Source organism: Serinus canaria, chromosome Z, assembly GCF_022539315.1.
Source record: "Serinus canaria isolate serCan28SL12 chromosome Z, serCan2020, whole genome shotgun sequence".
Taxonomy (NCBI): Eukaryota; Metazoa; Chordata; class Aves; order Passeriformes; family Fringillidae; genus Serinus; species Serinus canaria.
The window spans coordinates 20841392-20892427 of NC_066343.1; the positions used below are offsets into that span (position 1 = coordinate 20841392).

Below are 51036 nucleotides of genomic sequence, written 5' to 3' on the forward strand. Positions count from 1 at the left end.
AACAGGTTCTCCCTCTCCTGGTATTTGCAAATCATGACTCAGCAACTTTACAGAGTACGTGTTACTAAAACTCACGGATTTTATGTCTACAAAAAAAGCTTGCTAGGCCAGCTACTAAAAAATAGTGTAAACTTTAAAATGGGGCGTTTTGCCTCAGTCAAGATATATATGTTTAACTTAGGATGCCAAGCGCAGGGACACACTATTTCATGATATTACTGCTTCCCTGATTATTACTTCGTATGGAAGACAATACTCCAAAAAAAATTACCTAAGGAGGACAAGGCTGCATTTCACTACGACTGGATTCAAATTCTCCTGCTCTGACGCTCACCACAGTGGCGGGAGAAAAAAAAAAAAAAAAAGTCAAGAATCTTCCCCGCTTTAATAGATAGCACGTCTTGGAAGCAGCTGGTATTCCTCCACTGGCAATGCAGAGTGTTTGTGAAAAACGTTTTTATACCCTCATTTGTGAGTTTTTTTTCGACTACGGTTCCACGCCCCCGTCCGACTTTCCCCGCCACGGCACTGCCGCTCACCCTCAGGCCATGGGGCGGTGCCGGGGCCCGGGAGTGGCGGTGCCGGGGCCGTGCCGGGGCCGTGCCGGGGCCGTGCCGGGGCCGTGCCGGGGCCCTGGAGTGGCGGTGCCGAGGCGGAGCCGGCGGCGGAAGAGGCGGGGCCGGTGTTGCGGGGCGGAAGCGGCGGCGGTTGGTGTTTAAAGGCTCCGCGGCGGCAAAAGGGCGGCGGGCGGCGGTAAGACGGGGCCGAGGGCCGGCCTAGAGCTCCCGGTTCGCTCCGCTCCGCCTCGGGAGTGGTCGCGCTTCCCGGCCTCGGCAGCGCTCGGGCGGAGCGGGGAGATGGTCTCCCGAGCCGCCGATCGGCTGCTGATCGTCGTCTCCGTGCTGGAAGGTAGGCGGGAGGGGTGGGAGGGTCGTGGCCTCCCGGTTGCTGCGCGTCCCTCTGTCCCGAGAGGAAGATGAGGGCTGGTCCTGCCTTCGAGGTGTTTTCTCTGGTGGCGTGAGCGGGGTAAGCTGAGCAGTGTTGAGTAGCCCGGTGTGATTAATATTATGTACGTATCTTAAGGCCAGGGTTTCCTACCCTCTGTTAGGTTTTGGAGGTATTTACGTAATGTATGGTTTTAAGTGAATGAGAAAAGTAACAGTCCCTGAGGATTTGGGTTTTGTTGGTTTGGTTTTGTTGTTTTTGGGTTTTTTTAAGTGTTTTTCTGGTATTTCTGTCCCTTCGTTGCAATCAGCCTTAAGTGTTGACTCAAACGTATATCTAGTTGGCCATCTTGCATTTCCACAGGTTTTGGTTTCTATAGTCTAATTAGAGTGTGCCTGAGTGAGTTATTTGTTAGAATGTCTTTTTCTCTTTCGGGCTGTTTTGGAGATTAGTGGGGGTTTGGGTTGCTTTGGCTGAATGCTTTCTCTTTGTCAAGTAAATCCTATTACCTCTCTGTCTATTTATGTAGTTTGCCAGAGGAGCTTACAAATAAGATCCTGTGTTCTGATATGCTTGTAGTATTGTCTCCTCACACTGTGATATAAGTAAACTTTTACTTCCTTTTGTCATTTCAAATCAGAATATCGAATGATCCTGAGCCCAGGACCAATCCTATACAGTTTTAGACACTCTCCTAATCTGGTAATGATTTATTTTTTTCAGCAAGTGGCAGGAGAAACACCATTCACTTCTTTTATAAGATCATATTTTTCTGTTTCAATGTCAGACAGTCATGACATTTTCACTTGAAGTAAAACATTCACTCTTTTTCTCATGCCTGCTCCCTTACCTATTGCCAATCATAGATTTCTCAAATAATTCTAATTGCTTACTACTTTGCTTTGTTACTTAATTAACTGTTTCTTCACAAATAGTCTGTTTCATGTTGCATTCTTTCATATTTCTGCATAGTGCAAACTCTTTTTCTTTGAAGATCAAAGTGAGGAAGGTGACATGGAAAATTAATTACATTTATGGCCTTGGGTAGCCAATATGTGGGATCAGTCTGAGCTCTTGCATCTCTTTTAGTGATGGCACATGCAATGCCACTCCTTTACAGGGCGCTGTTTCCCAAAACGACCCAAGCACATGCTTATAGTTGAAGCCAAGTTAGATGGTGAACAGTTGGCTACTGACCCTGTGGAGCATACTGATCAGCCAGAATTTGCTACAGAATTGGCCTGGGAACTTGATAGGAAAGCACTTCATCAGCACAGGTAACGTTAAAAAGTGAAGTCTAACTTGCAGATAAAATTTAACTTCCTTGTCTTTACAGTTAGTGAAATACAATTTTTGGTTTACTGTCATCTGAATTGTTTTTTAGAAACTTTCTTTTATCTACAATAATGTGTGGGAAAAATGTACTAATGTACAAAATAAGGTAATGTGTGGGAAGAGAAGTGGTGTTTAAAAATTCTAAAGGGTATGTTTCAACATTACTGAAAAACACCCTGCAGGCTCTTAGGGCAAACTAATAATTCTGTAGTTCAAACATTGTAGTCAAGCTTCCTTATGTATACTGTGTCACAAAATTAACTTAATTTCAAGTCTGAAAAGCCTGTGTACATAGTTTTTGAAAATTTCAAAGAGATAAGCTGAGAAATTGAATGTTTTCATAACAGTTATTTCAGTTCACAAGTCTTACAACTTACATGTTGTAATGTTATGACCATATAATCAAATAAGTTATAAAAATCTGTAACATTTTTATTTGACAGAGAAAGAATGAATGAATGAATGGCCTACATTTGCCATGTGCTAGGTATTTTATTTGTGCCTTGCAGTAGTCAGGTGCTTTACCCAAAAATCTTGTCCACAAGTCCTGTTTTTAAGATGCCTTTCCAAGTGTAATTCAAAATTTGTGTGAGGCTCTGTATCTTTTTCTTTTATGTGAGTGATGTATTTATTTGTTGATAATGTCTTTTTAATAACACTTGAGACTGAGGCACCAAAGCACTCTTCTTAAAAAATTAAACCACTTGTTCATTCTCTCACTTAGTGATGACTTGATGTTCAATGTAAGTTCAGTTTCTGACCTAATGAAACTAGCTATATAATGAGTTTTGTATCATTGGCTTGCTGGAAACTTACGTGCTGTCTCTGAGAACGAATTGTAGAGATACATTTTATATTTAATATTTCAACTGAGTTACTTTTTCAGACTGCAGCGTACACCTATCAAACTCCAGTGTTTTGCACTGGGTCCTGCATCTTCAGCTAAAGAGAATATAGGCTATATTGTACTGGATCTAAGGGCTGCACCAGAAAAGAAGCAGGTACATTATGGGATATAAAGCTTTAAAAAATTGTTTTGACAACAATGTTGTTCAGGTAATATTATGTGCATTAAAGCATAGGCTAAACTTTTGAGTCTCATTTTGGAGTATGACTGATCATATATGGGGGATTTTGTTGCTTTTCTTAAGAGGAGAGACATCTTGACTCTGAGAATATACACAAATGAAAAAATACAGTTGGTAATAATCTTTTTTACTTCTGAATTGAATAGTAGGATCACTAGCAACCAATTAATCTACACAATCTCATTATTTAATCAACTGGAAAAATTTATCTGAGCTATAGAAATGGAGCAATTGAATTGAGTCTCCATCATCAAATCAAGTCTTAAGTTGTTTTTTTATAGTGGGCCTCTATGGAAGATGATGTATTAGCTGATTGTTTCTAACCCTTTAATACAGCACAAAGAAGGCACAATATAATTGTTTATATAAATTTCATTAGCCAATTCCCTTGTATCAAGCTTGATCAAAACATTGCTTTGATTTGGGTCATATGAGGAACCTGGTATCCTATTTTGGAATCATTCCTCTAGATAATTTTCAATGCATATGACTTATTGTGCAGTTGAGGACTTGAAGGTTTTCTAAATAAAGATTTATGGTATATTCTCTGTCTAACCTTTGCATTGTACAAGTCAGTGGAAAAAAACAAATATATTCAGGTAATCATCCAGTAACCAGTCTACAGAATATTTTAGTACAGTAGTGTACTAAACAGACCAAATTTTTAGAAATAAAAACCAAAGTGTATTTCTGTAGATGATAAAGTAGAAGTGCTCGATTAACACTGAGTTTTCTGCAATAGCGTTATACTATTTTTTTCTGTTGTATGTAAATGCTTTTGGGTCTTTTTTTTGTTTTTTACTCTGTAGGCACCTAAATGGTATCCTTTGCTTAGTAACAAATACCCTAAGTTTAAACCTGAAATACAAATTGGTGTTGCTTTGGAGACAGATTCAAAAGCACTGGTTGATGATTTTAAAGCAAAGGAGGCACCCCCTAGAGAAGGGAAGGGTAAGTAAAATGACAATGCTCACTTTGAATTAAAAATCTTCCTGTGCCAGATGACATATCACTTGTTACAAATGTGTTGTTTTAAATCTAAAGAGAATTTCAGTTCCACAGCAGTTCCAGTACACATCCTTTGCAGCTGATTAATGTACCTTGTAGTAGTAAGTTTTTCAAGGATTCTTTACTGTGATAATTGTGTGACTTTTAGGGGGACAAGTTGCAAACCAGCTGGTATTTAAAATAAGAATCAGGGGCTTATAGTTAACTTCCTTGGGTATTTAACTTTGGAAAGCTACAAAAGAAATAGGAAAGGAGCTTTACTTTTATAGAAGGTAAAGTTTCAGTAGTACAGGCTTGGAACTGTAAAGTAGTAAAGTGTCTCATTTGCTGGGTAGACTTTCTTCTTTTTTGGTGGGTTCTTCTTCTAATCTTTACGTACTTAAATTAACATCTGCTTACTGTTGGGACTCATTCCAATTCTGAATTCTCTTGTTTATTTTTCTCAAAGGAAATCAGTGAAATGATTTCTCTTGGACCTCAATTGATAACACTAGTAGGTGCCTTTCTGTGCTGTGCCTTCAAGTCACTTTTTCATCTGTGTGTTTTGGTTTTTTTTTAAATGCAAGTTAGTAGCTGTTAAAAAAAAAACCACAAACAAAGTCTTAGAAACTTGATTTAAGTAGTCCCAAAACAAAAACATGTTTCCATCTTGCCCTGATCTCTCACCCAAATGTCTATCTACTTAAGTTTTGAAAAATAAGCCTTTTGGTTCAACTAGTAGATTTTCTCTTGCATACCTTATAATACTTGTGTTCTTGCCCTGAAGGAACATCTTCCCTAATTCTAAATCTGTCATTTATCTGCTGATGATCTGTAGCTGTTGTTTTGTAGAAGTAAAGTGGTCAGTGGCAGTAAATGTTTTATAAGCTTCTGGCCTGGAATTCACTGACTTGGCTGCATTTCAAGATTGGTTAAGACAGGATTTAAGTTTCAGTGTAAGATAGCTTACTCCATTCTTTCAGGTTTACAGCAAAACACAGGGAACTTTCCATATTGTAACATCTGTTAAGGAGGCAAAGAACTACTCTAAATAATTCCTTAGTCTGCACTTTCCATGTGGTCTTTGTGCCTGCAAGTTCTCCTATTCTGTCTTTACTCAGCACTGTTTCCCATTTGATGCTTTTCTTGCTACAAACAAGTTTGCCAGCTTTTTCCTATTTTTCATCATGTCAAAATTAGTCAATATCATGTTTGTGATGGGGAAAAGCAAACTTCTAGGTTTTCACGGTTGTAAAGCTAATTTTCCAGGTGTTGGGTATGACAAAGCTGTATTACCCAGTTCTAGTCTGGTCAGATACTTTTCCATTTAGTATTCATATACTTTTTTTTTTTCCTTTACTGACTTAAGTTGTCTAAGGCCTCCAGTATTTGAAACAGAGCTTTTTTGTTCACAAAACTCTGTGTCATTATTTCTATTTGGTGTAACCTGAGGGCTAAATATGTTGAATTACTGGCACTACAGAACAAAAACTAGCAAACCAGAATACAGAGTTTTACGCATTGAAGACTTGAGATGAAAAATCTTTAATTGAAGCATTCTAAGGATCTGTGGAATGGCACATCATACTTCTTCCAATAGATTGCAGTTACCTCATATGTGGTTACTGTCCTGCATTTCCTTTAATGAGCAAAGTAAAGAAATAGCATGGTATACTCTAGCCTAGTGACATAAACTTCCTGGTCACTGTAATCTTTCTCATTGTAACACAAAATAGAAATAGGAACTGGAATTCTGTTTAGCATAGTGTTCAATGTAACAGTTGTGAATAAAAGTTAATTTCAGATTTTTTGTAGCAGTTTTGAAGTATACCTAGGAGTTGAGGACTGCTCTTGAGCTAGAAGTGACTACTGGGGATATTTCTCCTCAGAGACACCTGCGGCTCGCAGGCAGTTACTATTAAGCACTCGAAATAGGCCCATGCAAAGCAGAACTCAGTTTACCTCTAGTGGAAAAAGTCCAGGCAATAGTGAAGAGAAAGAGAGCAGGTTCTGCCGGAGGGTTAAATCCAGAGTTTATTCCAAGGTATTACAGTTCCGAATCTCAGTACAGCTCCGAACAGACCCCGACCGCATGGCTCCAACGCCTTTTAAGCTCACAGGAAGGTGGGAGGGAGGACAGGTGAGCCACCAACCAGGTGGGAGGGGGAGGATCTCAGGGAACAATGACATCTGGACAGGCCAATGACCGCAGGCCTGAAGGGCATCTTTTGAACTTCTGCCAATCTCACGATGCCCTTGCTGGAATGTGGATCTTGACCCAGTAATCAGGATCGGGCAGGGGACAGGCGAGGAGGAAGTCACAGCGGAGGGGCAGAACCTAGCATTACACCACAACACCTAGGGACTTCTTTGTTTTGCAAAACTTTGTTAACAGGCATCAAGATCTTTATTTGTAATTTTTCTTTCCAAGTGTAATGCTTAAAAATAAAATTGCAATTATGTATCAGATTGCTGCAGCGATTACAAAGACCAATAGTTAATTATGTTTATTTCTTCTCTCCTAGTACTAACCCTTTTTCCTGGACTGGACCCTAATAGTATTGTGCCAGTCTTGAATGAAGAAGAGGGCTATCATCAAATTGGACCAGCAGAGTATTGCAGAGATCACTTTGTCTTGTCTGTAACCATTGCATTTGCCACACAGTTGGAACAGGTCTGTTTTCTTGATATGTGTAGTTTTTAAGAAGTGTTATCCCACATTAGTATTTTCACCCTCCCATTCCTCATTTCTAATTATTTTTTTAATGTTTTTTTTGAGTTTATTTCAATAAATAACCTTGTACCAAAGTGAATTTATATTTTTTTTATATCTTTTTAAGTCCTCAACATCTCAGACTGCAGATGAAATATAATTCTTTTGAAGTACTAAAGCTGTATTTACTTCAAAATATGCATTCTTATGAAATGCATGCCTCTCTACTGCAAGATAGTGTAAAAAGTTTGTGCATAGATAATACCAGTCTTCAGTGTGGTGCCCATGCACTGCAGTTCAAACAAGGTGAAAGGCTCTTCAGGTATGCAAGACAGAGCTCATATATTGCCTGAGGGAAGGACTTACTAGCTTGGATGAAGTGGCAGGCTAATGGTTGTTTCACTTTAGACCTTAGCTGCTATGTTTATGCTGTACTGACAGCGTTGTTTTAATTGGTCTAGAACTCATGATGTGTGATGAGCTCTCTTCAGTCTTGTCACGTTTCTTTTTATTCAGGAAAAATAGTTTTCCATGTAGAATTGTAGTGTGTGCCTCTTTGGGCATTGAACTCAGAGTTGTCTACAGAATGAAGTAGCTGTTTGTCTGTTTCAGTCTTTAATTGAATCATATAAATTATATAACAGTATGTAATGTGCATTATTTAATAACTGGAAATATTTTGTGAAGACAGATTATTTCTGAGTATTTGTGCAGTACTTGGTGTTAGTAAATACTTGTCAGTTACAGCCCTTGGTGTTGACAAATGTTGCTCTTTTTTACTTAAAAAAGTAAAACATTTTTAAATTGAGTATTAATATAATAAGTTATATATGGAGTGCAAGCTATGATTTAGGTCAGCTGGTCACTCTTTAAGTTCTAATTTCCAAACTAGAGCTTCAGAATTACTGTAACTCTGCATCAAGGAAAGAGATGCATAATTCTCTTCTGCCTCTCTTTCAGTTAGTTCCTAGTACTATGAAGCTCCCTGATCGACAACCTGAGTTTTTTTTCTACTATTCGTTGCTGGGAAATGATGTCACAAATGAACCTTTCACTGATTTAATTAATCCAAACTTCGAGCCAGAAAGAGCTTCAGTTCGAATACGTAGTACAGTGGATGTTCTTCAGGTTTATCTTTGTGCACAGTCAAAATTGCAGGTAAGCTGTTAATTTCAAATGTGAATGAAAATAAATAATTAAAATTAAAGAAATAGATAATGTCTCAGGTTGTATCTGTGAAGCATTTCTGTTTCCAGAACTAAGAGGGTATTATAATATTTTGGCTCAAATATAAGTTGATTGTCTTCCTGGTATGAGGGAAACCATAGAGGCAAGTTTCCTAGCTCAGGTGGGGTGCTGTCTTTTTAATTAGTTGCTGTTACAGCAAGCTGGTTTACATGTCATGATAAAAGCTGTTGCTGAAATATCATCTTCCCAAAGAGCTAATGTGGGTTTTCTGAAGAGCTCTGAGCTTTGGGGCCTGCTCTGCAATCAGACCGTCTGCAACCCAGAGTTCTGCTTTGTGCTACCTATGGTAATCCCATACCAGCTGTTCAGGTCACTCTTGTCTAAGTTCTAACATCCCTGTCCTCTGCACTCTTTGTGAATGATAAGGGAAGTCTGTCTTTTACCTGCTCTGTAGCCAAGTGCTATTTCTAAATACACTGCAGACATATTTGGGTTGTTATGGGGTGTTGCTTGTCTTTTTTAGCCTTGCCTTTAAATGAAGGACAGTGGTGAGTTGGCAGTGCTAGGTTAACAGCTGGACTCAGCAGACTTTAGGGTCTCTTCCAAACTAAGTGAATCTATTATTCTAGACATCAGGTAGTCCTTTGAGTATTTATGGCAAGCTGTGCGTGTCTCAAACTAATCACAAAATTACAAAACAAGAGTCTGCTTCGTTGAGTGAGGGTGGTGTAGGGTTTCTGATAATATAGCTGGTAAATAAGACAGTATTAGTTATACAAAGTAATTTTTGGATCTGGACCATTTTGAAGTTATTTTTCTTTAAGTTTATACAGACCATTCTAGGGTTTTTATTCAGGGTGGTTTAAGAATGCTTTTGTTTAAATCTTGTATTTTTTCAAATTTTTTATTTTTTTGCCTTGAGTTTCAATATTTTTGGAGCAACACGTGCACTGGTGTGTTTGGAATTTATTCTTACTCTAAAACAGTCTTAAAACATATATGATACATATGTGGGGAATAATGAATATTTGCATCACGTGTAAAGAACAATTTTTTGAACAAAAGTTCTTGTCAAGTTTTCAAATTATTATATTTACCAGGAATTAAAACTACAGCTGCTTAATTCTAAAAATCCTTGCCAGTTAAGTGGTGTCTGAATATATGCCCAAAGTATTCAAGTAACCTTTTTCATTACTTTGCAGTCATGTGTTTTATATGCCTCTGCATGAAGGGCAAGGATCTGTGCAGTGTATAGAAGCCACAGAGTACTGAATTTATCCTACCAAAGGAATGATGTGACAGGTCCTCAGAAGAGCAGTGCAGTGATTTGCTGCTGCTCTGTCAGTGAACAAATTCCACCTGCTCAAAACTGACTGTTTTATTCTCAGCATGCAGGGACTAGGCTAGGGATGATAACTTGTTGCATTTATGCTACCTTTAGTGGAGGGTGCACAGATGGTTCCGGTGCAAATCACATATACCTGTTACTTTCTAACACCTTTGTGTGTGTGCAGATCCATCTTTGCTGTGGGGACCACTCTCTTGGGAGCACTGAAGTTCCCCTGTCAGGACTGCTGAAGAGAGGAAATGTGGAGATTGACCAGCACCCTGTGGCAATAGAAGGACCATTTGTTCTTGTTCCACCAAATAGAGCTAAACAGAAACTGCCACAACTGCCTCTGGATCTGGCTCCTACTGTTGGGGTATCTGTAGTTCTTCAAAGGGAGAACTTGACTACCCAGGTATGTCTTACCTGTTCATTGTTGGTTTAGACACAATTTCATGTAAAAAAATTATGGGTGTTTCTTAATAATATTTGACTGGGTTTTGTCTAAAAAAAACCCAAAAAACCAACCAACAAAAAAACCTGAAAGAATTAATTGCTTTATATGAATAATCCTTTCATTTGCATTTTTCTTGTCTGAAAAATAGTCTCATACTATTAAATGTCATAGACAGAATTTTTCAATGCAAGCTGTGGTCAATAAGAAAACTATCATTTCATTCAGCCTTTGATTCACTTAAATGGTGCAACTGAACCCAAACAGCCACAGGAGAGAGTTCTTTCACTTGTTAGTGGGAAAACAGAGAGCCAGCCGCAGAGATCCCAAAATGTCCCATCTCAAGCTGACCAGTGTTCTTCAAAAGAAGATGTAGCAACAGAGAGTGAAGTGGAAAGCCTTAAGTTTGAAAAAGGCACAAAACCAAGGAAAAGGGGTATGTGGTATATATCTTCTTTGCCCAGTTGCTAAATGTGGTCTTGGATCATGTACTACTCCTTTCTAGTATATTCATTCTAGTAGTACTCACTTCTGGTAATAAATTTCAGGCAAGTCAGAATCATTTGCATAAACAAGTAACAGAAAGGGGATAAATGTTGTTATTTGAACATGAGCAGTGTTAAGTACACTTGCAAGATCCAAATTAGAGATTTGGGGGTGTGTAGATTACAAGTGATGTGGGTGGTCATAAGTTTGAAAACTTATAACAAAAGTCTTTTGGAATTTCCTGGAGTTGTGAATGAGAAGGTTTAGTGCAATGCCTATTAAGAAACTGACTTGCTCAGTGAGATGAAATGGTCTAGTGTTAAGTTATTCAATAGAAAAGCAGGGATAATGCAGGATTTTTGAGTTTTCCAAGAAATTTACTATGTGGGTTTTAATTTGTGAAGATAAATGTTCATAGAGTACAGATTCCTAAACAAAACCAAGCAGCTAGGCTGTTTTGTTTGTTTTTACATGATCCTTTTGTTTGGACTTGGTAGCCCAAGCCCTAGGAAGACTTGTTTCTGATTTGAGAACTGGGAACTGGAAAAGTGGAAGAGGAACAGATAATAAATGCCACGATAACTGAATAAATCTCAAAAAATGTTGTTTTGCTAAATGTTATTGAATATGAATTTTCTTAAGAGATGGTTTATGAATAAAGTGGAATTATTGTTTTTCTGGTGATATTTGTATTGCTGGTCTTTTCAGCTTTGTCCTAAAGACAGTCTGTGTCCTAGAATGGGCTCTCAGGATTTGTCTGCTAATTCAGACAAATTTTCTTTTAATCTTATCTATACAAAGATTAAGTCCTTTATATGGAATGTAAAAAGAAAGTATTGTGAACCCAGCAGCTGGTTTGAATCTCTGGTTAGGAAATCCACGATTGTGCTTTTTTATTATTAATAGTAATAATTTTATAATTCTGTTTTGCTAAGATGTAAAACATGGCATTTCACATTTGTCTTTCAGGGCTGGTGGCTGGCTGCCCTCAAGAGGTTGGCAAACAGTGTTTTGAAGAGCTTCCAGCTTTGAAATCACAAAGCAGAGCAAAGTCACCTCTGATAGATCTGCAAAATTCCAGTAAGGCAAAATTTATTGCATTTAGTACATTAAATGAAATTTGACTATAGTACCTACTTATATGAATTTTAACAGTAAGCTGTATGTACTTAAAAGCTGTATGGCCTTTAAATTCCATTCAGCCATTTCTTTGCACCAAGCGATCTACTGACATTCTACCTGAATCACTTAAAATTGTTTCATTCATACATTGTGTTAACTAGCTGAGGTTGAAGTATTACAGCATTTTTCTTTCTTGTAATATTAATACTAATGCAAGCAAAACACTTAGAAAAAAGGAGGAAAGAATAGAGTCAATGCTAGTAATGATGTATTTCTTTAAAAATTACCAAAGTGGAAATGGTTTAAATAATTATGAAGGATGTATCAGAACAAGCAGCACTTACAAAAGGCCATTGAGTTCTTATCTGATACGTTCATTCCCTCTTTTTGTAGGGGCTTGGTAGCCCAAATAGCCCTTAAAGACTTAAAATGTCCTGAACATTTTTCAAGAACACCTTTTGGAGACCTATCTGTGGAACTGGTAGTTTGATGTTTTACTCTCTGAAGGCAGTATTGGGTCTCATTGTAATGATATGAGAAGCCTGGATGCAATTGGGCAGGCACTCAATGTTGCTTCTGCTTTCTATATTATAAAATGGATGTCACAATACATGGATTTCATGACTGAAGCAGATGTGCTTTGCATATTTTAGTTTGCTTCAATGGCTAAACCTCAACTTGGGGCCAAGGAGGATGCTGCCTTACATGAGCACAATTGACCTGTTAATAAATCTGGCTGTCCTTGTAGTTCCCCTAAAGAAGTTAGTTAATTTTTAAAACCCCTAAATTGCTAAAAATATTTCTTTTCCTCAAGTTGACTATGAAAAATTAGTATAAGCTGAAGTCTTACCAGTCTTTCTGAAGAATTTAATTTCTTTCATCCTATTGTAAACTTTTATAGGTGAGTTACACCTTACATAGCTTCAGAGATTAATAAAGAAAGGAAAAATATTACAATCTTGTAAGAAGATTTAAATTATATTGGGTTTTGGTGTTTTTTTCTTTGGAAGCAGTAATTTGCAGAAGGAGTGGTTATTTTTCACAGTATTCATTTATTTTACAAGGAATAGAATTCTCTTAGGGAAGCAACCAATCTACTTGCATTTTAAATGTGACAATAATCTTTGATATATTTTGTTATTTTGGGCAGAACAAGTTACAGAAAATGCACATGAATTCTCTTTTGTGTTTTCAGCTGATAGTGGTCCAGTAGCAATACCTCAGCCTAACCCTGTGGGTGTGTCCAGTTCTTCTGAGCCTGTGTCAGCACAGAAAATTGTCATTCCAGCAGCCTCTCACCATTTTTGCTTTTCAATAGACTTAAGAAGTATACGTGGTCTGGAAGTTGGTTTTCCAATAAATTGCATTTTAAGGTACAATCTGCTTTTTTTATTCTTGGAAAATATAAAGACTTTGTAATCTGAGTGATTGCTGGTGACATGGTGCCTCTCTGCTTCTTCATGCCTTTTAAAATGTAGCTGATTTTCAGTCGCAAAATACTTTAAATACTTTAGAATGTTCAAAATGTTCATCTGGTTTACCTCTAAACTGAGCATTAAAGATGTGTGTAAAGCTTTGCCATTTGCTGTAATTGGTATTAAATCTTTCTGGCTACATTTCTAGTTCATCAATGAAGTGATTTTTTTTTCTTTGTTTTATTATTTTTTGTTTGGTTTGGTTTGGATTTTTTGTCTTTTTTTTTTTTTTCTGTAGTTTTTCCACAGTCCACCAACAACTCTTTACAGTGTTTTAGTAAGAGACAGATCACTGGTTTGTGTATGAATCCAAAGGGAAGCCCATTCTAGTTTTAATAAAGAATCAGTGTAGTTAAATGCACTTCTGAGAGACTTGAAAATACAGGGATGATTTTGCTGGTTTAAAAAAGAAATTCTACTTTTATTATAGCAATTATTGATGATGTATTTCAAGTGAGTGATTAATAATAGCTTTTACAATTTGTCTTATTTCCATCAGGGTGCTTTTGATGTTTGTGATGAAACATATCTTCAAATGGTAATCCAGTCAAATTTCTGAGTGTTTCTGACTGGGGAGTTGCCTCTCCATTTGCTCTACCTCTTTTCTGGCCAAGCTCGATTAATACAGTGTTAGCTAGTCACTGAGAAGTCTAGTTGTGGTGGTGGTTCTTGGGGTTTAGATTTTGTCTGAACTAGGTGGAAAAGATGTGGATGAGATATAGGGCTAGAATATTTTAAAATATAGCTACTGTACAGTGCATCATTAATGTCTTTCCATATTGGCTATACTAAGTACGCAGAAAGCAACATACAGTGGGTGGAATTTTGCCACCTAAAATCTTTAATGTAACATTTCAATAGTTAATTTGTTTCAGAACAGTAACAACACATAGGGTTTTTTTGTTTTATGCACTTGAATTTTTATAGTCAATTATGAACATGGCAGGAAGCTGAAGAGGAGGAACATTCAGATACATAAACTGGATTGCAGGGTAAAAAACTGCATGCTCACTGTAGATTGGAAGCATTATTTTATTCCACTTTAAACAAGCTCTTTCAACAGCTCTTCACAAAAGGTGAAGAATGCAATTTTTATATATAGAGGAATCATTTGATATAGTTTTTATTTTATTAAGAGCTTAGCTGACAGCTGGCATTATCAGTTTGAACAAAATGAAGTTTTAAGAGGTACATGACCTCCCCTTTATTACAGTTTGTCATATACTGAAATGTGCCAGTAGAGTAGTTTCAGGCCACACTTTAAGTCATATTGGTAAAATTATTTGACTTGCCTTTCAGGCAATTAAACTGTGGAAATGAGAGCCAATAAAATTTTCTAATGGTTCTGACACTGTTTATATGTATGCCTAGTTATTAGTTATTGCATGTTAGTCTAGTCTGAACTGTAAGTGCAGTTACAGATGTTCTCAAGTAACAATCTACACGTGAGCATAAATTTTTCTTCTGTTTGTCTGCTCTGTTTATATAATAATTGCATAGTAAAATATGAATTCATCTGGTTGTGAACATACAGGTTATTAAAACTTCTTTTGCCAAAGCAACAGCCAGTATAAAGAAGCTGGATTGTTCCTGAAGTAAATGACAACATGAGTACTTGAGAGCTAAGTTCTATTGTTGAATGTACTAGTATAAATTTATCAAACTTTGATGCAAGTCATGGTTTACTAAATGATGTCTGAACTGGTTTTCCTGTTGCAGAAGGTACAAAAAAGTTACCTATTTATAGAATTATTATTTTAATTATTGTTTTTATTAGGTACTCCTACCCATTTTTTGGCAGTGCAGCACCTATTATGACGAGTCCACCTGTAGAAGTTAGAAAGAACATGGAAGTCTTTCTTCCCAAGTCATATTGTGCATTTGACTTTGCAACTATACCTCATCAGCTTCAAGATACATTCTTCAGGTAGTAATTTTCAATTTTTTTATCCTAATTACACTTTCTAGATTTTGTTGTAAATGCGAGTCACATTAAGATTATCAATGCTAGAACTTAGTAAATAATTCAAGGGCTGATGCCAATAAATACTTTATAGCTTGCTCTTCCAGTTTCTCTATTAATCATTTAAAGTCAGGAATTCTACAGTCCTTGATTTTTCTCTCTTGCATACTTAGGTATTGTTGCTTACGGAAACAAGTACAATTGCCACAAATTTTAAAAGTGAAGCTTGATAGCATCATTTTTGACAAAGTACTTCTTGAAATATGAAATTCTTTTCTTTTTAATTTGCAATGTCTGTAAGATATCTTTGAAAATACAGCAGGTACCTGGAAAACAGTTTGCAGTGTTGAGGGCTGCAAAACAGTTCTACTAGTAGTTCCTCCAGCTTTCAAGAAATCATTAAGTTGTAAAAAAAAAATCATCAAAATAGCAGTATTTTGAAAGTAGTAGTATTGGGGGGAGCTGTATTTTGAGTGACAGTGGCTAAAATTCATTTGTAAATATTTATAAATGAAGATGATCAAGTTGTGTTAGCATCATTCTGTCTGTCACTCACTGTAACATTGTTAGTCCCTAGTTGAAGAAAGGAATGATAATCTGAACCAAGTGATTGAGAAGCTACAAAGTCAGTCAGTCTTATTCCTCTAAGAGCAAGGCAGTAAAACCAACTTATGTTTTGACTTTTGCAGCCATCACTGATTTAAGAAGTTACTTTTAGAACATTAGGTTCTTCTGAGTAAGAATGCCTCCTCCTTCTTTTTGATGTCTGACACAAAGATCACTTCTTTGTTTCAGATTGCCTCTGCTGGTTGAATTGTGGCACAAGGATAAAACAGCAAAAGACTTACTTCTAGGAGTGGCAAGGCTTCAGCTTTCAAATGTTTTGGCTTCAGAAAAAACCCGCTTCTTGGGTGGGAGTGGTGAACAATGCTGGCGTCAGACTTGTAATGAAACAGTCAGTTTCACAGCAGCACAAGGGTAAACTATTTAAAAATACTTAGCTCTGTAGCAAGTTTTCTAGAGTTGTTTGTTTAGTATTTCCTGAAAAACAGCCAGTTTTTCCTGCATAGCTTTTGGAATAGGTAAACAGGCTGCAGAGTACTGCAGTATGCAGAGGGGGGCAATAGGCATCCAAGAGATGAAAAGCTAAATTGCCACTTCATATTGAGCAATGTATGCACTACTACCACAGTCATTGTAATAAACCTTTATATAATCATGATCCTGGGTAAGTTAAACTTCACAGACAGATTAAGAAATAAACAATTGAAAAAAATGTTACTGAGGCACTTCCTTAAGTAAGTTACTCAATTAGAGAAAGGGCTGATATTCCATAATATATTTAACATTGGTTGTCCATAGTATGCTTTTAGATACAACTGACTTTGGTGAAAGTTAAGGGGACAGATACACCCAGAGAATGGAGATGTCTCCTGTTTCAGGATAGTAGCAGGGTTTTCAGCTTGTGTTCATCAGAAAGAGCAGTATTAGCTAATATTCTGTCTGAAGACAAATGTTCATTTACATAGAGCAGTGATGGGGTTTTATATATATATATATATGTGTGCATTTTTTTGATTGATAGTTACTTCTGTCCTGTGTCCTTGTTGAAGATGATTAGTGTTCACAATCAGTGTCTAGACCCTCATCTTTTCTGTGTAATGGTGGAATTTGATTATGCCCCTAAAAATAAACATAATTGCTATTAAGACTGAGGTCAGTTTTAAAGTGCTAATGCAACAAATTTTAAAAAATGCATTTTAGATTTAACTCACAGGAAATTTCATGTTATTGACTGGTGTTTTCTCTCCTCCCAACTTAATAAGAAATTAACCTCTGGCTTTGCTTCAACTTCTGTGAGAAAGCCAGCATGGTCTGATTCTGTGAAGAGTTACTTTAAAGTCTCACTATATATTAAGGTTCATACTTTTACCGTTAGTTAAATGAAACCTGGTTTTGCTCAAAACATAACCACTAGATGGCATTCTCAAAATGTAATCAGGTTGTGTTTTGCTGCGCTGGCCCCTTCTTATCCTTGCTCTTGTTGGTGTAACCTGCTTTTTACACTGGTGTGCTCAACAGACTTGTTGAATCATTTTCTCAGATTTCTGAGGTTGACTACTACAAATCTTGTTTTCTTTTAGTCAGTAGCCATGGAAAGTTGTAAGAATTTAATGCAGCAATTTATTTTAAGTGAAGTACACACATTTATTGGGTTTTTTTCCTTTGCAAATAGAAGTATAGTGTAGAAGGCTGCACCCTTGTAAAAAGCATTTTAGTGTCATCTAATCTATATTTGCTGAAAGTGAAATTCTGTGAAAGCTACAGCTGTAGTTAATTCCTTCAGCATCTTGTTGCTTGATCTGCAGCTTCCAGGTGACAAGTCATTGTGTGATTTGCCTTACTGAGTGATTATTACTGAAGTGAGAGGTTTTGTTTTGACCAAGGTCTATGCTTCAGTGTACTTTCATGTGAGACTTTTGATAATTTCCAGTTACATGACTACTTTGTGTTCCTTCACTTAATACCTTTCTGTGCAAAAGACAGGCTTTGTTTGCTACAATTTGACTGTGATTAGAGATGAGGCAGTTGGAAACAAACTGTTCTTAAGCAGAAACCACAACTACTTTCAAATTAATTTATTAAAATATCTATTATGTATGTATTGTTTCACTATATAAAGGCAGGTGTAGGTATTTTAACTTCTTTGTGGTTTAAAGTTGCCAGTTCCCTATGCTGAAGCTTCCGGAAATGTGGTTTTTAGTAGTCCAAGGATCTTTTACCACAAAATATATGCTAAGTTACTTATATTGTGGATAACTAGAAGGTTACTGTTAAAGTCTAAACAAGGAAAGCTAAGGAAATTTAATTAATATCTTAAGTTGAAGTCAACAGCAGTGCCTTTATATGAACAGTTACATCATTAGAAAGGTTTAGGATTGTAGGTACAATTTTGTATGATTCTCTTGTTGCAGGGATGTGTTGATTGTAGTAATTTGTTAGTTAAATAGGTTTCCAATGACAAGTTATCTGTTTAAGTCAGAAGGCTTCCCATAGATTCATAAACTAGGTCCTAACCTAGCAGTATATAAAGGAGAGCGTGTTTGAGCTCTCACATAAGCAACTGTTTAGAGATTCTGAGCTTGCAGAGAACAACTTCAGCTTTGCTGTTTTGTGTGCTGTCTTACAATTCTTTTTCTGTATCTTCAGACAGTTTTAATTAAGATAACATTCTAATGCTATTTATAGGTCAGGCAGCAGAATAGCAGAGCTTTTGTACACCATCACCTTGGAAGACTACGGACTTGTCAAAGTGCAAGAAGTTATGGTGCCAGATTCTTCTCAAGTAAATTTTACATAAATCTTTTCTTTTTCCTTTGAACATGCCTTTGGCAAGTTGAGGTTCCAATGAAAAATCCGCTCATATTATATCAGGATGTAGGTGGTGGTCAGCAACGACACGTCCCTCACACTCAGCTTTGCTGTGCCCCAGAAGACCATCCAGAACCTCGAGAAACTCTGGAATACAAAGCAGCACTGGAGCTAGAAATGTGGAAGGAAATGCAAGAGGACATTTTTGAAAATCAGGTTTTTACTTTCTTTTTAATTACCTAAATTATGTGATTGCCAGAGAAGTTTTAGCAGAATTGATGCAGAGAATAGCTGTAATTATTCTTTATTTTACTGTTTCAAGTAAGAACTAAATTTTAATCATACAGAATATTAAAATTTCAGATGTAAACCACTCCATTCACAAATTCCATGCTCTTACTTAAGGAAGCAGGTTAATTCTTAAGTACATGAAGAAGGTGCTGGGTTTGAACTGCAGAATACCATCTTCACAATTTCCCATTACTCTTTATAAAGTACAATAGATTCAAGATTCTAACTATTGATGTTAAATATTAATTCTGTATTCTGTTAGTTGCCTCTCAAAAACCATTGCTGTCTACTCTTGAGGTCATTCAACATGGGTTTTTTTAGTTCTTTTTAAAAGGTAGTGAAAATCTAGTACTTACTTCTTTGGATATTTAAATATTTTCTCAAACACAAATTTACTTTGCATTTGGACATCTTAAACTTCAGTTTAAGATGTCTTTCGCTATCAGAATCCTATCTTGAGCTATACAAGTTAGCATACTGAACTCTTTTGCTTCAAGACTTATGTCTGCTAGTACTCTAAAAGTGCACTTCTAGCAATTTTGGTTTGGGAACTTTGTTTTTTTTATCCTCTAAAAGCTTAAAAAGAAGGAAATGGTCCATATGCAAGCACTTGCAGAGGAATGGAAGAAAAGAGACAGAGAGAGAGAGGCTTTAGTGAAGAAAAAGGTACGGAAATTCCTCATTATATTTGCAGAAATTCTAAATTGTTATAAATCTAACAGGGTATTTGGTAACATGTATCAAAGGGTCTGTAATGAACCTTTGCACCTACTGATATGCATGCCGCTAGTCTACAACAGTGCAAAAGAATTAAAAGTAGCTTTTAATCATAGAGTATTTGTTAGAAATTTCCGTTGATTAGTTTGCTGTATATGGGAGCTGTTTGATTGCATTTTACTTGCCTGGTCAAAAAGCCCTTCTGTGGCCTATGAGTTAGAAGTCCTCCATTGCAAATTCTTAATTAAGTGCTGGAGATTTGTTTTATATGGAAATTTCTAAAAAAAAACTATCAATATTTTATACTTTTCCCCCTCCTTTGTTTAGGTAGCCGAATATAATGTTTTGGAAGGACAGCTTCAGAAAACCCTGAGAGATTTGGATAAGCGAGAGCGACAGCTTTTTAGTGCTGAGTCAGAGGTAAAAGCTGGTCATATTAAACAATGTAATTGCATTAGCTACTTCTATAAGGTTTGAGTTTCACGTATTGACAACTGTGCTTTGTGTAGAAGATACTAACTAGCCACATTCATAGTGATATGTAGAGGAACACTAGCAATTAAGCCAAATTTTGTTACAGTTGCACTTTTTTACTGAAACAGAAATTTAGTAAATTTTTAAATGGGTTGTTAGGATTACAGAACTGTAAACCTTCTATTCTTGACAGAATTATCTCCGTTTTAAGTTTAGCATTGTCAGGTGAGTGTTGTACGCGTACACAAGAGTGCCTCACTTCAAAAAGTAATTGCTAGATTGATTGTTGAAATTGGAGAAGGTGACAAGGAGATCTGGAGAAACTTCAGGTTTTGTTATCCTACATTTTCAGAGTTTCTACTTCTGTTTATTTTTTTCAATAGTGACAGGGTGAAAGAGGATGCAGGAGGGACCAGTAACTACCCCTGTACGGAACACTCCCAATCTGGCAAAGTGTGTGTGACTTCAGGGGTGCTGGTCATATGAAAAGAGAAAATAAACTGCCTATTCTTGTATTTCAGAACAAACTTAAAATTTTATAGGCAAAATACTGTGGTGTTTTAGTTGTCCAAAAAAGATTTTCTTTTCTCTTTGTAACTCAGATTAATTTTTCTAGCCTACTAATCCCTTCTGTGCTTGTAACAAAATTGAGAACTCCCAACGCAGAAATTCACTGGCTGAGCCAGTGTCCTGTTCTGTACCCAGGCTGTCTGTACCCCTATTTACAGCATAAACTGCATCTTATGTTTTGACTTCAGCATCTGTGCAAAAAAAATCTGGTGCTCAGGTTTGGCCAAGTGCATTTCAGTCTGAGTAGAAATATTATTTTGAATCTCATGTATATTTCTCTAAAAATTTTCTCAAAGTTTAGTAAGATTCTGACCTGAGTGCTAGACATGATAAAAATCATTGGATTCAGAAAAACCATCAAAATGATGTAGTGTTCATTTAGTAAGTTACAGTTTGAGAAGCAGGCCATTGGAAAAGTTTCTATTCAGCTAGCAGTTATCTGGTACATTAGCATCTTTCTAGAAAGTTCAAACATGTCAAGGATTGTTCTGTTGATCTTGATGAAAAATTATTTCAATATGCTCATTTTGAACAGTGCAGTCTCACTGACCTAAACACTTTTAGGCTGTAGCTGTGACTTTCACAGTCTCTGCAGTGAATTGGAGTATTTAGCTTTTTGCTTTGTAGTAGGAAGGTGGAAGTGAAACCTGCCTTGAGCAATCATGTAAAATCATTTTGATTATACAGAAGAGCTCCAGAGAGCTCTGTTTTTACAGTAGTCAAGCAAGAATACATTTGTAGCCCAAATACAATAATTGGCAGATTGTTGGTTAAACTGAAATTCAATAAGAACATGTATAGTGAACAGTTGGACAATGGGAATTTTATTGTTTCGTTTCAGAAATTAATAACAATTTTTCTGTCATGAATAGCAGTAACAGTTGTAAGACTTTTCAAGTGAAGCTCTCACTCCTGTGGATTAATGTCAATATGTGTCTATTTTTAAGCTTCAAAGAGTAAAGAAGGAGCTGCAAGCAGAACATGAACGAAATCTGCAGGTGCTTCAGGATTCTGTACGTCGAGCCAGGGAGGAATGTGCACACCAGCTAGAGCTAGAAAGGTCAAAAATCAAACAACTGGAAGAAGACAAGCTTCGCTTACATCAGCAGGTATGTACACAATAAAAGTAAGCATTTTTCTAAGAATAGCAAGTTCAGTAGTGGTTTGGAGGCAATTGTATTGTGGCAACTTTGTAACAAACATTTTATTTAAATTGAGAATCTCTCTGCTGAGATCCATCTGTGTCAGTCTTGCTCAGTTGTATGCCCAGTTTGCAGTGTGGTGCTTGTGATTATTTTTTCAACATGAAAATCAAGTTTTGTTTAAAAGCTTACATTACATGAAGAACCTGAACAGCAGTGTACATTTCAGTAACTTAAATCATTGTTGGTGATTTACATCGAAGTAGTTTTAATCTTTTGTTGCAAAGGGTATTTCTGTTATCCTTATTGGGACAGAAGGGGAAACTCTTGTTATTGCAGTCTTCTATTCTGAGAGTAGTACTTTCTAAACAGAAAATTTAGACCATGTTCTGTTGTCCTGTAAGCTAACTTTGGCACTAACAACAAGGATAGTCTAGACATTTTTCCTGACTGTTAAAGTAAACTGTAAAAGTTAGTACTTTTTTTTTCAGCTGTTATAGCATTAGACACTTAATTTGTTATTATGTAGATTAAATCTTACAAATGCCTAAGTGTTCTGAAAAGTATTTTGTTTATGTAGATTAATTACTTGCTTTGGTGTTTTCCATGTCTGATGTGTAATAGTGCGATAATCCAATATTAGCTTTCACTGTTTGAAAAACTGTGTTAGCAAAAGCCATATTTTTGTACTTAGGAAGAGTTGTGATAGATTTTTGAGTTTTTTAGTTCTGTAATAAATACTGTTATTAACATACTTCTTTACTTGTTAGCAAATGTTAACTGCAGTACAGTGAACCTTTTTTAAATGTAGCTAATACAAAAATGTTGCTAATCTTGAAGACAGTTATTTTGACTATTCTACTTGAGCATTCACTGAATTGAGATGAAGAAACTGCAGAATGCAGTCCTATTCAAAGTGATAGGTGGATCACTTTTGTATTTTATGTGTTGCTGGCAGCTGCCAATAGTTCTTGCTCAAGTGGCCAAATGCCACTAGCTAGTATTCTTCACATTCATTCTTTCAGCTCCCACTGACCATTTTTTATCTTCAACAGACCTTTTCTAAATAAAACATCACAATCACCTTATTTTTCCCATTCAGAACAGACATACAGTTGTCAGACCAAAGATCATTTAGCTCAGGATTATGGTGCAGCAATGGCTGGATTTAGAGGATAAGAAAAAAGGAGGTGAGACTCTGAAAAAAATGCAGTTTTGGTATATCCAGCAGTAGCATCACGGGTTATATGTACTCTTTGCCAGAATTAGTTTCATACTCAGTAGCCATTAATGAAAGTTTTCTTCATGATCTCATGTGATTCCTTTTAAAAAGTATTTAGTATTGCAACATCCTATGGCAGTGAGTTCTAAAATTTAATTATGTCTTTTGTATTTAAAAACTTCTTTCTCTTAATTTTAAGCACATTTCTTACTAATTATGGAGAATCCTTTAGTGCCTGTGCAACATACTGTTCCTGATTGCATAGGTGGCTGTCATACTCTTTATCTTCCTAACACAAGCCCCACTATGTTTTCTTTTGTTTTGTACTAAGGCCATTATTTCCAGAGCATCCTGACTGTCTTCCTCTGTGCTGTTCCTGCTATGCTTCAATATGTGATGGTTGTTGCCACATACTGTTCATGAGACAGGCTTTTTTCTTTTGCTTTGTTGGGGGTGAGATTTTGTTTGCTTACTTTGGAGTTTCACTCTAGGGCCCTGCTCTTTGTAATGTGCACAAGCAGAAAGTTTCTGTTGCTACCAGATGAATCTCCTCTTCTTTTAAGACCATTTTGGGTGTGGAGTTTTTTGTCTGTGTGGCTTTTTTTGTTTTTTTAACACAGAATGTTCTGGAATAAGTAGTCTTATGTCATACCTTTTAAAGGGATTTTTCAATGCACAATTTTCACACTTAGACATTTAAAACAGGTTGAATTCTAGAGTTCTCTGATGTAAGCCCCCCTGTGTACAAGAGGAGATCCTTGAAGCATCCACCTTGAAGAACATCACCCTTACTTTCTGAAAAAGGAAGTTGTGCTTTATTTCTGGGATTTTTATAGTTTCTTCATGGCCGCAGTTCTGAGGTCTCATAAGAAATTCAATTTTTTAAAGTGCTTCCAGAAACAAACAAGGAATTAAACGTTGTTACAGAGGTTCTAGGGAGAGCTGATATTTCTAATAGCAAAATAACTTGGTTATTGTCTTTGGCATTATGTCTCTGTCTACTTTAAAAATAAGTAGGTAAAAATGAAAGGTGTATCTTTGTTCAAGTTCAATAGGTTATTGTAGTTCTGTGAGAAAAACAATGACAGCAAACTCTGTTTTTGTATCACTCCCTAGGAAATATCTTTGCTTTCTTACATCCATTCTGTAACAATTATAAATGCAAAAAGCAGAAATATGGAAGAAAAATAAGGCTGACCCAATTAGAAGATCCAAATAATTAAACTGTTATTGTACTAGTAGAAATTGTTGTCTTTGAAAGAGAAATGAGTTCTCTAAAGCATTTTCACTCAGTATTTAAACAATGGGATAGAATTTGTGGAAATACTTGCATTATTTAGTTTGACATAAATACAAGATCAGCGCATGGGATCATTTTCTAGTATGGAATACTTCAGTTCCATCAGGTGTATTAAGGTATTTATAGTTGAATAATATTTAACAGAAGAAGAAAACATTACAAAAAGTTGTTGGTATTTTTAATATGTTATAAAAAACGCTGTTAAACATTTGACTTCCTTACTTTCACTGTAGCAACTAATTGTGTATTGGTATAATTTTTCAAATTACCCATTGTGTGTAAAAAGCAAAGCACTCTCTTTATAAAAATCTTCTTGAAACTGTGGAAATACACTGTGAGGGAAGAGGTACTCAGCATTAAGTCATTAGTCACTGAAGCCTTTCTGCTTCAGCCTTTCTTCTAAATCATTTGGCTGTACAAAGTATTAGCCATTTCCTTTTGCAGACATTCCTAAAAAAGTTATGCTGTGAAATTGAGTAAGTAATAAAACTTCATATAGTAGATAACACTGGCTTTCTTCAAAAGATGTGTAAATCTTAGTATTATGCTTTCTGTATTTCTTCTGCAAGTTGTTTTAGAAATGTGAACAAAAATGTGCATAAATCTTGATCTTATGTTTATGAGGACAGACTTGTTTTTTTCTTTCCCGTACTGAGCAAAGATCCTCCTTAAATCTCTTCCTATTAAAACATTGCTGTGTGCCATCATCAAGAAACCATTAATTATGAATGTGTAACTTTCAGTGTCTGTTTTATATCAGATAATTGACAGTAAAATGTTTGTTCCAAGGACCAAGAAGTAACTTAAATTCTCTCATCTAATTATTTGTCTGTGAATGGGCTCTTCTGCTAACTTGCATTTTGGTTTCTTTAATGTAGCTTTTTGAAGCAGAAAATAAGCATAAGGCTTTGGAGAAGGAGTTCCAGCAATACAAAACCCAACAAAGTAGCAAACCAGAAATCCAGCTACAATCAGAAATAAATCTTCTCACTTTAGAAAAGGTATATTGGATTTTTCTAGTACTTAAAAATTGTCACAATGGTGGGTCAACTGATAAAGGGGATATATACTACTGCTGTGTGTTAATTACTGGAAAAAGTAAACCAAAATTTGTCCATTTTTGTTTTACTTTTTCCAGTAATTTCTTCAGAGTTTAAATATTCAGGCACAAATAACATCAACAGTGGCCTTATTTTTATAGAAGAAGCGATAATGTTAGAGCTTAACACAGGAAAAAAATATAACCTATATATTTGAATCATAATTTATGATGGGGTCTCTAAACATTATATTTAAAAAACTAAAGAAAGATGATGATTTTCTTGAGGATTAATTTAAACTGATTTTCCATTATTTGCATTTTCATAATTAAGTATTTCTGCAAAGAGGTTGTGTCACTTATCAATAAAATGTAATTGCTGTTATAAGTTGATTTGCTTAAAAGCCATATATTCCCAGAGCAGAGAATTTAATTAAAGCCACAGATATGGGCATTTAATGCTCAGAGTTATCATGAGATTTGAGTAAAATTGTTGGTGAAATGAGCTGAAAAAAAACTCAGCCAGGCTTCTTGGCATAGAATATACTCACTAATATGGCTAGTCTGTATGTTGCTGTATGCTTTAATAACTTATAATAATGCAAGCAACTGATGCAAAATATTTTTGTATTTCTACAGACTTTAAGCTCTTACATGAAGTATTTTTAGATTTCCTGGTTTTGTTAGATGAATTAAACAGTGCTTTAAGATCTTCACAAGTTTAGTGAAAACAATTTTTGTCAGATTGAAAAAAGCACTTCCTCAGAGATGTGAAAAATACTTAATTTTTTATTGTGTTTTGTGTGCTTCATAAATATTTTCATTTGTCTTTAATAAAATTTTTTTGCGCAGATAATGAAATTAATTTTTTGCAGTAAAAACTTCTAAAGATCATAGGTTCACACTAGATACAGAGATTTTAAAGAATGGTTAGAGCAGATGGATATTTCAGAGAAAATAATACAGGCCATATCTTCCATCATCAAACTAAAAAAAAAAATCCATGTACCTTTTAAAGAGAGATTTATCCATTAGCATTTTCATGAAATTAGTGTTTATAACCTTACTTTGAATAAAAAAGGGATGAGGGGATGGCTGATCTGAGAATCTTAAATTTAAAAGTTACATCAGCAGATTTAGTGCTAAAAACTAATCTTTTTCTTTGTATAGACGGCCATCCAATAAAAATAAGGTTATATTTTAAACAAGAAAATGTTCTTGTGCCATAATATTTATGTTATATTGTATAACAGCTTTAGATGATGTTGTATATTACACTACATAAACACTTTTCTTAAACCAGACCCTTTGTATATATACATCTTTCAGTGATTGTTACTGCTGTTATTGCTTCAGCTGATATGATTTTAATTGCTTTTAGGTTGAACTTGAAAGAAAGTTAGAGTCAACTACCAAGTCAAAGCTTCACTACAAACAACAATGGACGAGGGCTTTGAAAGAACTTGCAAGGTTAAAACAGGTATGCAGGTTTTCATCTTATGAGACAACCAAGTTATTGTCATGTTGGAAGCTGCTAGGATTACAGTTAACTACTGTTTTCATGTTATTAGTGTTTGTTTTTGCAAAGTAAAGTTCTCAGCTATGCTTTTAACAAAAATGAGAACAGCAGAACTGGCTTGTGTTTGACTTTGAACTCAGGAAACATCAAGGCTCTGATCTGCAAAGAAGGCTGAACCATTTAAAAGCAGATTTGATTAGAAAAATAAAAGGTTTAATTTAATTCCAAATAATTCTGCATCAGCACTTCCAGAAAAATATTTTGCCATGATCCCAACCATCTCGGTCAGTTACATAATAACTGTTTTGTATTTTATTAGTATAATGAATGAAGGGTAAAGATGAGAAACAAATCTTCATTTTTAGAAATAAGGGTTTAAGTTTTGATGAATGCATGAAATGAAGAAAACTTAATTTAAACTGGATCTGAATTTTTTCTCTGCTTTTGGAAATTCTAACCTCACACTAGTGTAATATACTATTTTACTGCTAGGTTTTAACAGAGCTCTTATGTGTCTGTGGGCATCTATGTAGATACAGTTATATACTTTTGACTTGAAATTATTCTGTTTAAACATGCAGTAAGTAACAGCTTCATCCTTGTTGAATCTGTATTACATGTTGTGTTTTGTCATCATCTGTCTTTCATGAATTCCAGTAAACATTAGCTAAATGATGTGCTTAAGAATAGCTAGCATTTCCATTGGCCCTGACAAAGAAATTAGTAGATCATTAATCCCAATTGATTAATGAACAAACCTTGACATGAACACAGACCTTCATATTCACAGTTAGTAAAAGGTTTTTATTGCCTGTATTCACACCTACTTCCATCTTGAGGAACAGTGTTGGGTTTTCTTACAGATTATGGTACCTGCTTCATTTCTACTGAAAGAATGTTCAGGTTTTGGAGAATAAGAAGTTAAGCCCATGTTCTTCCAATCTGTAATGCTTCTTTAGGCTGTATTTCTGTTTGAAGAGAGTCAATGAACAACACAATGATTTTTAGTTAGTAAGTCAAAACTAACCTTCATTTGCCTTCTTCAAATTGTACCTGTTTTGCCAAGTGATAAAAGGAGTTATCTGCATTTTGTGAAGCATCTATGTTTGAGAAGGTGACAGGAGGAATATAAATCTTATTGCTCTGATTAAGATTTCTTCAGCAGTCATGAAATATCCAGCTTATTTTTTCTTGCCATGTTTTAAAATTTTTAGAATAAAAGCAAAGATTGATACACTAGCCGCACTAATGTATATCACTATCAGTTCTTGTTACAAATTTCATCACCAAAGACCTGGTGAACTGAATTCATTGATATATGTTGATGGTTTCAACTGACCTCTTGATGAAAGTCTGAACCATGAAATAAGTTGGCATGTACAGTGGATTATGCTACCTAAAGCTTCTACAACAGAACAAACCCTTTCAATGCAGTTTCTTGTGGCTTTTATACTCCTGTGCTTAATTTATACTTAGTCTACTGATAAAGATTTTAAGTGACTTTTAAAGAGCCAAATAAAAGTTGAACAAAATCTGATCCAAAAAAACTTACTGTGTTTTAAATATAAATTTGGAAACTGTAGCTTAAGGAATTCTAGATTTGCTTTAGTTCAGATGATTTGTGCAATTGTGCATAGTCTGACCAATTTCTTGTTTGAATTGGATTAGTACCATGTTAATTTTGTGTTGCCTCTGGTGAATAGCCACAGGGCTGTAATCTGTGCCAGTAATTTGTCACACCAAAGCTCTCTAGAGAACTACACAAAACATTTGTGTAGTGAGGATTAGACGCTGAAAGCCGTATCTTAGATTGTTAATAAATGTTAATGACAAAACCCAGCTGGTGAGTCTTGGAAATGAGATCTAATGCTTTGTGCCCATTGCCAAAAAAATGTTTAAACAGAGATTTCCATTACTTAAAGGTGACCTGGTGCAGTCAATTTGTGAATTAAAGAAGCATAATCTACAGGCTAAGCATTTAGTGAAATGCTCTTCTGATTTGCAACCATAAAAGTCAATGTTTCCTTAATTAAAAAGTTTTCTTTTACTTTGGAACTAGTTCTTAGCACGCATCTGGGATAGTTTTATATTTTGCAGAATGAGAGACACAGCACATAACTTTAAGTATGGGACTGTTAATAGAATATGATCTAAGCTTCTCCTGGGTAGGACTTTGAATGCTAAACACAGTGCCAGTTTTATTGAAGTACATGAAGGCACACATACATCATATTTACCTGTACTTAGAAAATGCAGAAGTTAGTTAAATTTAAATTAGTTTGTAAAATTGAGTGACAATAGACTTCACCCACCTTACTTTTCTTTGTTACTCAATAAAAGTCTATTAATGCTTCAATTGTTATAGCCCCGTTCAACTTTTAGGGAGAGAAAAATGTCATCAAATTAACTACATAATCTGTGCACCCAGGTAAATGTTGTCATTTCTGGAGATTTCAAAAACTCTTTCAGTGTTTGGTGATTAGGCGATCTAAATACTATTCAAATGAGATTTCCTTTTTTTTTTTTTTTAATTTATGTGAGCATTATTTCTCTGAGGAATCATCACTTTTTACATGAAATTGCATCCATGCTTATACAGAACTTAGATATCAAATTTAGTACCTGTCTGGGTGTAACAAACATTTTTTCAAGACAGAAAATCAAAATTGGCAGAAATGTCATTTTCGGCAGTTGATTATCTCAGTTAGATTTAAACTAAATAGCCAAAATCTCAAAATGTAGAGGCATCCAGTGTTCTGGAAGAAGTATTTTTAAAAGTTTTCTAATGTGCTTGTGTCCTACAGACGTTTTAGAACCAGCACTGAGGTATTTGTTTAAAAGAGAATAGACCATATTAGCTGGCTGACAATTCATTCTGTCTTGTCCAGTATCTTGCTTATCCACTCAGTAATTTGATTAATTTATAAGTAATTTAGCCAAGGATAGGATGTAAATCTTTGTTAAAAAAAATAAAAAGGCACACACACACACACACACACACACACAAAAAAAAAAAAATCCCACAGTTGAAAGTCTAAATCTTGGTTAAAAACTGTGTCTTGAAACCATCCAGGCCCTCCTACTGACTTGTCAGCTCTGGGTTATTTTCAGAAAACTTTACTTGAGTTCCTTAGCTTCAATCGTAAGTTTTTCCCACAGACTTGCATGGTATGCATGAGTGGGAGAGTGAATAGTGGCTGCTATTTAGCCATTGTTTAGTCTAGTGTATGTATGTTTACATCTCCCTTTTGGATTTATAGGCAGCTATGGCAAAATAAAGATTGTGCTTCCTTGATTGAAGAGCCTCTTAACTAAAGCACCTGGTGGCATACAGGGGTTCTTTAATGATCTGATTATAATTCAAATTTTGATGGTTTTTTATTATCGGGTAATTTTTGTTAAATGCTGATATTTCTGTAGTATCATAAGTTTCAAAACGTGATTGAGAGTTCCACCATACAATCTTCTAAAACAGTATTTCATTCCTCAGGCAGTACATTAAAGATGGAAACTGCTGAAGAAAATTAGTAAAACCTTGAAGGATGTTGTCGGATAACTAGAATGCAGACTTGTTTAGTATGGATTTATTTTGTTTGTGGAGGAGAATGGAAAAATATGAATTTAATAAGTGAAAGGAATATTGTTGATGAGTTTTATTTAAGGAGGTAAGTGAGGGGCTGAAGGAAAATGATCAAGAGAATAGCAGGATTAGCAGTGCTGAGAAGGTAGTGCAGAAGAAGGTATCTGTACCAACTAATACATAATAAGATAATTCTTGATGTTCTTGCATATGATATTCTTGATTTCATCTGTTGCTGCCTTCCTGTGGGATAGTGGCTGAGGACTGGGTGATGGTTCAAGTATAATATATTTCCAAGTGTTCTGAGTTTCTAGTGGGTTTTATATTCTGTTCACAAAGTTGCCTTTAGTCCAGCAGCTGATGATTCTGGAGTGTTCACTTGGATACAATTTAAAAATGCAAAATGTTAGGAACAAAAACAGTAGTATTTCTTATTGAGATTTGAAATACCCTGACTGTCTAGAATAAGCAGTTGGGAATAAACCTGAAATATTCCTTATTTTAGGATATATTATAGGAGTAAAGTTTGGAAAGTTAACTCTCAGCCAAGACTTTCTGGCTTTCTGCATGCAGCATGTATGTTTAAACTTGTGCACACTGTAATACACTTGAAGAACACCAAGTATTCAGCTATAACCCTGTTTTTCAGTATATACAGAATAAAATGAAGATTTTAGTTTTGACAAGGGGATATAGAAATGTTGTACCTAATTTTATGCATAAAGTAAATGTGCAGAAGTGTTTTATTAATTGAATTTTTACTTTGAAACATCTCACAATAAATTCTGCTACATTTCAGGTCCTACTATACAGTAGAAGTCTGTTCGTTCTCTATTTAAAAAAGAAGAGTGCTTGTTGCTCAGTGGATTTTTACATTGTAATGGAAAAAGTGGATTTAATACCTGAGTGTCTGATAAAGTAATACCAGTTTAATCACTGAGAGGAATAAAAAAGCCTTCCTTCTCTCTCACCATAACAAAATACAGTCTTTTTATGGTCCCTCAACAGGTCATAACAAAACTGTATATAAAGTAATTTAAAGTGAGCATGCCTCCCTTCTTATCAAACTGTTGTAAAATCCTTTGCCATCTTCTTGTATTGATGGATTATTAGGAAATGGGCTTCTCGTGCTCTGCTATGAATGGTATACACAGAAAAAGTTTTCTGTTATGCACCCTACAAATTGTTATGACAGACTTTTTAAAGGAGTCAAAGACTAATGTTGGGAAAGACATTTGAAAAGCACAGAATATGAAGTGTGTAATGTAAATTACACACAGGATCAATCATGAAATAATCCCTTCTCACTTGTTTTAGTGTCTGTTTTCCAAGCTGGACTGTCATGAATGCAAATGTTGATTTTTTTTTTTTTTAAAGTTAATAATATTGTGCTTAATTGTTGCTATTCAGGGCCATAGCATGGCACACCTCTAAAATTCTTGATTTTCAGTGAATTAAATTAATCTGGACTTTTCCCTTTACACCCCAAATAAGTGCCAAATGTTTGCCATGTTTGCATCATAATTTTATTAGTAATCAAATTAGATATCAAATCACATTTATCTGAAAGGAATTACAACCCAACATTAGCTTGGAGACAAAATGTACTGATAAAGGTGTTTCTCTCCTCTATTGAGTAAACAAGAATTTAGCACACACTGTATTTAATCTTGCTTCCCTACAAATCTAGGACTGTTATCCCTAGCAAAGAGTATGCTCGCTAGTGACACTGGTTTTGGTTGGTTTTGTGTTTCTTGGTTTTTTGATAGAATTCTTCTCCAGAAAAAAATATCAAAAGAAACAGGAACTGAAAAAAGGATTCTGCAGAAAAGCCTTGCTTTTCCTTCCTCTTTCCTTGATTTATTCATCATCCTCAGTTGTCTTTTTTCTTAATTAAAGATATTTATTTAAAAGCTACGGTTCTCAAATGAATTTGTACGTAAAGGACCAATCTATTAAATAATGATCCGATGAATATGAAAGCATTGGGAGTAGTGTGTCCTCTTTGTGATCTGATAGATACAGTTTAAAATAGACACTGTTCTATTAATATTAAGAATGTGTACTTCTAACATATAACTCTTCTTAGAGCTACTCAAAAGTGCCTGTTTTGCTCTCAGGTTGCCATTGTGAGCATGTTGCTGGGCAGCAGAAATGTATGGATCATTGAACTTCCCTGCCTCAAATAGTAACACATCAGCATGTCATGAAGCCTGTGGCCCCATGTGCTGCTTCTGGCCAACATGCAATTATGCCTTTCTTCTGCAGTGCAGGTGGAAGAGCACTTTCAAAATTTTCCCTCCTAGATCAGAGTAATATACTTGACAAACTGAAGGACTGGGTTAGAAAGCTTCTACTCAGAATAGTCACAGCTATGTGATGGTTATGTGAAAGCATTGCTGTCCTAGTGAACAAGTGCTACTCTGTTTTGCGTCAGTTTTGTAGTGTTTTGTTTTTGGTCAATTTTTGCACAATGTACCTTCAAAATTAATTTTCTCACAGAATTATTGAGATACACCAGTTTTATGGACTTAGAGTAGTACTCTCTACCTCTTGTTTCAAATACTTCAACAGTACTGCTTTATATGTAGCATTTTTTTTCAAGTATAAATGTCTGTCTTCATTCAAAATTTTCTGTGGTCAGGAAGCTCCTTGCATGCTCAAGTATATTGCTTAAGTGATTAATTTCCTTTCTTTTAGTAACTTGAATCATGTCTCTAGTTGAAATATACCTAGTTTTGAATTTCAGCCATACTTTTCATTGGGTGAGAAAGACCCAACTAGTGAAATAATGTGAAATATCAGTCTGATCCATAGAGAGGCCAGCAGTAGATGCACGAGATCTAGAAATATAGCTTGGATATCTGAATAGCCTATAGCAGCCCTCAGTCAGTTAAGTACACTGTGAGCCAGCAGGTGCATTCAGTGCATTATGTCTTTAATGGATGTAAGTGAATGTATTCTTTCTGTATCTGTTTCCTTTTCAAACTGTTTCTTTTTCATTTTTGTCTCCTTAGTATCCCACTCTTTACGCATCCAGCTTTTCCCTGGTGAATTACATTGTATTAGATACAAACTTCCATAGTGATTTCTTCATTCAGGAATAAGTTGAAGGGTAGATTCTTGTGGAATTACAGTTTTACCTTCTTACTCTTGTGGAGGTAATCACTTGCTATCCTTTCTCTGGTGTTTTAAACCCTGAGTCAGCTGAGAGTGCTTTTTGCTGTGACTGCTTTGTTGTGTGTTTGGTAGGAGGTTTCTTTAGTGTGATGTTTGGTTGGGTTTTTTAAGACTGGTGGGAAGAGTGACTTTTATAGAAAAGCTAGATTAGTTCTTGCTGGTGTACCCCTATGACCTGTTAGGTTTGGGTTTAGTTTTGGTTTCAACCAGTTTGGCTACTATGGAAGTTAAGTTCTGCTAGTACTTTCTGGGTATTTCTAAGGCCTCTGTTTAAAGAAAGAATAAAATAAAAAATGGAAAAATAGTTATTCCTGTGGTGTAAACACCAGTGTTGGTGATGGATTAAGACTAACCTCCAGTTAGTGTCACAATTTTTTGTTTGGATTTCCTTATAGCTCTTGAAAATTCTAAATATCAGCAGTCTGTAGTAAGCTGTTTTAAGTAACTTGTTTAATATACAAATACACAATATACTGTATGTATTTGTAGATTATTTTCAGACTAAAGCAGAATAGGTTTTATTACAGTATTCTTCACCCCTTTCCCACATAAAGAGTTTCTCTCATGTGAGAATGTCCTTCTGCAAGGAATTCTTGATGGAGAAGGAAGGACTATGGCCTTATCTTCACCAAGTGCTTTTTCTATGCTTCAGTCATCTATCAGCTGTAGACTCTTTGGCAGGATTCCTGCTTCTGGTTTTTTATTAGTATGTATCTCTTTAGCAAGATGTTCTTCAAGATTTATAACCTGTCTCACTGAAGTTTTAACATTTAATTTGGCTGCCTTGTGTATTGAATTTAGTATAAAAACAAAGTTATTAAAGTCTTTAGGGTTGCTGTTTTGTTGAGAACTTCTCTATTGCGTTGTCTGCTCACATTTAACGGTGAAGCCTTTTTTTTTAATACGAATTACTTTTAAAATTCAGATTTTCTTGCCCACTATTGATCATCAACAGGGAGTGTTGAAAATGCTGGCAGCTGCAATTCAGGAAATTACCTTATTAATATCTTTCAAATAATATGAGGTTGACTGTGTGAATAATATGCTTACGCATATCAAACAAATAAATTACCTTTTTTCAACCTGCATAATAAATATGATATGGATTGTATTAATAATCAAACACTCCAGATGAAAGCAATGCCAGAATTACAAAGACAAACTTGCACTTCACAATATACTTAGATCCAGGATGTTTGTGTTACCTGAGGTCTTCTGTCTTATTCTGGGTGTAAGACTGACTGTACACAGTTGGTGCGCAAGGTCATATGGAAAATGACAGGGAGAAAAATAAGTGAAGAGAGGACCATGTTTAGTAAACCACTTTACTGTCATGAAGTGGTAGTGGATTCAAGCCTTAGGTTTTTTTAGTATCTGTATAGAGCTTAAAAATTAGAGCCAAGCAAACTTTTAGAATGGATAGACTGATTTCAATAAATCCACAAAGTAAGTTATCTAAAATTTTACACAGTACAATACCATTGCAAAAGGACACCTTGCCAGAAATTTGTTTCCAAGGCTTATTTTTTAACCACAAGTTGCAATTTTGAAAAGCAGTTCTTAAAGCTTTGATTGTTAGTCACTATGGGGCTGATGATGGAAGTTTCCTGCAGCTATTTAGCTTTTATTTTCTCAAAAACATTTATTTCAAATACCATGTAATGAAGGAATAAATCTCAGTAGCTTGAGCATTTCCAGAAGTGTAAGTTTTATGTCTACCAACTTAAGCTAGAGTTAGTAAGAGGGTTTGTTAGTAATTTTGCTATTTTGTTAATGGGAAGATATCTGTGATTGAGCTGCAGTTGATCCAGCCTAGACAGGTTTACTGTGATGGTGATAGTCAGTGGTCTTACTGCATTATAGATATCACTAAAACATTCTGTTTACTCCTACATTTCTAATACTCCTGGAGATGTCATTGTCATGACTTCATTCCTAAAGTTCTGCTCTGTTGCTATAATTAGCACTTTTACATGTAATCACATAGTCAACTGAGTTATGTCTTCACCCTTTCCCACACAGCGTGAACAAGAAAATGCAATGGCTCACCTTAAAAAGCAGCAACAAGAGCTTGAGCACATGAGGTTGCGCTATTTGGCAGCAGAAGAAAAAGAGCTGGGGAAAACAGACCGACAAGAGCTGGAGGATATAAAAAATGAACTTAACAGGTATAAAAAGTATTTTTAAAATTCCTATCCAACTGTCACCTTTGCCTTCTCTTTTCTTGCTGTGATTCTCAAAACAGGAGAAGATTTAGTTAATTCAAGATTATAATTCGCTGTCAGTTCAGCGAAAGAACACAGTTTCGTGTTCCTTAGGTAAAGATTGCATATTTGTAAAATGCAGCAGTACAGCAGTGTAGAAAAATCCGTGTTGAACACCACATGGTTTATTTTTTGTTAAGGTCAGAAATGTACAGCACCAAGCTTTTTCTATTTTAAATCTTCAGTTCTAAGCATAGCTGCTGTGTTAAGAAAAAAACAAGACATGTTTATTCTTATTTTGAACACATTAAAATTTTAAATGTATCTAATGTTGTCCTCTGAAAGCTGTCTGCAATAGTTTTGTATGTTGAACCCTTTTGAGTACAGTTTACATTACCAAGCAGAAGCCCTGATAGCAAGTATAGTTACATATGCACATACAAAAGATTTTGTTAATATTTAACTTTAACATTTCTTTTTAGTTGTAGTTGTTTTCTCCAGAGACAGAATAATTTTTTACCTTTTACAGATTTCTTTAATTTACTTTGTAGTTCAGTAGATGAACTAAAGACTTAATACAAAGATAATCAAAGTGAGGATTAATATTCTCTAATTATTTTTATTTTATCTATATCAGGCTAAAACAACAAGAAGAGGAGAGAAAGAAATTGCAGGATGCTAGAGATAATTCTGCTGGTAGAGTGGATAGTCTTCATTGCAGAAAAATAAATGAGAATACAGATGATTACCTTTCTCGTCTGATAGAAGAGAGGGATACCCTGCTGAGAACAGGAGTCTATAATCATGAAGACCATATTGTAAGTGAACTTGATCGTCAAATCAGAGAAGCTATTGCAAAAAGGAACATCACTATTTAAAAGCATGCAAAAAGTTTTAGAAAGAGCCAAAATCTGAATAGAGTGACTTTTTATAAGCCTGTAGTACTTTGGGAAATATGTGTAACATCATGCTTTGTTTTGCACATTATGGTCAGCTCTCTTTGAAGTCAATGTAAATGCTTGCAACATGTCAAGTGAAGCACAGTTGTAAGTTTTATGGGGGCAATGACTGGTTTTTAATGTTTTTCACTTACATGTATATATATAATTGTGTGTGTGTGTAAATATATTTATCTGTGTACCCTCTTCTGAAATGTTTCCTACCTCTTTTTGTACCACCCTGACTAGGTTTATTTGTAATACTTTTAATATGGGTTCTAAGAGGTTTTTTGTCACTGTTGTTGTGATTTCATTCAATTTTTAAAAATATCTCTTCAGCTGTATTAGGGCAAAATGACATCAGCTGTTTTCTCTGACAAAACTTAATTCTGAGCTGAACTAAAGCACTGACCCAATGTTAGTTTTTTATTAAATGACAAACAATAAATTTTTGCTTCTCTGACTGCAGCTAACATAACTAAGCTACATATGAAATAAGAGACAAGGTTTTGAGTGTGAGGGGGGAAAATCAAACTTTATGAAACTGAAGCCAAATCAGTTATTAACTAGCCTGATTGTCCAGGGTTGCCCTAGCAGTTTTGCACATGTCCTGTTAAGGCTATTCCCAGGAGGGTGAAGGCCTTATTCAGAAGTATATATGCATTCTTATATCAATCCCTAAGAAAAGATACCTGAAGCCATAATTCTGAACACAAACATAAAACAAGATCTTTTCTAAGTCAAAAAGTTTTCTTTAATCAGGATGTAACCACTTTCAAGTTACTTAATATGTGTTTCAAAACATGTTAACTCATTACCACTTAAATTGTATGTAAGTTTTTGTTTGATTGTGGAAGTACAAACAGTGTGTAAGGGAGAAATCCATAATTAATGTTAGTTTGTCCATAATCACAATTGAAAAACTTGTTTTCCAGCTTTCATTCCATTTCTGTTAGGTTTGTGTGGATTTACCTAGTAACAGTAACTTACACTGTCCATTCAATAGGCATTCTTCTCTGTCTTGTCACAACTGTTTCCATTTGAATGTCAAGTACAAAAACCATCTTATGATTTATCCCTTTTAGAATGAATGAAGATACCAATGGAAAAAATAGTGGTTTGAGTTTTTTGCATAAAATCAGTGAACTTTCATAGAGAGGCTTGTATACGTGTGACCTTCCTGTTTTGTGTGGTATTAATTATAAAATGGGAGGAGGAGTATTTGAATCTGTCTTTAGCTCTCCATGCATCGTTTGTCCTCCTCCTTACCATGAGTGTAGGTCCTGCTAAATAAACTATTCATTTAGACTCCTTAGAAAAGTTATAAACAAGCTGTATAAACATTGAGATCATTTTCCCTGAGGAGTACTTGAATACTTATCAATACCAGACTTCATAAGAAATGCTTTTATAAATGTGTTTTTCTAAGTAGTGTGCTTAGAGATGCCTCTCCACTAGCAAAGAAAATACCACTTAAGTCCCATAGAAATCCCTGAAAAGCAATTTTTCAATACTTTTTACATCATGCAGTGTGATATCACTGATGCAGGGTTATATGCAATTATTGTAAATGATGCAGGAAGCTTCTATCTTGACAGGAGAACTTGTTCATGGCTTTTTTTTTTTTTCAAATGCTTGCTCACTTGTGTAGTTTCTTCTCTAGACACTGGAGGGTGCCTGAGACTTAAATATTGCAGAGACAGTGTTGACTAAACATAACTGGTTGCTTTTTGAACTGGTATTTTATGACTTTTTGGGTGTATTATTTTATGAAATAAAATTCAAATTCAACTAAATATTAAGGACTTTGCATTTATTTTAACTATGGATTTGAGCAAGTTTTGTTTACTATTTCCAGTCATATAACAGTCTTTAGTGCTTGAATCTATAAAATAATAAACTTGTTAATGAAAGCAAATTGTCACTTTTTTGGTTTTTTAATAATTAATTTTAAATTGAGTCTCTTCTGTGGCATGTAAAAAAACTACAATCGTGTTGCTGTATGTTTTAAAAAGAAATTTGAGTTTTCTTTCTCACAAATCAAAGTACTGAGTAAAATGAAACAGAATGCTTGCTTTTTAAAAACATTTATAAATTTCATCATTTAAACTGTTTTGGGTATATTCAGCCACTTGAAAGATCACAGCTTACAAGGTGCAAAGCACAAATTTTGTGATTATGAAAACAACTTACATAGACTATGTTTTATTTTATAATCATTACTCTTTGTGTTCATTGTTTGTATTAGAATGAGAACATTATGGACAATCTAAGCTGTATGTTTTAATTTAATTTTTTCCAGCACAATTTGTCTCTGCTTCAGTCTGAACTAGTCCAGAAACAAAATATGTGTTTTTAGTAAATACGTATAGCAGACATCAGCTCAATATTACCGTCTTTCATTGAAAATTTTTGTGTTGGGTTCCATTTGCCTTTTTATTACCTCAAAGCCATTTTAGAGCTTAGACTTACTCAGCGGAAGAACCAAATACTATTTTTGAATCAGAAATGTCTCAAAATTTGTATCCTAATCTCTCTTCATTGCATGAGACGTGCCATTTCAAACAGATGTATGGAATAAGAAGCCCATTTTAATTTACCCCATAAATAAAGGCTGCTGGAAGTGATATCTGTGTTTACAGGTTCAGTCCTAGTTCCAAAGGCCAGAGAAAACATGGTGGGAAGAGGAGCAACTGCTAGACCCCTCCTGAGATTCTGGCAAATCAATCTGCTATTGATTTTATTGCACCCAGGTGTCACTAGGGAAGCTGATGGAATTATTTCAAACAAAGAACCCTTGCCATTATTTTCTGTGAATCCAGGTGGTGGGGTGTCACTTCCATGTCAAATCAGTTCCAGCCTCATATGCCTTAGGATTTGGGGTTTGGGCCCAGAACTTGCAGTTCACTTTGCATAAGGAAACTTTGATAATAGCCTGTCCTTTTACAGTCTAGTCTAGCAAAAGTACTAGTCCACTTTGAAATTAGGGCATTTAGAAGCACTGTTTTTTCATTATGATCTTCAGGCAGATGATCTCTCCCTATGTCTTTATGTGGTAATTTTGCTTCCAGTGGTGAGGACTTGCTGTTGCCTCAAATTACTTACTACAGATTAAAATGTAGGGCTGGAAACCTGGATGTAGTGTTTGACTGATATGGAGCAATCGTTAAGTTGGGAAATCTTACAAAGAAATAGACCTTTTTCCTCTGATAATTGTTAGTAGAAAAATTGTGTCTGAATTCTTATTTGCATATTAAAGCAGTGGAATGCTTATACATAAAACTATGAAAAAAATACGTCCAATTATTTAGAAACAATGCATTTTTGCTTTGAATGAATTATTTAACTATATAGTTACAGTACTGAACTTTATAGTATTTTTTATTTTGGAGTGAATCTCTAACCACTGTTTCTATAATATTTCAGCAGTGATCCAACACTTTTAACACTAATACGCTTCCTAAATTGCTGTTGTGGAAAAGAAGCATTGTTATATCTGGCACTGAGCTTTCAAGTATTCAATCTGCAGTTCTCCTTCATTGCAGTTTAAATGCTTCTCCCTTCCATCCACTGAGATAAACCTTAATGCACAGCTAAAAACAGAAGTCCTTTATCATATCTTCTAAGTGCTACTGGAGTATTTATACCAGTTATTACATATTTACACAATTATTTATTTTGCGACTACTGTGCCTAAATGATCATGACCTGTGTCAAGGCTTGGATGGGAAGCACTAGCCTCGCTGTTGTTAAAGACAGAGCTGTAGAAAGGCGGCTACATACTTAGATCTCATTTCATTTGTTTCTCCAGGGGGTTGTATTAGTAGTGTTTTCATTAGAAATGTTTTTACAGATGTCGGCTATCCAGATATGAAGTCCCTGTAGTGGAGAAGCAGTCAGGAGTTTGGCATTCAGAACAGAAAGGGAAAAAAAAATCATCTTTGAGAGACTAATTTATAGAAAAATAATTTACTGACTTTCTGATGTATAAATGTACAGTAACCCCATGGCAGCTTTAATGCAGAGTAATTGAATTCTTGCAAGTATGGTTATTTTCTATTCTGAACTTGAAAAAATGCTACAGCCTGTCATTCCCAATCACTGAAGACTAAAATATTCCCCATTAATAATGCTGCTGGAAAAGTGATGTCCCTTGCTTTGTAGTCCAGTACTCTTTTTTCCAAGTGTAAAACTTGTGGTATTTTGACAGCATTTTAAAAATTTATGTATTACTACAAAAAGTTTTGTTCTAACAACACACTTAGCAAGCAGATAGTTATGGAATTGTAGTGTCACTGAGTGTTTGAGCAAAAGATTTTAATGCAGTTACTGACATATAACTGCATTAACAAAATAATATGGCATCAAACATTACAGTGGGTTTACTGGGGCAGATGGAGTCTAGGAGAATGGTCCACAGCCTAATACTCTTTCAGCAGTTATGTACGTTGCTCATGGCTTTAAATGTACTATGAAAAAAACTGTTAAAATTTGAAAATTGTTATGTACTGTGACTATCATATATTTTGGTTTACAAAGGCAAATGTAAATAGAGCAGCAAAATTAAATCACTACGGTTGAAAGGAGCAGGCAATCAAGCTAATACATTTTTTGTAAAATTTAAGTATAACAGGTAATGGTAAATCTGCAACATTTTGTATTCATTTGATAGCATAAGTGAGGGTGTTTTTTTAGGTTTGGTTTTCTGAAGGTACAGAGAATAATTTTATTGATGTCTTGTTAAGAGATGTTCAGATGTTCAGACACCAGACCATCAGTATGTTTGTCTATTTTTAACAAGGAGATTAATACTGTAATACAATATTCATCATCTGAATCAGGGGTGGAAAGCACCACGAGCTGCTATTTGCTTTATAATTAAGCATGGACACAGCCAAAGTTGCGTCCCATTCATGTCAGATATGAAGTGGACATGATCCTTTTCATCTGAATGAATAACACAGTTAAACATACTGTTAGAGCCTGGACTGTGGGTATGGTGCCATGCATACCCACGTGCATCTGGGACAAACCACAGAGCCTACCAGTTGCTCTAGGAGCCCTTCAGGCCAGATATAGGGCATGTTCAGTCTAGATAATACTTTTTATGTTTCCATAGCAATAATGTTTTTTAGTGCCGTTTTCCTGAATCTAGATGCAGTGATTTAAATACTCTAAATTAGTGGTTTATCCTGACTCTCTGATAATAAGAAATTGGACTGAATAAATGCGGCTAATAACCCAAAATAAAAGGAAAAAAAAAAAACCCAAACAGAATATCAGAAGCAAGAACACACCAGTACCATAGGGAATTAGTAGGTACATCTCTATAAGAAGGCACTGCTATTTGTGGAAAAAGTTGTGCACCTCAGCAACATGATTATGTGTCTCTTAAGCGAGTTTTATCTCCTGTCCCATCCTAACACATCCTGCAGAACACGTGGATTTTTTTTTTTTTTTTGCTCATTGTCTATTGTCTTGCTGCATATATACAGCAAATCATTAAAATAGTCCTGAAGTTTTTCCTGAGAATACAGATTTTTATGCTACTGATCCCATTTAATGTATCTATATCATCAATGCAGACAGCTTATAACTGTCTAAGTAGAAATAGGTAGGCTTAGTAGGAGGGCATCTTAAAAGCCATTATCTCTCAAAACCTGTGTAAGGGACTAGCAATGGTTTGCCATCCTGACCGATAGCTTGTGTTGCAGTACTTTGTGCAACATAGCAAAATCTCTCCTGAGTTGCTCATGAAGGTGATCCCATTGGTAGGCTGAGGGTTGAATGCCAAGTCTGTGGTTTCTCTGCCCGTCTTGGTTATAGGGGTGTTGAGTGATCTTAAACAGGGCTCTGGGCTTTCACTTCCTATCAGCAAAATGAGAATAATGTGGGAAAAGCTTTTCTGTGTAAGTGGTTCACAAACTGTTTTAAACTCCAGCTATTTGTGTTGTTTGCAGTTGTCCTAATGCCCTTAAAGAGATAGATACTAGCTTCTACTAAGATGCTTCTTCACCAAGTGAGTACCAGCTATTTACTTTGCTCTTTTACTGTAGATAAATCAGTACATTCTTTCATTCTCCTTGCTAATTACCAATTCTCCAACATTTAGAAAAAAAAACAAAAATTACTTCAGTCCTTCGAGGGAAGTTAAGGAAGCCTAAGGCCGCAATCTTCCACAAAAGGTTAGATTAATCTTTTTGTTAAGAAATTAATTAAATAAATTTATTTGATGAGGGCAGGAGAAAGGATTTTTTTTTTTTTTTTTTAAGTTTTGGGTCTGCCCCAAACAAGATTTTTTTATTGCTATGGGGTAGTACAACTTACTCTGTGTCCCTCTTAAGAAGATGAAGGTGATTCCTCATTATACTGATACTTTTATGGATAGCTAGTTAATGTTTGGTTGTTACAGCTATTTGATAAAGGAAAGGTCAAGCATTTTTGCCATATCCCATCTATTGAGTAAATAAGTAATTGCAAGGATTTTAGTGAAAACTTAATAGGAAACTCATTTAATGACTTATTAGTATTGAAATACTAATAAAACCAAATCCCTATTATCCTAACAAACGTGACATATATTTCTGGAAATTAATCTTGAACGTGGGGGAGGCCAACTCTTATCTAAGTAATTCTCAAATGCTGTGAAACCAGCAGTCTACTGCCCACAAACCAAACATGACTGTCCCCATGAGATGGTCACAAACTCTCTATCTATCCCGATCTGGAACTCAGTACAAAAACTCAGGGGATGGGCCACAGATTGGGCCACAGTGGGAGGGTGAGGTGACTGCATCACTGTCTTTTCCATCACATGGAAAAGATACTTTTAATGCAGCTCACAAAACCTTAGCCTTGCCTAGAATGGCAAGAAATTCCCACTTCTTTGCCGGATTGGACTTTTACACACACCCGTTTTTTTTTTCTCTCTCCTTTTCCTGTTATCAAATGTAATCATGGTGATGAGAATAGCAGATTTCACCAGCAAACAAGTCAATTGAAATGTTCCTTTATCGTGAATAATAGAAAAGTTTGATAATTAAACATGCAGAGAAATTATGTGCTACTTTATTATTGTATTTGATCAAGAAACCTTGATCAAATAATTATTTTTTGAAGAGCAGTATATACATAAAATAAGTTTGTTTGCTTTTTAAAGATAATTTTTATGCTTACTCAGGCAATCTTTCACAAAGATTGGAAGGTTTTCAAGAGTTTTACTTTTTTCCTTCCTTCTTCCTTCCTTTTATCCTCATTGAGTAAGTCATTCGCGTCATTTGCACCATTATTCCTGGAAGTATCTCACAACTCTAAAAGTAGAATATCTTAACTAAAATAAATGCTTGTAGAATAAAATAACAACAACAAAGAGAAAAAAGCCTGCCCATGTTTAACTTGATTGCTGCTTATTTTTCCACACAAGTTTCAGATAAAAAAGCTTTTCATACTTTATGGAATGCAATTTTTTACAGAGCACAGACAGCATACTAACTTGTGTACCACAAAATAACAAGCTTGTATGAGCACAGGCAGGATTGCTGTTTGTACTACAAGATTCAAACTTTTAAGTTAGATAATTTTTGGCAGTAAAAGCACCTAGTCTGTTACTTATATACCAGTTAATCCTGACTTAGAAAAAAATGAAAGTCCATCTAGGACGTTTAAAACCTTAGGTAACTTTTATACTGTGCTAAGAGATGATTTAGAGTATGTCACATTGAAGACTATAATTCTTAAAATCTTCCCACTGTTTTAGGCATTAGGCCTGTAATTGCTAACACTTTTTTTTACACAAAAATGTAAGAATTAAAGCTGAGACAAAATACAAAGCAACTTTTAGTGGGCTTAGTTCAAAATTTTTTCTATGCTCACAAGAGGAGAAAGCAGGCATTTAGTGTCTGCTTTTTTAACAGAGGAACAAAGGCCGTAATGAAGGAAATGGACTACCCTATATGGTTTGAAAATATGTGTGTGTGTGTGTGTGTGTGTGTGTGTGTGTGTGTGTGTGTGTGTGTGTTTAAATACACTGATAAAGAAGGAACATAGTAAAAAGAATCCACACAGGCTGGTTGTGGGGTTTTTTTAAGGCAGAGAGACTTACTTTATCTCATGGTACTATCTTGATTTTTCTTCTGTAGCACAGAGCAGTACTTCAATGGCTCAGCAGCCAGATTACATAAAGTCATTTTAATAAGAAAAATAATTCTCTTTGGGGACACAAGAGGCAACTTGGAATCTGGTTCACAATATCTTCCATTTCTAATTCTCTTCTTATGAAGAAAAACTCAACTAAACCAAATCCAACCATCATTTGGGGGTTTCCTTACAGAGATTTCTCAAATCTTGCATTTATTCATGTAAGTCTTATCAATACATATTTTTAAAATATTGCATCCTCGACTCCCTTTCTAACTCCATTTTTATTATCACAGTATCCATTTTAATGGCTATTAAGCTACAATGACCCTACCTTATCTTTGTCAGTTAATGTATCTAATTCCACCATCCCAGAGGGAATAAACCTGAAGCTAAAGCCTGCAATATATTACAGAATCAAGAACGCTTATGCAGAACAAACAGAGGATTTAGCTTGGATAAACAGCAGAGAGCTCAGTGTCTTTTATGTCCAGAGCTCAGGACTGGATGAAGAAAATGACTATAAATCATCCCTGAGAAACAACATAACATAAATATTGTATGTTTATTTAAAACTTTATACAATCATTTATCTGGGCTATAGCTCAGTTTCAAAAAGTGGTCTGCTGTAATGAGGCACTGAGACTAGCAGTGATCAAGAGTAAAATGATATATAGTCTTCAACCAGAATTTGCTTATGGGAAGAATGGAAAGCACTTAAGCAGACATCAAGTATCTATAGCTAGTAGATCAAGCAAGAGGATAATGCAATAATAACAAAAACTTTGATAAATTTTTTCCTGTTTCTCTTCAAAATATCACATTTCTTGTAACGTGACATTGTTTTGAGAGCTAAGCAGCCAGCAATTTATGCCTGAATTTTCACATTTGAATAAAGACTGATTTGTTGGGAGTGTCTGAGATTTGACATGATGTTCTACCAGACTTAAACTTTAAAAAAGAGACCAAATCTTTGTCTGGCCTTGCATTTCAGGGACAAGAGCTCTTTAAAATGTGCTGCTGTTTCGTTTGGGTTTTTTTTTTCTCACAGGAGCAAACACTCCTGTGATTTCATGGCTAGTAATTGCTAATTTTTTACTTCAGGAAATTTAAGAGCCACTGATGATACATTTACTGCCTAAAGGAGACAGGCAAAAAATATAACACAGCTTTTACTGCAGAAAGAGGTTTTTCCTGCAAATACTTTGCACCCTGGAGTGTTCCAGAAGATGCCAATGTGTGTGGCCCCAGGAGTGCCCAAGCAGCCATGAGGTTCCAGGACAGGGTTTAGCCATGCCACCCCTGTCAGGACTGGTGCACCTCCCTTGGTGCGTGGGCACATTCCGGCACAACGCAATTCCCAACACAGCTCCTTTTGCTTTGCACCTGGGTATTGTCCCAGCAGATCTCCCTCAGAGGAGAAGATTCTGTGTTCCGTGGCACAGCAGGTCCCACCCACCCCTTGGCAAAGTGTCTTTGGCAGTGGCAGCTTCTGATGAGACTGCAGCCACTGTGCCTCTGCCCAGGTACTGCAGGCAAAGACTTCCAACTCTGCCTGGCAAATCTCCCATCGCTTTGACAGTGCATTTGGGCCTGAAACCCTATAAATTTTTCATTTCCTCCAGAGATGATCTGGTGGCAATTTAAAGCCTGCTTTCTGTAAACAAATTAATGTTAATTTAAGCTCTCTCTGTTCCCAAATTAATGCTAATTAAGCTGCTCCTTGTTACTCTAGCAGTATTGGAGGACTGCAGGTCTATTTGTCAGACACTAAAGAATTAACCATCAAAAAGAAAAATGGAAATCAAGTCATACCATTTTCACCTAGATATTTTTACTTATTTTGTGACCCATAAGATGAGGGCCTGCAGAGATGGGGCTGACTGAAACACTGTATCTCCTGACAAGAACATCAGAGGTGAACCCTTCTTTGTCCTGTTTCCCTTCCACAGTTGACAGCACCCTGTACAACAGTGCTGTAAAGAGCACAGGCTCATAAATACTTCTATGCCTATGCAGCTCCGGATGTTTTCAAGAAAATATATTTATTATGTCAATAACTATAAAAAAAAGATTACTTATTCAATAATTCATAATGGTTTCAGAGCTACTAGAGGCTAATATGGCTCACTTTACTTTAGATAACTTATAAATGTAGATTATTTTCATGACAGACTGAAATTACTTTCTGGTGAATATTTACTTGAGCTTTAATTTTCCTATTAACCCAACATGTACTAGAAAAGAAGATGTTGGTGCTACTGTCCTTGTGCTGCTCTCCTAGATGCAAGTAACAAAATCTCTGAGAAAGTGTTTTGTGGAAACAAGGTCTTAAAAATTCCTCCATGTCATCAACAGCAGAGCAAACTCTTTGTTTTTTGGTAGCTAAAACTGTTTTGTATTTCCAGCATCTGATTATGAACAAACATCTCTACAAGAATAGGGAGGGTTGGCCCACTGCTCTCCCCGTGAGAGCTGCTCCCAAACCCTGCAGCAGCTCTTGCACAATGCCCAGGTGCCCAGGACAGCCCTGGCAGAGGTGGAGCATCTTCTGTGGCCAAAGCACCTGAGGGAGGGATGGGACAGCAAGGAGCAGTTTGGAGACAAGATAAGATGTGTTGAGCGCATCAGGCTCTCCCATATCCTGAGGCAGGACACTGCCACCATCAGACCCCTTCAAACTTCATCCACATGGGATAATGGCCTGGTCCCAGTCTGCCCTTTTCTTGCACATGGCACATACTGAAACAGAAGAGGCATCCAAAATCCTAAAATAGTTTAAATCCTAAAAATAGTTTAAATTGCCTCTGGAGTTTTCCTCTTCAAAATAAGTAGGAGCTGGAATATCTTCTAGGGAGGAGAAGTAGGGAATGGACAGGAAGCAGCAGGAAGAGGAGACACTACCACATAGGAAAATTCAGCCCTTGTCCCTACAACAAACTGACTTTCTTCTCTTTCTCCCTAGGTGAAATTGCAAATTCAAAATATTCTGCTAAGCATGTGTCTATAACCCAAAACCCACAACATTTTAAGTGAGGGCTGCTGTGATGGTGCTTGAGCCATCTGAAGAAAGCATTATTGTACACAAAGGAAAATATACCGCGGGCAAATTTAGGGTGGCTTGTCTACCTTGTTGATTGAAGTTAAGTTGTACAAAGGAATAAGTTTTGAATTTACGAATGTCTTTTCCACAATGTCTTTATATCAAACAGAACACATCTATTCTATACTTCTTCAACATGAAATTGTCTTATTAATTTAATTTTGCACAAGCGAGAGGTATGCAAGCACGGGAATCCATAAGTACAGGCGCGTTAAAAATAAACCTGGCCCTAACACCAATAAAAGCTAGCAAAAAATATTTGAAAACTTGAACTCCGTACAAATATGCAAGAAATCAGCTTGGAGCCTGTTTAGAGCCAGTTTCCTGGCAGAGAAGGGTGACAGGAGAGCGTGTCTGAGGCCGTGCACCCCTGGCCGGGACCGGGACCGCCCCCACGTGGCAAACCTGCCGGGAGGGAGCGCGGGGTGTGCCCGGGCAGCCTCTCCTCGCAAAACCGCGCCTCCGGCTGCTCGCCCCTCGCCGGCACGGACAGAGAGCACCCTCTCTTTAATCACTTAAGAAGTTACTTATGATACGCAACTAAATATTTAGTTGTGCGGAGGACAGCTTGTCACAGACAGCTTTGTTGCTAATGTATACAAATGCTGGTATGGCACTGGCTTCCTCCCTGCGCACATAGAGCTACACACACGCTGACCACAGCCTAAATAAGCTGATTTATTTGTTTCAGTTATTTGATAAGTGCATCATACCTCAAACCCTACGAAACCACTTTAAGAGGATTATAAGTTTTATGATGTGAGAAGATTGCCCTGAGTGTGCCGGGCAAAGTTTATATTCAGAGACTGTGCAGGAGGTGAGGCATTCACAGAGGCTGGAGAAAGAGGCTTGGTAGATCAAAAAGGGATTTTCTTTGTTGCTGCACCACTTGCTGGATTTTTTTCTTTTTCTTTTCTTCCATTAAAAGAATGGCCCTGGCAAGCCCCAGATTTGCTAACCTTGGCAGACACTCCTCTGCCTTACACTCATCAACGGGAATTTCAGGATCTACACTTTTTTAAAAATAAGAAGCCATCATTTCACCAGCAAAGGAAGAAAGTGGAGATTTGAGTCTGGGAGTTACCTGCAAAGTGTGTCTGTGAGGCTCATCCTGAACTGGGAGTGGGGCGAGAGTGGCTCAACCCAGTTTCCCTGGGGACTCCATGAGTACACCACTGCCAAGCACAGTGGCTCAGGGAGGCTGGAGCAAAGAGGGTATCTGTAGAGAAGCTGGGTACTGACCCAGTCTTTGGGAGAGCTGTCCCATCACCCTTCCCCATGGTGGAAACCAGCATCCACCCACTCCAGTGCAGCTGAGAGTCCAGAGCAATCAGCAGGTGAGGAAAAACATGAGAATAAGGCTTGGCTTTGGCCCTTGAACTGACAAAGTTGTGCTCATGTCATGTGGCTTTCTTGGGCTTGACACTTGTGTCATGGCGTGGCAGAGAGAGGAAAATAATTTGGCTTTTTTTACACTTATTGTTTAATGTTTGAGAGATCCTCAGGGAATAATTGTAAATAGGAGAAGGAACAACACAGCTGATTTATGTTTCCACCCTTTTTAAAGGAATGGTCTTGCACAGCAAATGTTTAATACAGTGTTCTAGCGATGTTATTTTATTAATAGAGCAATGTGGGTAAAAAGGGCAACACAAGAAAGAAAGCAGGAGCACAAGAGGAAGTAGTGCACACAACATCATAGGGGTCTGCTCTCCTCAGAGTCTTTGCTCAGGTGCTGGGGCAGCACTCAGGGAGGGGGCCAGGGGGTTTTGCTTTCACAAAAAGTTCTCTGGGTTCTGCCTCCTCATCTCCTCTGTCCTGGCTGCATCAAAGCGGGGGTCCCTGTTACCCTCACTGCTGCCTCCCCCCATTATGTGACTGGGCAGTGCCACCCCATAGAGCTCTATTAAAAAACGTGCTCATGCCCAGCACTGCACAGCCCACAGTACTCTGCTGTTACTAGAAAAGAATTTATATTATATTCTGTCTCCTGTGTCTTTCATAACGGAGTTCTTATGTGTCACCAGAAAATACTGGGTAACACACTTTATTAGCCTCATGATACTGTGGCCCATCAATAATTGTCAAGGCCTGATGAGATCATGCTACAATTGTTAATCAGAGCAAAGGAAGGAGGTGGAGTAGTGGGAAATACCTTTAGGAAAGAATCAATTAGAGAGAACAGAACTGCAGGTAAGCATGCAATGTGTTTTCCAGTGTGAAACAGCAGGCAGCTGCTCAGCCCATCACTGAAGTTTAAATATAACTTTCATTTAATAACAAGCATTCTTTTACTCAAGGAGAGAAGAAATACTGCGTTAGAAGAACATGCTTGTGATCAGTGTGTGGCTCTTTCAACCACTGTCAGTCTCCTTAAGATCTATTATTTAGGAAAGTACGTAGGGGCCCAGCTGGCTTTAAACAGATGGAATGTTGTTGGGACAGTCTCATTTACTCTTTGTTAGACTAAAAGTTTTCAGCTTAAGAGATTTCCCGGCACAGCTCAGCATTGATTACTCACTTGGAAGACTTGACTTGGGTTTTTCCTCTTCAGTGAGGGCTGGTTTTCTGGAGAAGGAGGCCAAGCCTGCTACCAAAGAGATCTGAGTGTCACGCAGGCAAGGTGAAGGATGTGGTGAGACCGGTGCCACCACACAGTGCTCACCAGGACATATTTTAGCCATGTAGCTCCAGGTGATGTTTGGTTTTCAAAGCCTGCTACTGTTGCTTGGTACTGATAGTGCACAATTACTCTCTGATGTATTTTTCATCCTGTCCAGGGTCAGAGGAGGGTAAAGTTTTTGTGACAGAACAGTAAGATTTAGTAGTCATATGACTTGGATTGCAGCAGTAACCTGCAGCTCCAATGCTCACCTCTCATCCCTCCAAACTCTTTCTTAATTCCTAGGAGGACCCTTTATTTTGTTGTTAGTGTGAAAAGCCCAAGATACTTTGATGACACCTTGGGTGAAAACCAAAGAATTTACAGACCCTGTTTTGCACACCTGGCTAAGAATGAAACAAGGTGTTCAGTGGTTTCCACCCTGCAAAGTAATGCAGACCAGGCTGATGACAGATGCCAGGCTGATTGCTCAGGGCTACCTCTCTAAATAGCATTTTGTCTGGCTTAAGAACTACAAATATCTGTAACTTAGACACTCCTTGC

The 51036-nt window shown here is 36.2% G+C and overlaps 1 protein-coding gene across 4 annotated transcripts; it reads left to right on the forward strand.

Moving 5' to 3' along the window:
• The first annotated feature begins 700 nt into the window (after nucleotides 1-700).
• CEP120 (centrosomal protein 120) lies at nucleotides 701-38427 on the forward strand. Of its 4 annotated transcripts, none has more exons than XM_050986939.1 (21): nucleotides 701-909; nucleotides 2066-2222; nucleotides 3167-3281; nucleotides 4178-4319; nucleotides 6881-7029; nucleotides 8029-8226; nucleotides 9771-9998; nucleotides 10305-10473; nucleotides 11493-11603; nucleotides 12841-13018; nucleotides 14898-15047; nucleotides 15879-16061; nucleotides 18333-18429; nucleotides 18519-18671; nucleotides 19323-19412; nucleotides 19791-19883; nucleotides 21455-21616; nucleotides 25050-25172; nucleotides 26592-26690; nucleotides 35512-35657; nucleotides 36331-38427. In XM_050986939.1, exons 1-21 carry the CDS (start codon nucleotides 858-860, stop codon nucleotides 36569-36571), a joined length of 3036 nt encoding a protein of 1011 aa, XP_050842896.1. In that variant the 5' UTR covers nucleotides 701-857; the 3' UTR covers nucleotides 36572-38427. The 4 variants fall into 4 exon arrangements, with proteins under 4 accessions (XP_050842896.1, XP_018776749.3, XP_050842895.1 ...); XM_018921204.3 differs by having other exon boundaries at nucleotides 702-909; nucleotides 10266-10473; XM_050986938.1 differs by having other exon boundaries at nucleotides 705-909; nucleotides 2035-2222; nucleotides 10266-10473.
• Nucleotides 38428-51036: the final 12609 nt, after the last annotated feature.

Coding starts and splice junctions, on each gene's coding strand:
- CEP120 (XM_018921204.3), top strand. CDS start 858: ATGGTCTCCCGAGCCGCCGATCGGCTGCTGATCGTCGTCTCCGTGCTG. Junction 910..2,065: donor CGTCGTCTCCGTGCTGGAAG/GTAGGCGGGAGG, acceptor ACTCCTTTACAG/GGCGCTGTTTCCCAAAACGA. Junction 18,672..19,322: donor AGGACATTTTTGAAAATCAG/GTTTTTACTTTC, acceptor ATCCTCTAAAAG/CTTAAAAAGAAGGAAATGGT.